General features: G+C 43.2%; 1 protein-coding gene across 1 annotated transcript; it reads right to left on the bottom strand.

Annotated features, from left to right (window-relative positions):
- Positions 1–12,527: 12,527 nt before the first annotated feature.
- Positions 12,528–39,027, bottom strand: Stmnd1 (stathmin domain containing 1). The gene is made up of 5 exons (XM_051170771.1): positions 38,646–39,027; positions 27,031–27,211; positions 22,891–23,042; positions 13,467–13,598; positions 12,528–12,834 (listed from the first exon to the last, which is right to left on the bottom strand). The coding sequence occupies exons 1-5, from the start codon at positions 38,730–38,732 to the stop codon at positions 12,550–12,552; spliced, it is 837 nt and encodes a 278-aa protein (XP_051026728.1). The 5' UTR covers positions 38,733–39,027; the 3' UTR covers positions 12,528–12,549.
- Between the last annotated feature and the right edge of the window lie 33,062 nt (positions 39,028–72,089).

Below are 72,089 nucleotides of genomic sequence, written 5' to 3'. Positions count from 1 at the left end.
ATAGATCCTATTGACCTTGCCCTATATATGTTCCTGCTAATCCGCAATAAAGTGAATCTTGATCAGAAGTTTCCTGACTTAATTCATTATTTCTCGAGTCTCTGTACCCTACTTTCAATCCCCACTCCCTCTTTCAGGTGAACCCTGATTCAATTTTTCCCCCCGGGCTGGGACCAGACATTGGGTTTCAGTTTCCAATACCCACATGCATCCCTGACTCCAATTCCAGAGTGTCTGATGCCTTCTTCAATCTCTGTGGTACCCAGGCACTTGTGTGATGCAAATACATACATAAAGACAAAACATTCATACACATAAAATGAAACAAATAAAATTTAAAAATTGCAACAATTACAAGAAAAGACAGCAGCATATCAACATATGGACACAAATGATTGTTTGCTTGGAGAATAGGCTGAAAACCAAATCCAATAATCAAACTTCAGGAGGTCAGAAACAACCCTTAAAAATAGTACAGTATAAGTTTTAAAATGGTGACCTGTAACTAAAAAGGGATACTGATTTCCATAATATGTTGGTGAGAGAAAAGATCTGGGCAGATGTCAATACAATTCTTGAATGCTAATAAGAAAAAAAGTGATGAAATCTTCAAGCTTAAAGAAAAAAATTACCTCTCAAAGAAAAAGACACAGACTGTCATGGAAATTCACATATCTGACAATAGAAGCTGAGAGAAAAGAACCACAGGCCACAGTGTTATACTCAGCCAAGGTATCTCAGCTCACGTGCAAAGAAAGTGAGAGCATAGGCATAAGGTTATTGTGTATTTCAAATTCTGATTTCTGCACCTTACCCCCATATCTGCTTGCTGTCCTTGTTCTGAGATTCTCCAGTCTCAGTGTTGTGAAACACTGCTGCCCAATTGTCCCCTGAAATGCCAATAAGGTGGCTTGTAGCCAATTGCTGAGACAGGGCAAAGAGTAGGGCTGGATTCCCTGACAGCCAGGGAAGAGGAGTTAGAGAAGGAAATGGGGGATTCAGTGCCAATTATTTGTGTGATAGCCAGGTTAAGAGAGAAACACAATTTTATAAAAGTAACCTTAACATTTTGGCACCCAACATGGGGCTGAACTTACACAGAAAGTGAAAGCACAGAGCAGTTTCTCAGTTCTGTTCACTAAGAGAGCAACTGCAGTTTCTAAGGCAGGAGCTCACAGCTTCCAGATTAGAGAGACTCCCTGCAGAGCAGCAAGGCCTCTAGCCTGCCGCAGAAAAAGAAAAACTGATATAAACCCCAGAGAGGCAAGAAAGTAACACTTGCTCTGTAACACAAGCAAGCTTCTCAAAGCCAGACTTTCCTAGCCAAGGCAGGAAGCCAAATCCCTTTGAGAAGGGGCGCTTGCAGGCCTGACTCATGCAGATTAAAGAACAAACACTTGTGGACCCAATAACTTCCCAGAGTGTGGGAAGGATCAGGATCTCCTGAGGGAGGCAGGAAAAAAACAAAACCCTCTCTCTAGAAGCAGGAGCTGGAGACAGACTGAAAAGCTGAATTCAAGCCTCTGACCTGGTAAGGTCTAGCAGAGAAGCTGGGTCTAAGGAAGTGAAGTCCTTAGGAAGAGGTTTTGTGATTAGAGAAGATTATTTTCTCTGTTGGAAATGGTGGGAGACACAGTGACACAGTGCTTCTGGGCTCTCTTAGCATACAATTTTTTTTTTTTTTTTTCAGTGATGATGGCAGTTTTGTATATCCTCTTTGGGAGAGATCAGAATAAGACAGAAAGAAGACACTTTTGAGAAGTTAGATGCTAAATTAAAGCCTATAGAACAGAGGTTGGAGGATTCTTTGAATCAAAATAGGGAGCCTTCAGAAAAACCCAATCTGTAACTTATAATAACACCAAAAGAGGTAGTTCCAGATGAGGAAAATCCACAAAGGCTCGACAAAATTGCAAAATGGCAGCCCACTGAGGTGCTGGCTAGGAAGGCTCCAGGTATAGGTCAATATGGTCAGATTGGACAGTGTGTGTATTGTCAAGGTTCAATTACTAGAGGAAAGTCTATATGCTAAAGTAGAAATGCAGATCCTGTTTGGTGTTGCCTTGGGACAAGGTCATCCAATGGCTTGTGTGCTTCATTTTTCAGAGATTAGAGAGCTAAAACATATGCACCGTGCACCTCTGTTCATATTGAGAACTCCAGTGAGCTTTTGCCTTAAATTCTGGAGACCATGATTCTAAAGTTACACATTTATTAGAGATGGTGACTGTCTTGTAGATGCCTTTGCAAATTGGGGCTGATGGTGCTTCAGCATGTGTATCCATTGGAGTACAACAATTTCTTAGACAGTATGACATGAAACCTGCTATGGATATAACTTATAATCCTATGGGTCATCCTATAGGTCAAAGAATTATGAAAAGATATAACAATACTTTTTGAAAGGTGGTCATGAAACAGAATATAATATTTCCCCAAAATAGATTAAATAATGATTTATTGATTTTAAAATTTTTAAATGAGACAAGTAGCACACCTAATAAGATACTCTGGATTGGGGCTAGAGAGATGGCTTAGAGGTTAAGAGCACTGGCTGTTCTTCCAAAAGTCCTGAGTTCAATTCCCAGCAACTACATGGTGGCTTATAACCATCTATAATGAGATCTGGTGCCCTCTTCTGGCTTTCAGGCACACATAGAGGTAGATTACTGTATAAATAATAAATATATAAATCTTTTTTAAAAAGAAAAAATACACTGGGTTTTAGAAACGACTGCTGAATTAGATCAGCATGTAAAGGTCATAGCTCCAAAATGGAAGACAAGAAATGTGTTGCGTTTGGTAGGAAAATATGCTCTTGTCTCTACAGGAAACAAAAAGCTATGTATTCTATCCAAACAGCTGAAAATAAGATTTGACATGGGGAGATATCCTGACGATCTTAGCAGCAGACAGAAGAAAAGAACTCAAGAAGACCAGACAGGACAGGTAACATAATTTGCTGATCCTTCCACATGGGAACAGCTCTGAGACTGACTGAGACTTGAAAATGTCTCCAGTCAGGACTTTAGCTATGCAGGCTAATAAATCCTTAGGACTTTAAATGACATAGATAAAAATTTATTTTACAGTTTGGTTTTGTAGTCCAAATTAACTTATATAGGAAAAACAAATGCCTTACCTGCTCGAACAGAGAGCAGAGAATCATCTTTAACTGAACTGTGCTCAGTGCACAGACTCTACATATATTAATACAAAAAATGTATAATACCTTTAAAAGTTTAATATTTTGCAGAGCAAGAGGGCTAGACACCAAAAAAAAAAAAAAAAAAAAAAAAAAAAAGACAAGACAAGTAGCCCAGGTGACCCAACCTCGTAGACGCTTTCAATAACTCTTTCCTTGACAATCTGTATCTGGAACAATTTCAAAACAGCTAGCCAGATAGTCCAACATCACAGATTGTTCCAATCAAGGTTTCAACTACACTTTGAACTTTCTCAGCATGCAGATACTGGACAGCAAAAGTTTTAGCTATTTTTATTTTAATCTAGGAAACATTTTTAAATTAACTATTAGTATCTAACATGACCAAAGTTTAATTGTCTGGCTATTAATATGCAGTTCAGAGATCTACAGACTATGTCACTTAAAGATTTTATTAACAAGGCTTTTTTTGACAATGAGACTGGTCTGCTCCTAGCAGCACTCCTGTTCTACTTTAAAAAGCATCAAGGGGTTCATGTGTGGCAAGCGAGCCACTGGATAAAAAAAATGTTATTGTGTCAATTACAGACAGAATACTGTCCCAAACTGGACAAATTGGATGCAGGATAGTCGACTGCTGAGCTTTGTAAGGACAAGTTCTCTGTAATTTCTGCTTCACAGAAAAGTCTGTTAAATATTCTGAGCCAGAGGGCTAAAGATGTTCCAACATTATAAAGAAAATTGGGAGTACTGTCCAGGCAAGCAAATAGCTCTGTCATTTCTATACTTTTAGAAGCTGCTTGCCTGCACTTTCTACACATTTAAGTAATATTTATTCATTCTTAAGTCTCTGATGGGGGTTGAAGACTAGACAGTTATAGTTCCATAGTTAAAATTAAATTGTTTAGGATGATTGGAATTGATAGTAGAATACTTTATCTAAGGGTGCCAAATATACAGAAGTAAATCTTACCTAATAATTTTCATAAATATTATTAAATATAGTTTGTTATTGTAAGAAAAAGAGCCTTTTATTAGACTAAGAGAGGAGATGTAGGCATAAGGTTATTGTGTTAATCAAATGATGATTTCTGTACCCTCCCACATCTGCTTGCAATCCTTGTTCTAAGACTCTACTGTCTCAGTGTTGTGTAAGCACTGCTGCCCAATTGTCCCCTTGTATACCAATAAAACAGCTTACAGTCAATTGCTGAGCAGGGGAGAGAATAGGGCTGGACTTTCTGACAGCCAGGGTAGGAGGAGTTAGAGAAGGAAGTAGAGGATTCAGCCAGGGATTGAGCCATGGAAGGGGTCCAAGAGACATTAGGAGAAGGAGCTGGATCAGGAAAGCTACAAAGTGCAAATATCTCTGGGATATATGCTGTGAGGAAACCAGATTAGCTCTGGGAATTAAGAATAGAGTAATAACTACTCAGCCATTGTGTTGTAAAGCTTAGTATTAAACAAATATAAGACAGTCTTAATTGTTTGTGTGATAGCCAGGTTAAGAGAGAAACTAAGAAATAACACAATTTTATAAAATTAACCTTAACATGAGAATTCATGGATGATACTAAAAGAGAGATTTGCTAAAGGATATATTGTACCCAAACCACAAATGCTCACAGACATTTAACAAGACAGAGCGGAGCATGGTGGTATGTACCTTCAATCCTAGAACTTGAGTGGCAAAGAGAAGGGGATGTCAGTGACTCTTAGGCCAGCCTGTTAAAAAAAAAAAAAAAAAAAAAAAAAAAAAAAAAAAAAGAAAAGAAAAAAAGAAATAAAGAAAGAAAAAGAAAAAAAGGAAAAAGATAAAGCATGAGAATGATGAGAAGAGCAAAGGTTAACAGCAAAATAACTAAGCATTAAGATTATAATCTATTTGAAATTATAAAGGCAGACTGTTGGAGAATCTACAATATCGTTGCTAACTGGCCTCAAGAAATTAAATAGAATATTCTATAGGTACTTTAACAGTATGAATTAGAATAAGATGGTGGTGTTATAGGTTCATATATGTTGCTGCGCTAAAACACCATAACAAAAAGCAACGTAGAGAAGAAAGGAATTTGTTTCAGCTCAGAGTTCTGGGTCCATCATTGATAGGAAAACAAAGCAGCAGAAACTTAAAACAGCTGACCACATCACATCCACAGTCAAGACCAGAGAGAAATACAAATGCATGCATCTATATTCACTTGTGTTTGGCTCAATTCATCCCCTCTTATACCGCCCAGGATCCTTTGCCTAGAGAATGGTGCCACACACAGTGGTCTGGATAATTCAGTATCAACTAATTTAATTAAGACAAGCCCATAGCCCAATTTCATATAAACAATCCATCCTTGAGACTCTTCCTAAATAATTCTAGGTTTCCTCAAGCTGACAAAGCTAACCATCACATGTAGTAACTGAAATAATTGCAAAATTTTCAACTAAAACATAGAAGGAAAGGAATAGGCAATCAGCAGTCACTTGTGGAAGAACTCATGCAAGCTTGTTGCTGGAAGGTTCTCAGAGGGTACATCCAGGATTCTAATATTCTTCAGTAAAAGCCTAAGTTTTCTTCCTCTTCCAGCTGTCTACATCCCAGGAGTGCACAGCTTATACAGGCCTTGAAATGTTCTTAGATAGTATAAACCAGCAGGCTGTGATTAAGGTGAGCAAGATGCAGTTGCCAATATAGCATTTTAACCAAAATGGTCCAAAGACATTACCTTTTCTACTCTCTGTGCAGTATGTTGTGATGGAGATGGGCAGCTTCCCAGTGATGATGTAAGCTTCTGCGGTTTTTCATTAGGCAGGATTGCTTTAGCTATGCTGATTTTTGTTGTTGTTGTTTTTGATGTGTGTGTGTGTGTGTGTGTGTGTGTGTGTGTGTGTATTTCTATATGAAGCTGAAATCCATCCTTTTAAGATCTGTAAGAATTGTGTTGGAATTTTGATGGGGATTGCATTAAATCTGTAGATTGCTTTTGGTAGGGTGGCCATATTTACTCTGTTAATCCTACTGATCCATGAGCATGGAAGGTTTTTTTCATCTTCTGATATCTTCTTTGATTTATTTCTCTAATGTATTAAAGTTTTTGTCATATAAATCTTTAAATTGCTTGGTTTGAGTTACTCCAAGATATTTTATATTATTTACGGCAATTGTGAAAGGTGATGTTTCCCTGATTTCTTTCTCCAACCATTTGTCATTTGTATATAGTAGGGTTAATGATTTTTGTGAGTTAATTTTGTGTCCCCCTACTTTGCTGAAAATATTTATCAGTTGGAGTTTCCTAGTGAGACTTTTACAGTCACTTGTGCATGCTATTATATCATTTGAAAATAAAGATACCTGACTTCTTCCTTTTTAATTTGTGTCCCCTTAATTTCCTTACGGTGTGCTGTTAAGTTACTAGTGTGCAATCTCTCCAATTTTTAAAAATTTAGATGTATGTGATATGAACTTGCCTCTTAGAACCACATTCATAAGTTGGGATTTGTTGTGTATTCATTTTCATTCAATTGTAGAAAGTCTTTAAATTCTTTCTTAGTTTCTGTCTTCACCCATTTTTCATTAAATAGTAAGTTGTCAGTTTCCATGACTTTGTAAGCTTTCTGTTGTTGATATCTAGCTTAAATCTTTGGTGGTCAGGTAGTATGCAAAGCATTATTTCAGTTTTCTTGTATCTGTTGAGGCTTGCATTGTGCCCAAGTATTGGTCAATTTTGGAGAAAGTTCCATGAGATGCTGAGAAGAAAGAATGTTGTTTTGTGTTTGTGTGAATACTCTGTAAATATTTGTTAGGTACATATGGTTTGTAATGTCAGTCAGCTCCAGCATTTCTCTGCTTAGTTTTGTCCGGATGACCTGTGTATTGGTGAGAGTAGAGTATTGAAGTCACTCACTATCAGTGTATAAAGGTCAGTATGTGAGTTAAGTTGTGTTAGTGGTTTTTTTTTTCTTTTTTTCTTTTTTTAATGAGTTTGGGTGCCCTTGTGTTTGATGCATAGATTTTAATAATTATAATATCCTCTTGGTGGATTTTTTTCTGTGATGGTTATGTCTTTCCCTATGTCTTCTGATTAGTTTTACTTTGAAGTCTATTTTGTCAGATATTAAAATGTCTACTCTAACTTGCTTCTTGGGTCCATTTGCTTGAAATAATTTTTTCCATTATTTTACCTTGAAGGAACATCTATCCTTGATGTTACAGTGTATTTCTTGGATGCAGCAGAGTGATGAACCTTGTTTTCACATCCATTCCTCTAGTCTCATTTTTTTTTTTTTTATTGGGCAACTTGAGACCATTGATGTTGGGAGATATCAATGATCAGTGCTTGTTGAATTATGTTGTTGTTGTTATTATTATTATTATTATTATTATTATTATTATTATTATTATTATTATTATTGTCTGTGTGTGTTTTCCTTCTTTTGATTTTCTGGTCTGAGGTTATTTATCCTTGGGTGTGATTCTTTTTTTATAGCACCTTCTGTAGGCCTGGATTTGCAAATAATTTCTGCATGTACTGTGATCTGGGATGGCATCTGCCGTTTCTTAGATTCTATAAACTACCTGTCCAGGCCCTTCTGGCTTTTAGAGTGTCCATTGAGAAGTCAGGGTAATTCTAATAGGTCTACCTTTATATGCTACTTGATATGTTTCCCCTGTAGGTTACAATATTTTGTATATTCAGCGTTTTATTATTGCGCTGAAGGGAATTTCTTCTCTGGCCCAGTCTATTTTGTGTTCTGTATGCTTCTTGTATCTGGATAGACCTTTCTTTAGGTTAGGGAAATTGTCTTCTATGATTTTGTTGAAAATATTTTCTGTGGCTTTGTCTTGGGTTTCTTCTCCTTTTTCTATTATACTATCCTTAGATTTGCTCTTTTCCTAGTGTCCAGAATTTCCTGGGTGCTTTGTGCCAGGATTTTTTTTTTTACATTTAACCTTTTCTTTGACCAAGGTATTCATTTCTTATATTGTGTCTTCAGTGCCTGAGAATCTCTCTTCTATCTCTTGTATTCTGATGGTGAGACTTGCCTTTGGGACGTTCCCATTCAAGTTTCTAAATTTTTTTTTTCAGATGTCCCTTAGTTTGGATACCTTTTCATTGATTCTATTTCCACTTTCAGTTCTTGAATTGTCTTATTCATTTCCGTCTACTGTTAGTTTATGTTTTCAGAGATTTCTTTAAGGAGGTTATCCATTTCCTCTTTAGGGACTTCTATCGTATTCATAAAGGTTAGTTTAAGGTCTTTTTTGTGCTTCATTTGTGTTACACTACTCAGGGCTGGTGTGGTAAAGCTGCTGGGCTTGAGTGGAGACATACTGTCCTGGCTGTTGTTGATTATGATTTTTACACTGGTGTCTAGGCATCTGCATTTGTGAAGATTGTAATTCAAGGTACTGATTCCTGGTCTTGTCTTTATTGACTGGATGTTTTGTTCTTTAGTTTCCGTTGCCCTGTCTGGTTTGTAGGAGAGTGTAGTGGCTGTATGTTGCATGGCAGGAAATTCTGGGATTAGTGTGGCCACTGGTGGTTCCAGGTATAATGTGTTTTTAGGTGAGGAGCTGACAGGTAAAAATGGGGATGGGCTAGGAGTTAGGCACTGAGGGGGTTCACAGGAGGGAGGAAAGCAGAATGTTCCACCAGGATCTGTTTAGTCCCCTGGGAATGAGGGCAGAGATTGAGGAGAGGCCAGATGCGGCAGATGGTCTGCCGGGCCTGGGACTGGGCCATTAGATTTGGAGGAGCTGAGGGAGAGGTGAGGATCTTAAGTTAGCCTGCCTGCTTCCCTGGCTGGGGTGGCCTGTGGGTTCCCGGTGATGGCTGCTGGGGTTGGGGTAAAGCAGTGGGTAGTGGGAGGGAAGTTTGGAGGGAAGATCTGTGTGATGAACTGGAGATGGAAACAGGAAGAGGGGATCCCAGTAGGCAATGCTTTACAAAGTAGGCATGAGACTGGGGGATTGATTGGATTTGGAGGAGCTGAGGGAGATGTGAAGATCTGCAGGTCAGCCTACCTGCCTCTTTGGATGATGAAGTAGGTGCAGGTTCCTAGGGAATGCCTCTCAACAATCATTGGTTTAAACACAAGCTTTAATGAGCAGATGGGAATAAGGAAAAGAAAGGGAAAAAAATCCATTTTTTTTTCTGTCTAATGATGGTCAACCTGAGAGTCTTAAGAATGGTGCATCTGTACCCTAAATAGTGTAGTTAGCTAAAACGTTTACAGATAGTTTCATTAAAAACACTTTGTTGCAGGATGCTCCAGTCACTTCTCTTCCCATCCCACTGATGTGAGTGGCACCATTGAGAAAATATTCAGTTATCCTTCAAGACTCTTCACTGAGACACAGAGTCCACAGGCCTCTCCATGTCCCCACTAAGAAGTACTCTGACCATAAAGGTTTTAGTTCTGCTACTCTTTCACACGTTACGTTTCGCGTTAAGTTGAGAGCTTTTCAAGCCGAGGCACCAATGATACCGCTCGCATGTACAGTACATTGTCATCCCTCTGTATCTATGGAGAGTGCTGGGGCCAGAGCCACCCCATGGGTCTTGAAAGCTAAAGATGCTTTCTCCCTTGGGTAAGGAAGTGTATGCGTGGTAAACACCCTCTGCATGCTTTAAGTCATCTTTAGGTGACTTACTGCAAGTAATTCCATGTTGATACCATATAAATGGCCATATACATATACATACTGTATAGTTCAGGGAATGACAGCAAGAAAAATGGCTGTACATGCTCAGTGCAGATGCTATTTGTTTTTTGAGTATTTTACTCTTACAGTTAGCTAAATCCTTCGATGAAAAATATCCATAGGTACAGCGGACTCACTGTCCTATTTTACTTCAGCAAACATGTCATTCAAGCCACTTTAAGAATTGTAAATCAGAACACAAGATTTCAGGAAAAACTATTATTTCAAAGTATGGAATTTGTAAATTTAATTTTCAGGTATTACATGCTTGACTGAATATATTTTGTGATTTAAACATTATTCATGGACATGAGGGTGATACCCTGCTTGTTCTATCTCCTCGTGTAATTGCTTTAGCTACTCTACCATTTTGTGAGATCAGTACTTGTCACTATGGGAACACCCTCTCAGAATTCCAGGATGGATACTAAAACACTGTGTTGCTCATATGTGGCTTTATTTAAATAATGCTCTATAATAAATATTGGGGACATTCTAGTTTGCATTGTATTTTAAAATCACTATTTCATTTGATACATCTCTCCAATGGAGATTATCTGCAATGAGCAGACTAGCTGGAGACACAGTCTATATGTCTTTTCCAAGGTCACACTCTGAGTAGATGCTGACTTAAATGCCATTGATTCCACAAGGACTTCATTGCCTGCTCCCTCACTGGCCTGAGGATATCTAAATTCTTGAATAAAAAGAAGCCCAAAGTGTTCTTTGGCAAAATCCCAGAAGGAAGGCAAACAGTAGATGCTACATAGTCCCCAGGTCAAATCAGGATGTTCCTAACTACTGGATCCCAGGGGGAAAGGCCATTCTTGATTCTGGAAAATGTGTTGGCTCTAAAAAGTCTGTACACCTTGATCACTTTGTACAAATAAGCCTACAAGATACAAAAGAACCATTGTCACAGGAACTGAAAACAATCTACTGCCAAAGATAGACATGTGTCAGGCATTCCTACACAGAGTGATAAACAAGAAAGTGAGAGACAAAGAGAGAAGATCAAGAACTGAGCAGGGCAACTGGGTGTGGCAGTGCACACCTGTAATCCCATCACTCAGTAGGCAGAGGCAGGTGGATCACTGTGAGTTCAAGGCCAGCCTGGCATACAAAGTGAGTCTAGGACAACCAAGGCTACATAGAGAAACCCTGTCTCAAAGAAAGAAAGAAAGAAAGAAAGAAAGAAAAGAAAGAAAAAAGAAAATAAAAGAGAAATAAACAGGGCGAGGGAAGTAAGTGACCTCTGAGATGACCCAGGAGAAACAAGAAAGTATTTACTAATAGCCATAAAGGGAAAAGGAAGCATAGAGGACCCACGCTCTGATTCTAAGAAACTAGGGCAAGTACAATTTGGGTGAACTGTAAATTCTAAGTTCCTTACCAGCAATTTAGAGTCTGTTTGTTTGTTTGACAGACTTTCATGTAGTCAAAGTTGGTCTTGGATTGATTACATAGCTAAAGCTGACCATGAACGTCTGATCTGCCCAAGTGCTCAGATTGTGTATTGCCGTACCCAGTTTACATAGTGCTGCGGATAGGACCCTGGATTTGTGCATACAAGTCAAGCTCTCTACAAACTAAGCTACAATCCCAGCCCAAGAGTAGAAACAAACCATTGATCTTTCACTCATCAGTGGGCCTCACTATCCAACTGAGCCACAGACACAGGCAATATGTATCTACATTCCGACAATTAAGGTATAGGGGCCAGGAGCAAAGGTCTTAAACCGACCTCAGCTGTGTAGAGGTTAAGAAAATGGTTGAATGATGATGGATAAGGTAGGGAGAGGAGAAAAGTGTAAAAACAAATGGACGGGATCTTCAGAATGTAAATTTGGAAGACCCACTTCTTAACTGGATACAGGTGGCAAAAAGAGGTGAGAACCAGGAAGATAAGTGTAGCAAGCTCCTGAGCTCAGAGAGCCTGTGGGGAAGAGTGGAAGCACAGGCTTGACCTCTGCCCCCTTAGCTCCTCCTACTTCCCCCCAATCAGAGTTTTTTTCTCCTTCAAAATGAAGAACACATGGTATGTCACTCAATTCTATGTTGCTTTGTTTTTGCTTGTTCTCTGTGATAAGGTTGACCCAGGGCCGGTCACATGATGGATGAGTGCTCTCTTATAGAGCAGGGTCCCAACTCTTCATACTTGACATTACTTTGGCCACTACATAAAGATTACTTAAATTATATAGGCTAAACTACAATTAAACCAACTTCAAGGTACTGCTTTATTCTTTAACAGCAGAGAATTAAAACATAAGAAACACACAACATTAAAAAAACATAATATACATCTTTGCAACTTGTAGTGAAGGACTCCTCAGGGAGAACAGCCATGGTCAGAAATGAAAAGGGAGATTTTCTTTTGGCACAAACACGTCCATATTATTAGCTGGCAGGGGCTTCCAAATAGAACTCTAACTAGTGCTGGAAGCCGTTCTGAAGGGGCACACCAACCTTCTGATCTTCCATCCCTCCTTAGTAAGTACAGCCTTTCCTTCACTCGACTAGAATTCACTCCCTGATGCTCATACAATCATCCATAAACCCAGGGCAGAAGTCTCTACAAGTAGAGACGCAGTCATTTTTAAAGACCATGAGGCACATTGAGGCTGTCGCTACCAGAGAGCATGGGCCATCTTTGTGAAGTTTATTCTTTTTTAATGATGCATCAGAATACGTTGTCTTCTTGGTTGTAGTACACGTCGGACTCCACAAGCTCCAAACCTGCACAGGTGTAGTTCTGTTTCATCCGGGCCACATCACTTTCGCTCTTCTTCCTCTTGAGTGTCTCTCCTTCCTGCAGAGATGACCTCTCCAAAGCAGGGATACTCAAAGCTGGAAGGCCTTTTGCGAATGGAACCTCTACCCTGCCCGGTTGAGCATCCTCTGAGGGATTAGCTGTGGGCAGAAGTCGGTCACTCCGTAGCCTTTTCCTGATTTCTTCTTTTTTCGTCTGAAAAAGTAATATTGAAGAATGAATGAGAACCCCGGTGACTTTATTTTCTCCCTGTTCTCCTTCATATTGGTTTCCATGCTCACTTTTGGTTTTCCTGTTTGACTACTCAAGTCTTAAGAGAGACATTTGTTGAAGAAACTCACATTGGAAGAGACAAACCTAGAGTTTACCTCATAGTCTAGTCCTTGCTCCCAAGGCCTCCAAGTAGGGAGGCAGAAGTGAAGGACACTGGACGAAGGCTGTGTCTCCGAGGAATGGTGGCCCTCAGGTTGTGGGCTCAGGTGCTTAAAACTGCAGGAGCTGACCTGACAGTCTTCGGAACCCACTCTTAGCTCAGTGCCCACCTCTGCTCTGGTTGTCCTCCTCCCTCTAACCACAGTGGTAATTCCCCCCAAAATGACTTAATTTAGAATATTTGAATAGTATTTATTTGGGCTGTGTAGATGAAACAACAAATTTTAACTGAGTTCATGGTGCTGCTTTATTCCTGCACAACACAAAAATAACTTTTTTGGGGGGGCGCGGAAGCAAAGTGCGAGAACGCACAGGTCATCAAGATGCAGAGGCTCAGGGCATGCATTTTTGTCTTAGGCTGTGGGTAGGCCAGACTCGGCAGGCGTGGCTTGTACCTTTCGTCGCTCCTCCGCTGCCTGCATCTTTTCTTCTATGTCTTGGATTGTGAAGTCCTTCACCTCCTTTGTCACCTTAAGTTTTTTCAGTCTGGCTGGTGGCTTTCTCAGTGGCTTTTCAGTAGTGTCCACCTGGAGGAAGATATTTTGTCTTTAATGGAGAAGTGTTTACTACCTTGGCCTAAGAGATGAACAAGAGAAACAGTTTAAAATGCGAATTTCAGAATGGAAACTTCCTACTGGCAGATGAATGCCATAAAAATTTGGAATCTGTTAAGAACAAAAATATTGTTGTTACTATTACTATTATTATTACTATTATTATTATTATTATTATTATTGTGTGTGTGTGTGTGTGTGTGTGTGTGTGTGTGTGTGTGTGTGTGTGTGTGTGTGTGTGTATAGGGCATGAACATGTCACTGCCTGTGGTGGAGGTCAGAGGACAACTTTGTAGAGTTGCTTGTCCCCTTGCACCAGCTTAGGCATCTGTACCTTCGCCTACTGAGACTTCGTGGTGGCCCCACCACAGAGGTGACAGTGCTAAGATGCATTTGATGCCTTAAAAACACCAGGCCATTAGCACAAAGGCTGAGAATGTGCTCCCGGAAGCCAGATGGAAGAGGACTCATGGACTGAACAAAAATATGGAGGTGGGGGTGTGAAAGTCTAGCTCAATGTAAGAAATTCAGAATTTTGACTTTGGTTGGTTGATTTATAATCATCAATGACAGCAATTGATTTCATAATACTCTGTTGTTACCAATTACTTTCATGTGCTAGCGATCAGCTTTTTTACTTTTTGATAATGAAGAGAGAGAGAGAGAGAGAGAGAGAGAGAGAGAGAGAGAGAGAGAGAGATCATTAGCTGTAACTGAGCAACAACTCTATGCTAGGCTTTGCTATGGGTGCTTGACAAATATTTCCATGAGAACAGTAAAAATTCCCATTTTACATGAGCAACCACCTTTTCAGGAGTTCAGAAAAGTGATAGAACTTTCTAGTTACAAAAAGTAAAATGATAATAAAAAGCTACAAGGTTTTTTTTTTAAACTTGCATCTTTCAAAAAAAAATACAGCTTAATGGCAGGCACTTATAACCGGAAATTAAAACAATACACAGACATCCTTTTGCTACTAAGCCATCTCTCAAGCTCCTCAGCATGAACCTTTTTTGTTGTGTCTTTCTGGATATTCTCTGTAATTCATGTTCACACACACACATGTATATAAGTGCACATATATATGTATATATGCATGTCATCTGCAATACTAAATAAGATCTAAAGATGTTGGTATCATCCACACCATCCACATTTGCTTTCTTCATTTAATATGGACATCTTTCTAGGTCAATGTATATAAATTTATTATGACCGGGGGAGTTTTTAATGAATTCCAAGTCTTCACTATAAAATGAACCAATGTATCATTCTGGGTGATCTCTTTGAAGATTTCTCTTTAAAGACAATGGATCTATTAATATTTGTTATAATTTCCTAAAGACTGATTCTTCAGAATAAGGAAAATGAATCAGGTAGACAAAGAAAGGCCACCTAACACAGTAGAGAAAGGCCAGTGATGGGACTCAGACTGCCTTCAGATCCTGCAAGTGACTGTCCACGGGTGGTTAGTACACTCTTGGGAGCTTGATGTCCTTATTGGCGACACAGACTTAACAGTCCTTCTGCGCAGGATCCACATTTTTATTCTTGTTTGTTGCCGAGGGAAGAGAAAGCCTGTAATGTCTGCTCAGTAAAGGCAGCTACTTTTTCAGTGAGACCAACGCCTGCTTTCAGGGGCAGCACATACCATCACAATCACCGGCCCACTTATCACAATGATGTGTGCAGGCAAGAGGAATGCCAGAAGCAGATGACAAACCGGGACAGGAAGTGCTGGAGCAGAAGGCTGTACTACTAACAGCCATTGTGTGTCTGAGACGAGCATATCTTCTTTTGGGGTACAGTTCCTTTAACTACACAGTCACGACAGGACAGAGGATCGCTACGTTTCTATCACTGAGACTTAGGATCCCCAGAAAGTCTTTAAAGTTTTTTTTTTTTCATTTTATTAAGGGTATTTTGCTTGCATGAACGTCTGTGTACCGTATAGTGCCCAAAGAGACTAGAAGATGGCATTGTGTCTCCTGGAATTAGAGTGACATGGATCTATGAATCATTGGTACTGAGAATTGAACCCAGGACCTCTAGAAGAGCAGCCAGTGCTCTCAACCAGTGAGCCATCCTTCAAGCCTCATCTCCGAAAGTCTTTTAAAAGGAAAACTCTCATTGAACTGCAGCCATTTACAACCTTGGATGATTTTAGGTAGTATGAAGCTTTTCGCTAGATGGGGAGTGAGATATTCATTAACGCGAGGTCTCCCAGCACTCATTTGATATTATTTTAATGGCATCTGGTTCTTAAGCTTCCACCTGGCAAAAGCCACTTTTGTCCCCGGAAAGAGGGACACACTTGCTATGAAGGTCAACTAGAAATACTTTGAAATTAACACATAAACCTTTTTTTCTAGGGATCTTCACTCACAGAAGAAGAAGAAGAAAAAATGAGAAGGCAACTCAAAAGCCAATGAAGGAATGACACGACAGACATCTCAAAGCAGTCTGAATCTTGACAGAAATTGTGAGCCAGTCAGGAGCTCTGAGAGCAGTTTGGATTTTCTGACTGGGGAAGATGCTTCCCGTGACTATCCCCAAATAGTGCCCGTGGAGTCACTTCTGCCTCCCTTTGAGATGTGGACTCTTATCTCGGAGGCCCATGTTCGTTCATGAGTTGAATACATTAGACTCAAACTATCACCATAACGACGTGGCTTGGGGGAAGCTCACTCTGTAGCCTGAATGATGATGCCGAGTTCATCTCCAGTACTGCATAAATCAGGTTAGTGGAGCATGGATGTGATCCCAGCCCTCTGAAGGTGGAAGTGGTGAACCATCATTGGCTATATTGTTAGTTCAAGGCCAGCCTGGGTGACATGAAACCTTGCCTCAAAACAGACAAAGAAAACAAAGTAAAAAGACCCCTATAAACAGATTTGTATTCTTTACAAATGACGTACAGGTGGCAGAGCCTATGAAGTGGTGGTACTCATAGGTGACAACGAAGTACACCCTAAGCCTCAAATACCCTGAGGTCTAGAAAAGCCATCAGCTAAATTGTTTTTTTTTTTTTTTGGAAATAATATCAGAAGACTGGCAATCCTGAGCACAACATTGGGCACTAAGATTTGGATTGCATTTTTGGCCTGGCTAATGTGCACAGGCCCGTCTTATATCAGCTGCACATTCCTTAAAGCTTTCCTAATTAGCTCTTGACCTAAAAATGAACCCACCCTGGTTATGCTGCCTAAAGGGGTCTTGTGCACAGAAGAGGCCACAGCTTCCTGTAGCATATGTGGTCATTCTTATTCTCTGCCCTCTAGACCTCAGTGAGGATGCTCATTTTGACCACTGACATATTATTTGAGTCCTAACTCAGCCAACTTCCTCCTTACTACCCCACGGGGCTCGGAAAATGATATTAGGGACGCTACTGTGATGTGAATTCCTTAACTATATCAAGGGTGACCCAGTGCAGAAACAGAGATGACAATAAACTTTGGCCAGACAGAAGGAATTAGTAACGAATTCACCCAGTTTGTAAAAAAGAAGCCAGGGCATGCTAAGAGTTGCAGGAGAGCGAGTTTGGGATCAAAGCCACCTGAAGGCACCTTGTGAATGCATGGAAGGCAGGCATGTGTCAACACAAAGGTTGTTCTCCCCCCACCACACACATTAACATAGTCACATAAAACCTAGGCACACCTATAGTGAGACCACTCTAAGTCTCATTATAATGCTTTTAAATACAGGGGGCGGGGGGATTCCTTTTCTGAGCTGGAATTCAGCTTCTTAATAGTTTCTTCTCTATATGTGCATGCAGATGTGTGTGTGTGTGTGTGTGTGTGTATGTGTGTGTGTGTGTGTGTGTGTGTGTATGCAGGTATGCATGCCAGGCTATGTGTGCACACCTGGAAGCCAGAGGATGATGTTGACTCTCTTCCTCTATTGCTTTCAATCTTATTTCCTGAGACAGGGTGTGTTTCTTAGGGTTGTTGTTGCTGTGATGAAAGACCATAGCCAAAGGTTACTTGGGGAGGAAAGGGTTTGTTTTGATTACAGTTCCCATAGCACTGTTCATCACTGAAGGAAGTCAGGCCAGGAACTCAGGCAGGGCAGGACCCTGGAGGTTCTGATGCTGGGGGGGGGGGGGGGGGGGAGGGTCAAGGAGAAGGGCTACTTACTGGCTTTGCTCCTTATGTCTTGTTCAGCTTCCTTTCTTATAGACCCCAGGACCACCACTGCAGGTGTCCCCATGCACAATGAATTGGGCTCTTTTCAATTGATCACTGAGAAAATGTCCTATGGGATTGCCTACAGCCTGATATTATGGAGGCATTTTTTTTTTTTTTAAAGTTGAAGTTCCCTCTCCTCAGATGACCTCAGCTTGTGACAAGTTGACATAACACCAGCTGGTACACAGGATTCCTTTCTCAGGGAACCTGGAGCTTTTCAAGACCAGGTGATCAGCCAGCTCCAAGGGATCTGCCTGTTTCTGTCTCCCAAGAACTTCGTTGCAGTCTTCATGCCTACACAGCAAATACTTTACCTGACGAGGTGTCTCCTCAGCTTCTTCTTAATATTTATGTCACACCACTTTAACTCTTAAGTAAGCACAGCATCTATTATTACTGTCACCACGAAACATGGCTTTTGCTCCCGTGGGAATGAGGGTTAGTTTTATTCTGAGCTAAATATGAATGACCATGGCCCAGGTACATGGATTCAGTGTACCCTAGACTGGCATTCACTCACGGAAATGCTCTCATGGTAGCAGAAGAAAGGCAGTCATGAATCAAAGCATTTACCAAGTGCGTTGCTCAGCAAAGCAGGGGACTCTGTACTGTCAGTTTAGACACTATCTGATACCACTCTGGACCTCTGAGTTGGTGGAGGTTAGGTGTGTCAAGCTTAGTGATGCATTCTGAGGGTTTTATCTAAAAGTGAAGGGGATGCCTGGCCAGAGACAGAGGGGGAGTAGTCAATGGTTATGAAAAGTACTAGAGTCAGCCTCTCAGTCTACAGCACCCCAGCTCTCCACAATCACCATTCTATCAGTAAGCCAAACTGCGGAGTCCTTAACACGAGTGGGTGTTGCCTTTTCAGGGGACTTCAGTTCAAAGTACAAACATACCGTTTTCTCTGGATAACTGTTTATCCAGAGAGGACTGCATAAGTGATAAAATGGGGGGGGGGGCATAAAAGGGCGTGTTGGGGAGGTATTCCATAGCCAAGTGAGACCAGACTGGTTTCCTAAGATGCTCCCATGCTAGAAGAATGAAGGTGCCTCACTTCCAGCATCTTTATTCTGTTATACTTCAAGGGAAAATGTGGTGAAGGACGAGATGAGGGCCAGGGAGAGGACAGGCCTCTGTCCAGAGTTCTCCTGTGTTTGTGAATGCCAGTGCCCCACACTGACCTTCTTGTTTTTAAAGTACTGTCACTCTTATTCTAGGCGGCCATAACATTTACTCATGTTTTCCCCAATTAGGCCTGCTGGCACACACCTGTAATCCTAGTGCTTGGTCAGCTGACCCAGGAGGATGATATGCTTGAGAGCAGTCAGGGTGTAGAGCAAGATTCTGCCTCAGATAAGGGAAACAAAGAGAGCTGGAACTCCCGGGAGCAGGGAAGAACCGCTATTGAGTGTTTAAGTGGATCCACCGAGCCGTGATGGCGGCTAGCATTTGTGTCCACTTAAAAATCATTTCTCTCTATTTCCCTCCATCCCTTGGTTCCATTTTTAGTCAATTTTGAAGCTTTCTAAAAATACTAACTGCTTCAAAGTATGAACAGTGTAACTTCTCAGATTTTATATGACCCTCGTCCATCCTTCAGTTTTAACTGTGACCTTTTAAATTAGTCTCTAACTTCTCTCCAAATAATTAAAGTATATGATCTGTTACATACTCAAGCTCATGTGACACCAGCACCCACATCTCTTCCTTGCCGTGAGGCTTTGGGCACAATCTCAGCCTCTTTTCTTGAAACTGTATTTTTCCAGAATACGTAAGAATTCTCTCTTACAATAGCATTGTAGACTACAATGACAAATGCTTCAGCCAGCTCCACCTCAAGATGACCTCAGCTTCACATGCAAGTTCATGGTTAGAGTGGTGGGTTCTCAGGCTGGGCTGCCACACAGAGTCATCTAGAAGACTCTGAAGGCACGAAAGCCAAGCCCTATGCTTAGGTGCTAGTCCAAGGTCGGATCTGGGTTCAGGGAGTTTTAAAATCTTCCCATGTGACTTTATAAAACAACCAGGCCTGGGTATTGCTTCTCTGGCTTATTGCAAGCCTGACTTACACTAGGATATGTGGGTCTAATACCATAGAGGGGAAAATTGTGGTACTCTTCACGTATTGCCTGTGACATTGAGTCCTTTTAAGGATGTCTCACTCTTGCTCTCTATTCTATTCTATTCTATTCTATTCTATTCTATTCTATTCTATTCATATCCTCTATTATAGCAGAATTTACCTTTAGTTCACTTAATGATATAAAACCGAAGCCCATCATTGTCGTGAACAGAGAGATTTCTCCTGCAATATCTTATACTAATCATCCTGTGCACTCCCTTGTTAGATACAAGTCAGAGCTCATTCACCTTTGGTGACTGGTTTATGAAGGTAAGTTGTAATTTTATTCCCACTGGTGTTAGCATCAAGCAGTTACTGTGTTTCCCTTAAGGAGGCATTGCTTAGCAACAGAGTGTTTCCATATGTCTTCCTCCACTTGAATTGCTCTCCCATCTTTTGACATCGTTTCTTTTCTCTGATCCCCAGAGACTCACTTATAGCTGGGAAAAAATACCCTCTCCCCTTCTTTATTAGAGCTGTTTTTTCTAGCATTTTCAAATACAATTGGATGTTTATCATCATCCAAACTGTACCGAACCGTGGTAATATTGTGGAGATGTCAAATGGCATTTTCCTTTTCCATTGCTGTGATAAAATAACCTGCTGAAAGAAACTTCAGGAAGAAACATTTGTTTTGGCTCACAGTTGCAAGTACAGACCACCATGCCAGAACATCTCTGAAGGGACTCTGGACAGCTTGAGTGTGGTGAGCATGGCTCTGGCAGGCCCTGCCCTTCTCCCCGATTCCCTCTGCCTTGCTAAAACCATCAGATTGCATTTCTAAAGCTAGCCACTAAGCTCTATTCCCTTACTTGGCCACTTCCTCCTCCTGAGGCTGACCACCAAGGTCCAGCTATCAAAGCATTCAAGTCCAGCAATCAAAAGCCCCCTTTGGTTCACCTACTCAACATGCCCAATCAGAACACACCACTGCATGTTAGCCCATTCTAACAAAATCTCACTTTTTTCTCTTCTCAAAGATTACACTTTAACTTTTCTTCCTCGATTAATAAAGGCTTTCTCTGAGAAAACAGGTGTTGGGTTGTGGTTTGTACTCAATCCTGTGTCCAGGGTGGCATGGAATCTCCTTCAGTCTCCGCTACAGGAATGTGAGGCAGCTGGTCACATTGCATCCACAGCCAAAAAAGCAAAGAGTGCCAACTGCTTATGTTCAGCTCACGCCCCCTGCCCCCTCTTTCTTACAGTTTAGGATCCCGGTGTAGGGAATGGTGCTGCCCACAGTTTTTCCTGCTGCCATCAGCCTGATCAAATGCTCCCTCTGAGGCATCGTCAAAGCTTAGTTTCTCAGGTGGGTCCAGAGCGCATCAAGTTGACAGTTAAGATCAACACTAATGATGTTCTAGAGCTCCTTCTTACCCTCTCCTTTCCCCACTTTCTCTTATCGCTGGCGGTCTTTTCCCTTCTACACATATCTTGTTCAGGCCCTACTTTGTTTTGTAATAAAGAGAATGTCATTTTGGCTTTAATTTTTGAGTTTTCCCTATGTAGACTCGGGCATTAGCGTAAGCAGTTAGAGACTTGACCTACAGATGGTGCTGATTTACATAATTACTGCCAACTGTTTTCTATACAATTTTGGACTACACTTCTGGTTTCTACTTCCACCTTTCTGTTTCTTTTCTTTTCTGTTCATTTTCCCTCTGCCTTCTTTCCACCATTTTGTTGTGTGTGTGTGTGTTTTTTTTTTTCTTTTCTTCTTGCCCAGCAATTCTCATCCCCTTTGGGGGCGGGGTCACATATCAGATATCCTGCATATCAGATATTTACAATACGATGCATAACAGTAGCAAGATTACAGGTATGAAGTAGCTATGACATAACCTTATGGCAGGGGTCATCACAACATGAGGAACTGTATTAAAGAGTCACAGCTCTAGAAGAGTGCTTTAGCCCTTCTTTTGCCTGAGTCAAGTGATAGCTGGGAGCCTTGGCTTAAAAACAAAAGGACCAACAAACCAAATATTTACTTCTCTTCAGAGTTTTATAGGGAATTTACTAAAAATTTTAGGGCTGCAGACATGACTCAGCCAGTGTGAAGACCTGAGATTTTTTTTTTTTTTTTTTTGATCTTCAAAATCCCTATAAAAAGTTGAACACAGAGGGACACTCCTGTAATCCCCAGTATGAAATGGGTGTAGAAAACAGGTGCATCCCTGAAAACTAGTGGGCCTGCCTAGGTGGTAAAATTCCAGGCCAATAAGAGATCCTATCTCAAATAGAAGGTGGAAAATATCCAACGACAAGCAGCTGAGGTTCTTCTCTGATCTCCACATGTATGTCATGTACACATACATGCGTGCACACATGCACGCGCGTGTGTGCGCACGCGCGCGCACACACACACACACACACACGCATGGGCGCACACATGCACACGTTCACTTAAATAAGAAGTTAGAGCTGGAAACTTTCATCAAGTCAGTTAAAATCAGAGGAAAATATTTTTCACATCAACACCAAACAATGACAAACAAAACAACATGAATCACAAAGAAAAGTTAATAGCACAGTAATTTCTGGAACTTTCCTGTTTCCTTATGGTTACACCTGCTTTCATGTCGGCATAGCTGCTGGAGCTTTGGCATTTTTGTACTTTTGGATAAACTGCAATTTAGTTTTATGGTCTACAAGGCAACGCTTAATAAACATTGCTGACAGGATGAAAGCTCGTTACTTACTGGGACTTATTATGTCCAAATTTAGTAAAGCCTGAAGAATGTTTTATTGGCTTCATTAATCATTAATGATCAGGGTGATTCTGAATCCACTGAGAATCACAGTATGCAGAGGAATAAAAAAAATCTGGCTTAGATAAATACTATCATTCATACTGTAGGCCCTATATGCCAGAAATAACGAGTTGTGATCAATCATATTTTATTGCTAACTTTAAGTATAAGCAAACATTAATTACAAAATCACTTGCCATGACATCATATGACTCTCCATTTCTAAATACTTTGCTTCGGCTCTGTATGATTCCTTGGACAATTAGCTCTTCCAGGATGTCTGATGACTTCGGTCGCTCTCGACTCTCCAGGAGTTGGGGTTTATTGATTAGTTCATTGGACACTGGATCTTCCAAAAGGAAAAGAATAAAGACAGAAAGTTAAGAGTAGAGAGTTTATCACTCAACGAAATGGGGGCTGGAGTGGGTAAGAGAGCTTATTGCAAGATCATGAAGACCCAAGTTCAAATCCTTAGTGCCCAGTGTAAAATGTCCCACATAGTCATCATGCCTACAACCCCAGCATTTTTTAGGGGAGCAGGCATGGAGACAAAAGGATCACTGGGCCCTGCTAACCATCAGTCTAGTTCCAGGCCCAGAAAGACACACTGTCTCCAGGGAACGAGGTGGGGAGTGATAGATCAGGACACTAGTACATCCTTTTCTAGCCTTTGTGCTCCCAGACATGTGCACCCATGCACACTCTAGCATACACAGCACACACATGCACCATCCTCACACACTTACATGCACGATCGCCAAGTAAATAATTTTAAAATGCTAAATGGATGCCTTAAGCCAGTGAATCAAATCTTGTCTCAACACTTTTCTCTAAATATCCTGGTTTTTTTTACATACTTTTATGATTGACTTATTCAGTGTGTGTGTGTGTGTGTGTGTGTGTGTGTGTGTGTGTGTGTGTGTGTGTGTGCGCGCGCGCGCGCGCCAGCATGTGTGTTTTGAGGGAGCTGGTTCTCTCCTTCCACCATGGGGGTTCCAAGGATTGAACTTAGGTTTGCAGTGCCTATCTCCAACCCCAGTCTCTGGTTTCCATTATAAAGCTCTGTAATTCTTTGAAGTTCAAGTTTTTGCTGTCTTAACAGAGGGCATGCATTGGCATTATCTATTCTTTAGGTAAGGAGACTCGTGTGAACAGAATCAAGTCTTGTCTCGGTGCTGCTATGTTTAGTCTTTTTGTTGTAACAACTTTCATATACTCGGGCCAGATGTCACTGATTTGCTCCACTAATTACAAAGCTCAACAACAGCAAAGGCTGGAGACATTCTTAAGGTGACTCTTGTGAGCTGCAGTTTGGTTTCTATGATTTGTACACAGAAAGTAAACAGCATGAAGTTGCCAAGGGCTGCCTGGCTCTGCAACCCTGGTATACAGTTTCACCATCTGCTAAGTCTACAGAGAGAAAGCATGCTTTTTTGGAAAGAGTCCTTGAACTGGACCAGGGTTAGAACTAGATCTTATTAATGATTTTAAAGATGAGGCTTGGAGCTAGTTACAGGAGAGGATTTACGAACTGCACTCTTCAGGGGGCCTCCTTATTGCAAATCATCCATTTGAAGAAACGGCCACCTCCACACCTTCAGATCATAAAACAAAGGGTGAAGGCTTGCGTTCCAAAGAAGGCTCTGCTTCTCAAGTCAGAAATGACACTGTGCAGAGCCCTCTGAAGTGAACGTATTTCAAACAGTCCACTGTGTTCAAGGGATGGAGGCCTCACACATGTTCCTAACCTCCGTGATTACAAAGACAACTTTTGTGGCTTTTTGTGGTTTGAAAACATATGCAGAGATGGCTACATATGCTGACCAGCTGTTTCTCATTTCAGGCCGTTAATCCACCTGTCACGAGAGAGGGCTCTGACTGACCATCACATGGCATCAGTAAAGGGCCACCAGCTCAGTACTTTCCAGAGCTGGCTCTTCAGACTTGTAGGTGTGAGAAACCCAGGCCATTCTCACTGCAAAGTGCTCTTCACCGAGTCTTACAGGAAGCGCTCAAACATGCAAGCAGACCTAGAACTTGGTAAAGGTAAATGCGTCCATGGAATCAGAGCGATTTTATTGTTGTCACTGGTGTTAAAAGATGGATTTGCCTAGAGTGGGGCACATGCCTATAACCATAGAACTCAGGAGGTGGAGGCAGGAGAATTGGAGCTTCACATTATCCCTTGATATTTGAGACCCCATATCAAACCCAAACCCAAAACAAATGAAAAAAGGTGGACCTACCGGGAAGGGTTAACATGGTAATAACTACTATTTATTGTTTATTCACCTGCATTGCGCTAAGAGCTTTATAATCTGTCTAGCATCCAGTTCAAGTACCAGTCTGTGAGAGAGGTGCTATTATCCCTATTTTACCAATAAGTACTCTGATATGATAGAGGTTAATTGTTCAAGGGAATGAGACTAGTTAGAGTGGCAACTAGGACTGAATCCAACTTCAACACCAAGTTGTTAATCACACTATTCTCCTTCCTAAATATGAGTAGTTGAACCACAGTATTCAGACTCTCTCCCAGATGTGTTTCTAAAAGGGTGTCGCTAACAAAAAGGAATGAATGTAACCATTCTAACACAATGTCTTGTGAGTCTACTAAAGTATTTGTCTTAACAAGTACAGTAACTAATATAGACAGATTCTTAGAAAATGCCAGTCATTTCAACTCGTTCTTCTGTTTTCTTGGAACATTGGAGCTTATTGAGGATAGGGTTTTAAAAAAAACCCTGTGTTTCTATTTTATTATGAAGTATGTTATCTCATTGATGTGACTAGCTGACAAAAAGCAACTTAAGGGAGGAAGGAAGGTTTTATTTTGGCTTACAGTTTGGAGACTACAGTCTTCGAGGAGATGAAGGTATGCCATTGGGAGCAGCTTGGCCTGTGGCACTGACCAAACAGCATAGACTATGCTTGGGTGTTTTCCTCCTTTTTTCATTTTTTATTCAGTCTAGGACCCCAGCTCATGGGATGGTGCCACTCATATCCACTGTGGGTCTTCCTTTCTCAGTTTATCCACTCTGAAATCATCCTCACCGATGTGTCTGTTTGAGGCTTTTCTTAATCCAATCCAGTTGAAAATTGAGATTAACCATCATATAAAGGGGATTCTTGGTTACCATAGTAAATTTAGGGAGCATTAAAACACCCAAAATGGAGGAACAGTGTAGGAAATTAATGGCCTGCACATATCAAGGTCTTAAAAGATAGAAAATGGGTTGGAAAGATGTTTTGGCAGGGGAAGGACTTGTTGTGCAAGCCTAAGAACTAGAGTTTGTATCCCAAGAATCTGGGTAAATGTAATATTCCACCTGGAGTGCCAGCATGCAGGAAGCAGAGACAGGGACCCCCAGAGACAGATGGCTAGTTAAAACAGTAGTCTCTGGCTCTCCTAACACACTCTGTCTCTCTATATAAGGCAGGTATCAACTGAAGAAGATACCTGCTGTGAATCTCTATACACATACATGCACCTATACACATGTACCCCGTATACACACAAGCATTATTGTATCAGGTAGATATCCTAGAACTGGAGTTACAAGTTGTCAGCTACCTTATTTGCCACTGGGAACCAAGCCCAGGTCCTCAGTACCAGCCATAAGCGATCATAACCACTAAGCCATCACTCTGGCCCCTATTTAAATCCTAACTTGTAGTGAGAGGAGAGACAACAGGGACGAGGAATAAAAGTTTTTCTCCTAACTAAAACAATATTCTCTCCCTCTGGATCTGTGCTGTTCATTTTGTTCCAAAGGCTGACCAACTATAAATAAGATGTCATCACTCAACAGCAAGGAAGAACTCAAAGGATGGGAAACCACAGCACTGCATCAGAAGGACCACAAATAGTTTTTAAACAGGACACTAGATCATAATTACTTCTTCTACGTTTTTACTGTGTATTTGCTGCTGTTGTGGATGGGGAGAGGTAAGGGAGCAGTTTAATGAAGGGTTTTATTTATTCTTACAAATGTAAACCTCTCCCTGAAGAAGAGGACAACATAGTGGGGTTTACATTCCCTTAACCCCTGTGATTTCTACTCCTAAAATGTGTTTCCAATTCTCAACAAAGTCTCTTATTTTTTTTTAAAGATGGTTTTAATTATTTTATCCACAAGATTAATGGCTAGCATTACTTACTCACAAGATAAAGACCTAAGACTAAATTCTCATGTCTTGGAGATAAGAATCTGGCCATTTAAAATACACTATGACCCAATAAGAAGTGATCAATGAGCCATCAAATACATGCATTATATATTTAGAGGTCTACCAGATGTCTGGGGGATATCAACAAGAACAGAGACAGAGGTTACCTGAATTTGCTCTCCCATTTGTTTTACTGAGAGATGGAGAACTTTCTGGAATAGTCCCAGGCAAGCTTCCCATCTGAGCTTGTTGGTCCACACTTTTGGCATTGTCTACAGTGTCCCTGTGCCATGCAGCATCAGTTTGGGGCCTGCAATTCTCTTTGGAAGAAGTCACTCTGACATTAGCCTGTGAAAAGAGAAGAGTTTGTTGAGCATTGAGATTTCTTAGGAAAAGGAGGAACAGTATAGCAGGGACCACTTTGTGAGCATTTACCAATTAGTGTCTGCAGTAGTCTGACTAGTAATCCCAGTTTATGGATGTTGTGAAGTGAGCGAGCAGATGGGATTGAGTAAAGCTCTCGAGATGGCAAGGCTGTAGGAATTGCTCATGGGAACCCCAGATGCAGCCACAATTGTTCTTGTAACCCTGAGTCCCCGCAGTAGCCCTGTTGAGAGGCGGCAATATCGTGAGAATGATAATCTCTTCAATGGGATCATAGCTGAATGGGCTTAGGGTGTGGTACCTAGTAAGAGGAAATAGGTCATTGAGAGGTGTATCTTGTCTCCAGACCCTCGTGTTCTGCTCTCCCTACTTCCCATTTGCAATAAGATGAACAGCTTTGCTCCATTAAGCTCTCTGTCGTTATGCTTTGCCTCGCAGCAATAGGGCCAGTTGCCCATGGATAGAAGCCTCTGGAATGTCTAGCAAAAAAATAGATCCGTCCCACTTAAGATGTCCCTCTCACACATTTTGTCATAGCAACAGAAAACTTACTAACATAGAAAATTATTGATACTAAGAAGGAGGCTCATTGCTGTGGCTAACTCCTGGTTATGTTGTTCAGAAATTGTGGAACAGGACTGTGGAAGAAACTTGGGAGATACAGGGTAAAGGAACCCTACAATGCTGTAAGCAGAGCTCAGCGAGAAATTGTGAAGAGAGCATAGAAGTCCAGAGTACCAATAAAAATGCTCATAGTAAAAAATGTTCTCATGAGGTTTCCCATGGAATGGGGATTCTATTGGGGATTGGACAAGGAGCCATGACTTTAAATTCTAGCAAAGGGCTCTGCGTTCTTCCCAGGCCCTAAGAGTTTCTGTAAGGCTAAATTTCAAGTTGACAAACTAATCTGCTAGAGAACATTTGAGGGAATAAAACATTCACATTGTGGCATGGATATTGCTGGTTTCCTTTAACCCAATTTAGCAAAACTCAGAGCAGAGGGAATAGAAAGAAACTTGCCATATGGACAGAAAAGGACCATGTTTGTGCTTGGTAGGGAAATTAGCACCATTAAAAGGAAGCCAAGTATTTGGCTCTGAGATAACAGGAAAAGTAACAGGAATCATCCTGTGGCATCCATCAATGGCTCATTATAACTCACTGGAGAGACTTGGCTTTGAGACGAGCACTCTGGAGAACCTGGCTATACAGGGCTACCTGGAAAGCATTTTTTTTTCTATGTTTGGTCATCTGTGTACACAGAGATATCCGAGGTTATTTTCAAGGAGACCTGGTTACTTCCTCCTAAGTACAGTCCTTTGGCATCTTTCACATGATGCTAGTTTTTCCCAGGCATCTAGAATGCAAGAGTTATGGAGTGGTGGAGACGTCCACGAAGATTACTAAGGAAAGCCTAGGGAGCCACACAGTTGCATGGCAGGGTTAACATGCTTGCAGGTATGCCCCTCTGAAAGGGCACGGTGAGAAGCTACAAGGGTGAAACCTAAGCTGCAACAGAGACCCTGGGATGTCATGGAAAGCAGGGACAAGGAACATCCACTGAGGAAATTTCTGCCTGTGATCACTGCCAGCTGCAGAAGGCAGTACAGGCTTTGGCCAACAAGGCTGCAGGGTGGGGTTCGCCAAGACCTTGAGGTCCACATCTTGCCACCACATGCATCTGATGCCCAACATGGAGAAGAGAGTTTCCCGTTTGCCCTGCTGAGTTCCAGTCTGGTTTGGTCCCTTCCTTCCCACTCCTCTCATTTGGGAAGGAAATGTTCAATCTGTGTGACTGCATTTTTGAAGTATATAATTTTTATAATTTTCTCCTATGCTTTTAAAAAAATCGTTAGTAGCGATCAAGTTTGGAGCCTTGTATGTTGGTTGTAAGCAGATGTGCTATCGCTGAAGTATATCCCCCAGCTTTTGTAATTTTTATGTGGACTCACAGCTAAGGAATTGATGCAAGTCTTAGTCTAACCCATATGGAGGGATTGTGAGGTACAAACCACCATTCTGAGCCTTACTGTGAACACCAGGGTGAACAAGTCACAGTCATTAATCAGGTGTGAAACTAGAGATACCACTACATAAAAACATATTTAAAATAAATACTGGCTTTGTAGTTTAACATGTAATTAACCCCATTAAAATAATCAATTAATATAGAAGAAGATTGTGATTGTCATCTGTATCAATTGGGATAGGATATGGTAGTCTGTTTTTCAGTCAAACTGTAACCTAAGCATTATGGAGAAGGGATTTTTGAATACATAATTGCATCTACAATCAATTGACTTAAAGTAGAAAAGATTCTTTAGACCATTGGGGTGGGTCTCCTCTTATCAGTTGGAAGGCTTCTGGAGTTAACCTCAGGTCTACCTGAGGGAGAAAAAATTGAGCCTATGCATTGCAGTTTCACATCTAGTCTGTCCTTTCTTTTCTCATCCTGTAGGGGTTGGGCATTGCTGACCATACATTTATCTTTCCACCCACCAACCCACCCATCTCCTCATTCATCCACTCATCCTACTGTGTCTGTTCCTCTGGTAGAAACCTGATGGATGCAGAGACTCAGTAGAAAAGGGTAAGTACCATCCCCCAGACAGAAGCATTATAAACATGTTGATATTATCACCTCCTAAGTGTATTTGCTCATGTAAGAGTTAAAAAAGTAAATTAGAATTTTCCAAAACACCAATGAAAAGAAGTTCGGAGTCATGCGGCCATTGGGAGCTACAAAATAAAATTTAAGAGTTCCTGCAGAAAGTTAATCAGGGAGTAGCTGTAAGACACAGAAACTCCACTCCTCAGTTTACGCCCTAGCAAAATGAAAATAGTATTCAGCTCAAAACTTGCACGTAGTGCCTATCGTTACTATTCATAATGTTCATAAGGTGGAAACAACTCAACTCAAATGTCTATCTGCTGATGGATAAGAAAAGGAAATGTAGTGTAATCATAGAAAATATTATTTAACAATAAAAGAAGATTAAATGCTGACACACGTCACAACATAGACATATAAAAACTTTCTTAAATAAGAGGATCCAGTCACAAAGGCTACTCATTCTTAGGCCAGGTGAATTCAGAGGTAGTAAGTGGGTTCAGAGACCATGCAGGGTAAGGGGATGGGATGAGTGAGGGGAAGAGGATCGGCTACTCATAAGTAGTTATTTCTTCGGGGAGGGATGTACTGAAAATAGATGACACAAATGGCTGTCACCTGCATATTTTAGGGGTGAACAGTATAGTGCATGAATTATACTACAATTAAACTAGCAATTAAAACTGAAACGGAGCAGGTTCTTTGTGAAGTTATATATTTGTATAACACATTTTTCCCACTGTATTATATTGCAGGCATTTAATTGATTTGACCTCATTCTAGTTAATGGAGAAGAGTAGTTGTTTACAGACAGTGATATTAGTTCATTATATGGTTTGCCATGTAACCGTACCATAATTTACTTAGCTCATTCCTGGGACTTCTAAATCAGGATAAAATTATACTTGTTCATATACATATTTGTTAATTGGTTTAATTATTTTGTTATAGTTCCCAGATGGATGCATTCTTGCTGAAAGGCTATGCACTTCCAATACTCAATGTATTTCCAGAAGGTTCTCCATAGTCACTGCACCAATTCATAAGTCCCTGCTCCTTGCTTATATAGTCTGCAAGCCTCTGATACAAGACACTGGTCCCTGTGAAACATTTCATGGTCTCATAGCAAAGGAATAAAAATGTAGTAGGGTTTCCTTCCACCTGTCCATGGTCATAGGCATCATCACCAACACTGAGAAAGCAGACTCCAGAGAAGAGCTGTCTTAGTTAGGGTCGCTATTGCTGTGATAAAACACCATGACAAAAGCAACTTGGATGGGAAAGGGTTTATTTGGCTTAGACTTCCATATCACGGTTCATCATAAAAGGAAGTCAGGACAGGAAGGAACCAGGAGGTGGGAGCTGATGCAGAGGCCATACCATAGATGAGTGCTACTTACTGGCTTGCTCCTCATGGCTTGCTCAGTCTGTTTCCTTGTAGAACCTAGGGCCACCAGCCCAGGGATGGCCTGACCTCCAATGGACTTGGCTCTCACTCATCAATTGCTGATTAAGAAAATAGTCTACAGGCTTGCCTACAGCTCAGTCTTGTGGAGGCATCTTCTCAACTGGGGTTCCCTCTTCTCTGATGATGATAGCTTATGTGAAGTTGACATAAAACTAACTGGTACGGGAGCATTTACAGATAACATACCTACACCACCTACAACATATAATATTCACATGTACACTTATTTGTTATGTCTAGTAAAAGAAAGTGAGCTTACTCTAGTTTCTTTTCTATTGTGACAAAAACACCCTGACCAAAAGCAACTTTGGGGAGGAAAAGATTTATTTTGTTTATACTCCCAAGCCCATCACTGAGGGTAGTCAGGGCAGGATCTCAAGACAGGATCTTGAAGCAGAAACCATGAAGTAATGATACTTATGGCTAACCTTCTGACTTGCCTGGAGGTCCGGAGCATGTTTAGCTAGTTTTCCTATACAGCACAGGACCCCTTGCCATTGGGGTGGTGCCTCCCACAGTGAGATGTGCCCTCTCTTACATCTGCATCAATTATCAATCAATACAGCCCCTCCACAGGCATGCCCACAAGCCAGTCTGGTCTGGGCAATTCCTCAATTTAGGCTTCTTCCCTCAGATGACTCTAGAATGTGTCCAGCTTTAGACATTCTGTGATGCTGTCTTCTCAGGGACTCATAGTTCCTGTTGAGCTTATAGCTGTGTATGAATCCTATTGTGGATTCTTTTCCTAGCTTTAAGATATTTTAAAGCAGTGATAGTAAGAGGAGCATTTCCCCAGGTTCTTTGCATTTTGTACTCATTTTTTTTTTTTAAAGCAGTAATGCATCATGTGACATGTAAGGACTGATTTTGTCACTTAACATTTCTAAATGGAGATACCGAAACAATGTAAGAGGCTTAACAACAACCACAGCAGCCACAAATATGATGACAAAAAACCACTTAGGAACTTGAGGGTTTATAGACTGGAAGAGTTGGTTTCCTTCCCCCACATTCTTCAACTTACAACTTAGAATAGATTTAAACACTGCAACTTCAAATGATCTTACACTCCTCACTGCAGCTACTTGGTTTGGGAGCCCCAGTGAGAATCTCCACCCATCAGCATTTACAGACGGGTACTTTTGAGTCCTAGTGGTGAATAAAACTTAATGTGTAACAGACAGAACACAATCTTATATACCAGCCTTCACTTTGTAGAAAGAGATGAAAAGCTTTTCTATTTGGAAAACATCTTTCAAATGTCATGTCAATTTGTAACCCATTTTAGAAATATTGGTCCCATTTCATGATCTAGATTGAGGTAATCGTAAATCAAAGACACTAGCAATACTGACAGATAATTGAATCTGTGCCCATTGAGGATGTAGCCAACAGTGCTCAGGTCTACCTATGTATGCAAGGTTTATATTTCACACACACAATTTCCATATTGTATTAACCTATGTGTATTACATAAGAAAGGGTACTGGGCAGAATGATGGAAGGAGCTTCAAGATGAAGCTGTCAAAGTGTAGATTCAATGTGTTTCAGTATTTTATATGTTTCAATGCCTTGAAGATAACACTTTTTTAAAAATCAAGTTTAGCATTAAAAACTTGTAAGTCCAAAGCTGACAGCTGTGAGAGCCACCAGCATTCTAAAAAAAGACACCAGTTAAAAAAAGACATCAGCTTCACTATAGACAGGTGTCTGTTGTTTGCTTTTTATGGAGTGTGTGTGTGTGTGTGTGTGTGTGTGTGTGTGTGTGTATGTGTGTGTTTAAGTAGTGTAAGCACTGTATGTACTTCTGTAGCTTCTTTTGGGAAACATATTTTCCAAACAGCTTGGCAGGAATTACTTGATGATACTCCCTGAGCTGAAATCTTCAATCACTTCATGAGCAGAAGGGTGTATAAATACATTTGCCTGTGGACCTATGGGAAGCCTTTGTTCCCCAGAACTAGAAATTTTGCTAATTTACTTTTAGTAATTTAATTACAAACAGCAACCCCTCAAAATCCACTCAGGAATGACTATTTAACAAGATTCAAGAGGGCTGAGAAACAGCTCAGCAGGTACAGCTTTTGGTGTGCAAACATGGAGGGTATGAGTTTGAAGCTATAGCACCCACATAAAAATCTGAGTGTGGTGGTATGTGTCTGTGTTCCCAGTGCTAGAAGACAGACAGGGAGATGCCAGCGGCTTGTTGGTTAACCCGTGTAGCCAATGAGAGTGCCAGAGTCAGTGAGAGATGCTCTCTTAAAAAAACAAGGCACAGGCCAGTGAGATGGCTCAGTGGGGAAAGCACTTGCTGCTAAGTCCAGTGACCCAAGTTCAGTTCCTGGGAACCACATGAGAGAAGGAAAAATTGTCTTCTTCCAGTAGTTCAGTGACCTTCACTGGTGTGCATACATGAGATATAAAATGTAACACAAATGTAGCGAGCAATAGAGGAAGATACACAACATCAACCTGCAGCTTCCACAAAAGCATGGATGCATGCATCTCCCCTCACACACATGTGCATGTACACAGACATGCTTGCACACACACACACACACACACACACACACACACCATTGTAATAAGTAAGCTAGTCCTTTTTGCAGTAAAGAAAGCATGACTTGTATCAGATATTAGAGAAAAAAAAAACCTATGAAGAGTCCTTCTTGATCTCTCTCTTAATCCAATCCTAGGCCAGGAACGTTGAGTTACTCATACAGAAAAAGAATATTTCTCCTATTGAGAAAAAAATGCCCATGTTTTTCCTATTATGATGCATTATTTTTCTGCAAGGTATTCACACCTCTTTAGACTATGGTAAAAGTGAACAGGGAGTCTATAGACAACTCCCAAGAATTTTAATTTAGAATATGCATTTAAAATGCTAAGAAATGTAAATGCTTCATACAAGTAAACATGTTCATCTCGTTTTTTTTTTTTTTTTTTTTTTTTTTTTTAAAGTCATCTCTGAACTCCTAAACTCTAGCTCCTCTGCGTTAGGGAGAGTAATGGAGGCATTAGTATTCTGATGGCCACTGAGTGTTTAATTAGTAATAATCATATGCTTCCCAGTTCAGATTTCCAAAGTCAAGTGCACGAGAAGAGAAAATGTATGCAGGAGTCAAGTAAGTCTATTTTCCAGTAATTTGAATGTTGAGCTTCCTCTTTTCCATCACCATTAGTGTCCTTTTGCTGCTGGAAGACGGGGACACAGTAAGGAATCCGGGAGTGGGGGAGGGGAGAGCATGGACTCACAAAGCATTCATTAGTGGCGGGCTTGTCCGATTCCCGTGTGCTATAGATAAAATGACAAAGCCTGTTTCTGCCTATAGGGACAGCACGATGGGAGGCAGAATGGATACAATAAATGAACAACATAAGCTCTTTCTTCAGGAGAAGGTGGATCAACCTTGCCGGCATGGTGGCCGGGAGCAGGACCTATCTAGGAGAAGCAATGGAGAGGTGACTAGGAGTTGTCTAAAAGATGAGGCTGTGTGACCTGTACAGGGAGAAAGGAAGTCCCGACAGGGGAAAACCAACAGGTGCAATGATTCCTTGGGAATGGAGAAAGGAAAGTGCTTGCTGAACAACAGGGAGGCTTGCTTAGAACAAGGAAGTGGGGAAGGAGGAAGCTGGGGAGGATGTCAGGGTCAGCTCAAGGAGGAACATGGATGGCTAAGCCAAAGATGCTAAGATCTTATGTCAGGATAATAACAATATTGTCATAATTTATTTTCTGCTCTTGTTCTGTGTGAAATGGGGATGTGAGTGCTTTTTGTGAATTAAATTCACTCAGTCCTCACAATAATTTGACAAAGATAAATATTACCATTTCTGTTTGTTTTTGGTTTTGTTTTGTTTTTTGGGGTTTTTTTTTTTTTTTTTTTTTTTAAATAGAAAAAAAAAGGCAATGTACAGGTTAAAGGATTGGCCTGTAGGAAAGTCTAGGGGGACATTATTTTGATTATCAATTGACATAGAAGGACCCAGCCCACTGTGGGCAGCACCATTCCCTGGGTAGATGGTCCTGGGCTGTAGAAAAAGGCTACGTAAGCACAAGCCTATGAATGGGCCAGCGAGCAGCACCTCTCCATGGTTTCTGGTTCACATTCCTCCTTAAGTGTCTGTGACCTGAAGTTGAGTCAAATAAATCCCCATCCAAAGTTACTTTTGGTCCTGTGTCATTTGTCACAGCAACAGAAAGGAAACTGGAAAGATATCCATGACCCCTTCCAGGCTCCATGGTGGCTTGACCAATATACTAGTCCTTCTGACTAGGGTATTTGATACTTGGAAGGACTTGACTTGTGGCCCTGACACCTGGTCTATGTAATAAAACCGTATTTGGTGATAATTATATGGTTGAGCAAATAAAAGTGGATATAAAAGAAGTATGAACAGTGAAAATTTTCTTATGTATAATCATGCCCGAGAAATAAATTTAAAAGATAAGGAATCTTAGCACAGTAATTCTAAATTACATAAATATACTTTTTGGGAAAAGAGAGCAAATGCATGCCTGTGTGTTAATCCAAAGCAACAATAACTAAGATGGCCAGAGAGCTTCCATGGAGCTCAGGAGCCAGTGGAGGAGAAGGGCCTTCAAAGCAGATGTGTGCTGGTAGTAAGCCTGGGATGCTTTAGCAGGAGTGGGTCTCTGCACTGAGGGATGAAATGGAAGCTGATCTGTCCTGCTACACAGTGAGATCTAGGAATGGCATTCCATAGGGCCGGAGAAGAGCATGGGAAAGGCAGTGCAGTGCGGGCAGGGCCTAGAAACAAGCACTATAGGTCATTTGGCCTGGAGGACCAAGAGTCTCTGAGAGAGGAGGGGCAGTACGGAGAGCAAGACATTAGCAAGGAACGATAGAGGGCTGATACGTGAGGAGGAGATGTTTCTTGAGAAGACCGGTGGCAGTGTGCTGGTAGAGCAGTTAGGTAGTGACAGGAAAGGCAAACGATGCCCAGTCCAATATCATCCTTGGCTACATAAAATTTTGTCTCAAAAAAAAAAAAAAGTATTGGTGTCGTAAACTCAGTCACTGTTTAAGAACAGAAAGCAGAATACGGCATTTATATCGGTGGCTTCTGGACATAGGCTTCTCCCTGAACATCAGAAACTGTCTGGAGTCTCAACTCTACATCACACCCCAGTTGGCTCTCTCTCTCTCTCTCTCTCTCTCTCTCTCTCTCTCTCTCTCTCTCTCTCTCTCTCTTGCTGTCTATTATCTATCTATCTATCTATCTATCTATCTAGAGATCGGGTCTCTTGTGTCCCAGGCTTGCCTTGAACTCACTGTATAGCTAGGATGACCTTGAATTCATGATCTTCCTACACCCACTCCTGAGTGCTGGCATTACAGGCACGCACTCTTACACCTGAGTTGTGCACTGTTAGCATGGAAGTCAGGTCTTTGTGCATGCTAGGCCAACACTCTACCCACTGAAGCACACACTCAGCCCTTTAGGTTTGCTTTTTATGTCCACTCCAGGAGCTCTGGCATGCCACACTTGAGCCAGGTGCTATCACTGCCCCCTGAGCATGCTCACACTGTGCCTGCTGAGAAGACAGTGAATGCTTTTCACACAGCAGCCTTAAGAGTGCCTTGTGGAAAAGGTGGCCCTGAGTGGCCATATGCTGTTCTTGCCAGCCTGGAAAACGGGGTTACAGGCTCCCTTGCACTTTTTAAAAGTACGGTTTTGATAATGATGTATAGGGTGGACCTCTCCTTGGGTGACCCCCAATGAGTTGGGGTCTTGATACCATTGAGATTGTTCCTTCCGTTGGTGAAATTAAAACTTTCCTGATGGAAGGAATTCTAAAGAGACTTTTGTGCTCCTCCCTCTGGGTATCAGACAATTGAGGCAATGGTCCCCAAGAAGTTGAAATTTCTCCCTGAGTCTCAGGCTAAGAGAGTAAACAGCTAAGAGAACAGGCTAAGAGAGTTGGTGCAAGTCAGAGGCAGGCTTTGTCTCTTTCATACAGATGGAAAGAGGCACTTTTGATGGAGAGTCTGGAGCTGAGACCATGATGGGGTCAGTGATGGGCAAGACCATTGTGTGTGTGTGTGTGTGTGTGTGTGCGTGTGTGTGTGTGTGTATGTTTGTTTGCACATACGCATATACAAATGTGTACATAATAGAAAACAATTTTCACGAGTCAGGTCTTTCCTTCCACCATATTGGGATTATGGCGTTGAACTCAGGTCTTCAGGCTTGGCATAAACAGTTTTACTCACTAAACCACTGTTTGCTCTGTTTAGACCTACCCCTCATGTGAGGACCCCAAAGATAGACTTGGGAAGTCACTGGGCTTCTTATTTTGTTCCTCTTCCCAATGCGGCTACATTGAAATTTTCTCCTGCTTTTCACTACTGTCTTTTAATTGGCAGATGGAGTATAGGTTGGCCAAGCCTAGCTTGTTAAGGCTGGTGGGCCTAACTGCTCTTAGGGAGTTGGGGAAGGATGATAAATGGTCCAGCCGCTGTGCCCCACTGCACTGTGGGAACTCCCCCCTCATACCTCCAGGTAAATGATACAAGCCTGAGACTCAGTGGAAAGACTGGAAGGAGAATCTTAAAAACCAGGTTCCCTTTAGCTCTGTCCCCCAAAAAGCTGCACAGCCCAGAGAATGTAGCTAGAAGGTTGACAGAGCTCTCTGTGCTGCAAATAAATACAAAGAACAGGGATGCTGGGACCAACATTAGCTGGCAGCTCCCAGGAACTCCCATCTTCCCCTGACAAATCAGGATGATGGCAGAAAACACAGCCCCTCCTGTTAACCTGCATACACTGGGGGTGGGACCTCGTTCTCGCATCTGCAGACATAGATCCACAGAGACATGTACACTTCCTTGATTTAGAGACACTAGCCAACAGTGGCAGAATAAACTGCTGTCTCTTTATTTACATCCTCAGTCACACACCTGAGATGGTTCCAGACCACTTCAGAGCTTCCAAAGTGTGGAAGTGTGGGAAATCCTGTCTCTCCTTGTCTCTCTCTTTTTGCCTCTCCCTGTCTCTCTCTTTCCCTCCCCCTCTCCCTACTCTCTCTCTCTCTCTCTCCTCTCTCTCTCTCTCCTTCCCTCCCTCCCTCCCTCTCCCTCTTCGCTGTCTCTCTGTCTCTGTTTCACTGTCTTTCTGTCTCTCTCTTTCTCTTTTTCTCCTCCCTCCCTCCCTCCCTCCCTCCCTCCCTCCCTCCCTCTCTCTAACAGTGTCTTGCTGTGCAGCCCCAGTGTTCACTTTGTAGTCCAAGCAGCCCTCAAATTGCCTGCTGGGGTTACAGGCAGGAGCGCCACAAAGCCTGTGATTATTACCTTAGATCCCTCTTCCCAGCCTTTCCTGGGCGAAGGCAAGCGGCTCAGGCTCTGGTCCTCTGCTTGCTGGGAAGGTCCGCAGCCCATCGCTCCTCCTCTCCAGGCTAGGCTGTGCCCCTGAAGCTCCTGTCTAGTCCTGGAGTCCTCCTTTCCCAGTCCCTGCCCAGCGTTCCCTCCTCCCACACCTCCAGGCTGGGTAGAAGGTGCTCCGCTATCTGGGCAGTTGCTGGAAACTGTTGCTACAATAAACCGCCTTACGCAGACCTGGGACTTGAGCAGGGATGGGACTTTTGCAAGGGAAAACTAGAAGCTCTGAGAAGCTATCCAAATCCCTACTAGGACTGGAATTGGTGTCTGCAGGAGAGAGGAGAGGGAAGGGCTGAGTCTGAGAATCCTGCTGGATGCTCCTTTCTTTTTCCGTTGCCCCGGACCTCGGACACGCCCCCACAGCCCTTAACTGGCCCAGACATCACATCCACAGCAGCGCGCAGCAGGCAACGCAGATAGCAAGCAGAAGGCGGTGTCACAGTGCGTGCAACTTCAGAAAAGATAGTCACACAAACAATAACTCCACCCCATGATGACGTGATGAAAAGCACACAGGACCACAAATAAGCCTGGGGAGGTCTTGACATTGTTTTTACCTTGCAGAGTTCACTTTAGGAGTGGTTGCCCTGGGTGGCTAGGGAGTATGTACACTGCAGAGAATGAAACAAACGGTGTCAAGAAAGGCAGAGCGGGGAACTGCGGAGTGCTCGCAGGAGCAGCACAAGGTTCCTTCCTGAGCGTCTGAACTCTTCCATCCTGTTTTCAACGTTGTTTCCCTTTTTGAGGACTGAGAAGGTGGAGGCGAAGAGATACTTGAAATGTCTTAGCCTTTCTTTTTCAAGGCTGTAAGTTTACGCTCAGAGAAGCCAAGTGACATCCCCAAGATCTCCAGGGAGCTAGTTATTGAGGGAGCTGTGACCAGGACCCAGGGGACCTTTCCAGTCCCTCCATGTCTCCAGACTGGAAAATGCAACCCAGGCTTCTTGGAAATGCAAAGCTCCGAGAATCTTCCCAGCGAATCCGGAGGTCTTCACTGTTAAAAGCAGCTAGAGTATATTGCTGCTTTATAACATACTTTTATTTGTTAAGATTGCAGTCCAGGCTGGCCTCAGCTCTCTCTATAGCTCAGAATAACCTTGATTTCTTGATCTTTGTGTCTCTTCCTCACAAGTATGGGGTTTACAGGGTCTGTAATTATTTTTAAATATTTATTTATTTATTTTACTTATTTGCCTGTCAGAGACAGGGTCTTACTATGTAGCCTGGTCTTCAGTATAGAGCCCAGACCTATCCCTGACTCACAGAAAACCCCCTGCTTTGGCCTCTCTGGTACTGGAGTTACATGTGTGAATCACCATTCTGGGGTTTATTTTACAGCACTTAAATCCATTTCACTCTGTTGCCTTCTTGTTGCTCAAATGCTGCTGCTTTTCAAATGAGAAAGATGAATGAAATCCAAGTCCAAGTCTCATAATTAAGAAACAACAAACAGTGAAGATTTGTGAATGAGGAGTTGAAACAAGGCTAATGGGAGTTAGAGAACCATCTCTGGAAGCATGGGCTCATGGGTGAACTTTGGAAAAGTCTCACCTAAGATAATCCAATGCAATAGGCTTACAAATGGTTCTTGGGCAAGTTCGGTGGTGTTGATAAAACTGGAAATCTGTTGACAGAATCTTTTAGGGAATGGATGCAGTGGTACCCAAGTGTGTTATGCAGGCATTTTCTGCAGCATCCTAAGACTATGGTTCCAGATTATGAAATACCCTTTTTCTAGGAGTGTGTTGGGCCCATCACTAGCACTGTTGGGTCCCAGTTGCTAAACACAGCCAGCATCAAAATTAAATCTGGTAACTGTACAATGAATTATGTTTAAAAAAAAAAAAAAAAGGAACAACTGTAAAGAAGATGAGAGACACTCTGAGTAGCAGTGGTGTAGACCATATCTCATTACTTCAAAGAATAGGAAGGAAAAGGAAGAAAGGAAAGGGAGGAATGAGTGAAGAGGAAAATGATGGGGCTAATTAACACCATGTCTATGAAAGGAAGAGAAGCCCTGGCCTCACTCTAGGGAGTTATTTTCCATCTGGGACAATCTCTACTCCAAAACTACAAGTAGGATCCATGATGGTTCTCTTCCTTCTGTCCCTCCTTCCTTGTTGAGGAAAGGGGTCTTTGTTATGGAAAAAACAGAATATTCTGCTTCTCTCTTTCCTCTTCTCCCAATCTCTCTCTTTCTCTCTTTCCTCCTCCTCCTCCTCCTCCTCCTTCTTCTTCTTCTTCTTCTTCTTCTTCTCTCTCTCTCTCTCTCTCTCTCCTTTCCCTTACTATGTGGACAATGCTTTTCTCAGTCAGTCTCACAACAATCCTGCTCAGCCTCCAAGGAATGCTAGGATTGTAGATATGCACCATCGCACTCCACTTACTAGAAAGTTCACCTGCCCAGGAAGGGTACTTAACCTGCAGCAAGGTATTCCAGCCACACAGGACACTACCAGACAAACCAGAGTGCAACATGTCCAACTCCACATTGAAAACTTTCCAATTTAAGTTCCAACTCTAGGCATTTGCAAAAAGCAGGTGCCATCTTTTTTTAGCATTCTTTTAATGCATAGAGATATCCTGCCCTGACTTCCATCCCCCAACACTCTGGACTGCCTCATCTGCCTCATGGTTGTCATAATAGCTAACACCCTGAGCGCTTGCTAAGGACGAGGTCAATCAACACAGTTGATGACTGTTGTTTCTATGCCATCAATCTACTACTGGTTCGGTAAGGGTTAGAAAACCAGGACCCAACTCCAATATTGGCCTTCAGCCTGCTTTTATGTGACCCATGAGTTAAGACCCATGTTTTTAAATGGTTGAAAGAGACCAAGAGACAACCATTATTTAGTAATTTAAAAATGATACAAAATTCAAAATCTAGTGTCTATAATAAATTTTACCCGGATATAGCCCATCGTGCTTGTTTACATATCAGCTACAGGTGCATTGTGGTTACCATGAGCAGAACTAAGTAGCTGTGGTAGAGAGCATATGGCCTGCAAAGCTGGAGAGAGTTGTTATTTAGATTTTATAGAAAATATTCAGGGTTCTTGATTTAAGTTGTTTGTTTATGTTTTGGTTTCCTGAAACAGGGTCTTGCTGTGTAACTCACTACTCTCCTGCCTCAGCCTCCTCTGTGCTGTGATGATAGACATATACCAGTGCTTGGCTTGATCTTGGTGTGCGTGCATGTGTGTGTGTGTGTGTGTGTGTGTGTGCGTCTGTGTGTGTATGTGTGTGTTGGAGGTATAGGGAGGTGTGTGGGACTCAAGAAAGAACAGCAGAGCTCCCAGCCTGTAAGACTTTGAATGTGGCTCCATTCAACTAAGCAGTCCCCTCCCCACCCCCTCAGCTGGAGTGCCCTGCTCCAGAGGGGGGCTGTGCAATATTGAATAAAGCCTTGCTGGGTTGATTTGCTGGTTTGCCTCAGATCTAGGGTGAGAGAGCCTTGCAGTTTCTGAAACATGAGAAAAGAAAGCAGCAGACTGTCTGACAGGGGTAGCAGTTCAAGAGGCTCCTTAACTTCAAAGATTTCATTTTAAAGTTGCAGGTTTCAGGTCTTCACATTCCTCTTACAGTCATTTATATTTCTACTCAATCACCGTGTTTCTGGGATATAGTCCTTGGGGCATCCATTCATTCATTGTGCTACTCAGAGCTGAACTCTCTGTCTCCTTAACCCACTCCATCAGGTTCCACTCCCAAATCAGCCCACAAAATTATTATCACTAAAGAAAACTTGCATCAGAGCACCTCACACAAAATGACAACACAAAGCCCAGGCCTGCCCTCACAACTATACCAGCCAAGGATTTAAATAGAGTTGCGACACAATGCATAATGCAGGCATGTTTGCAATGTCCCTTTAAGGGACTTAGTGTGACAAGCACAGAGCAACCAGAAACAAACAAGCCCATAAACAGGGGAACAATTGTTTGCTGAGCCTCGGCATTAGGCCAGCAATCTTGATGTTTGCTCATTCAATACCAACTGGGTAAACACACAGAGAAAGGCCCAATCTTGAGACACCAGTCAGAAAACCGCAGCTCAGTAGGAAATGTTGCTGAAGTAGTCCCGTGGAATTATAAGACTTCCATTGATATCCGCCCTTGTGACTCTGGGGTGAACCCTGCATAGACATGGAAGTAAGAAGAGAGCTTGATGGGGGGTATGAATGAGGAGGCGCAGTCTTTGCTAAAAGGCATCTAGGAAGTTGAGCATGCCTTTCAGAAACTGGTAACAACTCCTTCAGGTTCCGCTTTGCAGTTTCACACACCGATACCCTCACAATGAAAGAAAAGTAATATTTAAGTGATATTTTTTTTCCCCTTCCAATTTTGGCAGAACGTGGGCCACAAATCGCTGAGACTTTTTAAATTAGCAGTGTTTTTTTTTTTTCATGCTGGCTTTCAACATATTATTTGATGCTCTAGGAGAGTTCGGCGGCTTAAGGAACTGGGGTGGGTGGGGGGGAACGAAAGGAGAAAGTTCTCTAGGAGACTTGATTCTTTTTAAAATTCCTGTGCTGGAATGTGCCTGAAAGAATGGTTGGCCAGCTGGTAAGATTTGGTCCCAGCTGTACTCTGGATTGTAGATGAGCCTCTCAGGACTCCTCTCACCTTTAGTACTAGCCCCTCCCTCTTTAGATGAGGGGGCTGGGTCCTGAGAGGCTAGGGAGTCTCCAGGACCTGGAGCTCTGGTTCTCAAAGCTAGACCTATTACACCTGGAGCTCACTGATTGGCTAAAGCTGGTTGGCCAGTGAGCTCCAGGGACTACTCCCAAGCACTGGGGTTATGGTTGCATGCTGCCACGCCCAGTTCTTACAGAGGTTCTGGGGAACCGAACTCAAATCATCTCTGCTGCTTGCCGTGAGTGCAGATTCTCAGCATCATGAAGAGATACATAAAATCTGTGTTTGTAATTCCTTTGTGCTTGCGATATACCCAGGGCGTCATCAACCCTTCAGATGTATTCACAGCACCAGAACGGACATTTCTAACACATACTCTGTTACAAGTGGATACCTGGCATGTCTCAGAGAGAAAAAAAACCTCAGCCTTCAGAAAGAGAGATCTACTTGAGCCTTTGATCTTGGGAAATTAATTCACTTTCCCCTTTCAGGTTTTCTTTAAGATAGGTGATAACAAGCTGGTAAAGCAATCACTATGCAAGTGCACGATGGCTTAAGTTCGGGTCCCCCGAACCTCTGTAAAAGCTGGGCATGGTGGCATGCATCCATAACCTCAGTGCTTGGGCGTGGTCCTAGGAGCTCACTGGCCAACCAGCCATAGCCAATCGGTGAGCTCCAGGTCTGGTGAGTCATCTTGTCTATAGAAAAAACAAACAAAAACAATGTAGAGAGCCATTGAGAAAGGCATCCAACATTGACACCTGTGCACTTTCAATCTCCCTCATGCAGATGCACAGTAGTGTGCATGTGAAAACACACACACACACACACACACACACACACACACACACACACCACACCTTACACACAGATACAAATGAAAAATAGAGCAAGAGTAGCAGCTTGCTAGTGGTGTTGGTTCACTGACTTAAAGTGGGAGGGATGTCTGTACAGTTCCTACCCTCACTGCAATTATGCAAAGGACACTGAGATGGCTTAGACCTTAAGGGGCTTGGTTTCTACGCTGGGAAAACCAGTAAAATAGTAAATTCTGGCTGAATGCCCATAAGTGCTCAAGTTCAGTAAAACAAACTGGGTTTGTAGTTAAGAGTTCATTGTTTCTTCTAAATCCATGAGCTTAATTCCATCTCACTTTAAAATGTAGTCCTCGGTAATTTCATAGACATTATATTTAGATCATATCCAACCTCTACTCCCCCCAACTCCTCCTAGACATCCCCCACCTCATTTTATGTGGACACAACCCAGCCATCCTCTGGCCCGATGTGTCAGCTAAAAGATTTAAGAAGCTCAAACCATGGAGCCAGCATTGTATCCTCTCATCTCACCAGATTCCAGCCTTGCCTATCTCCCTTCTGGGGAGCTCCCTCAGTAGAGGTGGCTTCATATGGCTTCACCACCCTCTTCTGCTTCTCCCACACCCCTCCTCATCTTCTCTTTCATCGGCTCCACAGTTACCGCAGCCACAGTGAGCCGCCTGGTCTCTGGTCAAAAGCCATCTGAGCCTCACATGGCGTCTTTGACTGATTTCTCTTTCACTGAGGACTGGGAAACTCTGAGGCTAATGTGGTTTGCTGTGGAGGAGAAAGGAGGGTAGTGAGAGACAGTGAGACACACATCTGGAGGACACACACACACACACACACACAGAGAGAGAGAGAGAGAGAGAGAGAGAGAGAGAGAGAGAGAGAGAGAAGGCTTAAAATACTAAGGCCGCACTGAGGCAGCTTTCTCAAACAGGCAAGGTATTTATACGCATTTACAGGTGGGCCCTGAACCAGCTTCCACTGGAAAAGAAGACTTTAGTTCTTTAGCCTCCTGCGGCTGACTGGGCTGTATCCATGCACCAGGTGGCAACACCATCACTGATCACAGAAATGGCTCTCCTCGGTTTTATTCCTCACGTATTTATTGAGCATCTACTTAATAGTCTTCTGTGCCACATTCTGGTCCGCAGCCACTTAGGACCAACTTTTCAGCTGTGCAACCTCCTCCTCCCCTCCTCCTTCTTCTCCTCTCCTCTCCCTCCTCCTCCCCTCCTCCTCTTTTTCCCCTCCTCCTCCTCCCCTCCTCCTCCTCCTCCCCTCCTCCTCCTCCCCTCCTCCTCCTCCCCTCCTCCTCCCCTCCTCCTCCCCTCCTTCTCCTCCCCTCCTCCTCCCCTCCTTCTCCTCCCCTCCTTCTCCTCCTCTTGCTCCTCCTCCTTTGCAGTGGACGTCATTGTTATTATATTATTGTGTGTGATGTTAAGGATTGAATGTAACACATGCTAAACAAGTGTCTCTTCACCCACCACCAGCTGAGCTACAGCTCTGCTCACCAGGCAGGATTCACATAGTGACAACTACTATCAGAGGAATGGGGACTTGCAGACACCAGGGGACCAAGAATGAGAAAACGTCAATCAGAAGACAAACACAAAACTCAGTGCTGGACTGGAAGGAGATATGCTAACTTAAAACTCCAGGTTCGTTTTGCTCACGCAGCAGCAGGTGGTTAGGCCTGACATGCAGGTAGTTACCCATCACCACAGTGCTAGCTAAGTAAGCAAAGGTCCAACACGGGTCGTGTGACAGGCCTGAGCCGTGATAGTTCCTGATGGCTTTAATTCTACCTCATCTGTGTGAATCTCAGAATCCGGTTTCCTTAGCACTTAACAGAGTAGGATGCTGAATACAAGCAGGTGGTGCTGCTGGGGTTGGGACTGTGTTCAGATGCTGACACTTCCCAGAATGCATTGCGGTGGGGACCATTCCTCTCTTTATCAGGTTTTGTAGGCAGCAGCCCCACTGGTGTTCTACAGCACATAACTTCTGAAGACTTGAAAGGAGTAACTGAAGACATATCTGGAGTGGGAAGGCCTAAAATTTTCCTGCTGAGTTTCTTCTTGTCCCCTCTAGAGTTAATCCTGGTGGACTTGCAATTAGACTGAACATTTGCCAGATAAGTGCTGAAAGGGCAGGAGTGACAGTTATTTGCTGCGATATTAGCAAAGATCTTCTCCTAGCAGGGAGGATCTTAATTGCAAAGGGCTCAGAACAATGCAGGAAGACTGTGCTGTCAATTACTCTGAGCATATAGAGGGATAGAGAGCATGTCCAGCCACAACAGGGAAGCATTCAGACTGCTGGTCCCATAGGCTTTTAGCTTTGGTTGAATAAACTTCAGCAACAATTTTAAGATATTTTTATTTCTCACTCCATCAAGAGGAAAAAAAATGTAAAAAACGCTTCTTGTAACATGAGAGAGAGAAAAGAAAGAAATAAAAGAGGCCCATGATTCTTTCTTTCCCCTCAATCTGTTTTATAAAGCAGAGAGAGTAAAAGCTGGTGGGGCAACACAAGGCTGATTCAGGAGAATTGCCATGATCTTTGAGGTCAGCCTGGGCTACATAGCCTGGGGAGACGCTCTACAAAATCCAACCCACCAAACAGCAAACACAGTTCTGGGAGTGGTAGTCCACGTTTGTAATCTCAGCACTTGGGAGGTGGAGATTGAAGAGTCTCTCAAGCCCAAGGCCAGCCTGGGCTACATAATGAGTTGGAGATCAGTCTGGGCTAAGTGAGACCCTGCCTCAAAAAAATTAATACATAAATCCTTACATACCACTTACACAAAGCAAATCAACCAACAAAATAAGGAAAGGCAATGAAACAAAACAGGGTAAGACTGACATTACCTCACTTGTACAGTTACCATACATCATGGCACCCCAATAACTTCATACAGTGCCTTCTCTTCTGGTGCATTGTGGTCCAGAGAGTCCAACCTCCTATCCTTGTGCAGTCACAGAGAGGTATTTTCTGTCTTTGAAGACAAGTGACAACATATGCAACCTGGCTGTTAAGTCCTTAGATCATGGACACCAGACAGCATGGGACAGGGATCCCTGTGAAATGAACACAAATTGGGTGAGCCATATACCCAAATGTCCTCCTAGAGAAAGTCTCTAAGGCATAAAGAGCACAGGGGCAGTGATCCTGGGCAGAGCCTAGGAATGGGCAAAGGACTCAGCTGAGGAGAGAGGCCAGGAGGAAAAGGCTGGCTAGGATTCCTAAGAGCATGGCGACTCAGGTTAGCCAGAGGGAGGATGGGGAGGAGTTGCAGAGACTGGAGTTGTGAACAGGAGACTCATATACATTAGCACAGGAGACAGTTACCCAAAATAGAGAGGGAATTACTAAAAAGAAGCAGAGAGAAGGGACCCTAGAGTTGTTCATGTCTCTTCACACCAGTGAGACTGGAAGACAGGCTTTGTAGTGTAGTGTACTGTGTGTGTGTGTGTGTGTGTGTGTGTGTGTGTGAGTGTGTGTGTGTGTGTGTAAGGTGAGTTAGCCTTTAACTCCGTACTGTGTGATTTTAGCTAGCATACTGTAAAAGAAAGTTCCAGCATGCCTGCTAAATGCTCTGAGTTCCTTACCTAGTGTCAAGTAAGAGAGAAAGAAGCAAGAACTGAAACTGAGCCCACACAATGAAACTGCACACCAAAACTCTGTCTAGAAATTCTGAACATAAAACAACCCTGTGACTCCCAGAGTGAAAGCTGATTGTATCTGACACCTACCCAACATCTTGCCAAGGTTTACAGCGAAGCATGGAACCAGAATTAGAGAAGACCACTCAGACCTTACCCACAGAGGACATGGATGTTTGAATGGCAGGCAAAACCACTAACATGCTGTTCTGGTTTCCTTTCTGTTGCTATGACAAACATCACGACCAAAGCAACTTAGAAAGGATTGATTTGGCTTGTACTTCCATGTTGTCACAGTTCTGTCATTGAGAGAGGTCAGGGCAAGGACTTAAGCAAGGTCTTAAAGCAGAAGCCAAGGGGAACACTGATTGCTGGCTTGCGTGAAGACACACGCCTCACTTGTGCAGGAAATGTTGCTTCCCCTGGAGGCTGGGCCTGCCTGCATCAATTAGTCATCAATTATAAGTAATCAATCTCCCGCACCCCAGGCATGTGTATAAGCCAATCAGATCTGGCTATTCTCTCAACTGAAACTTCTTTCTCAGGTGATGCTAGGCTGTGTAGGGCACTTGTGTTATTATTAGTGCACCACATACACTCATAGAATTAAAGAGAATGAACATGTTAAATTAGGAGCATGAGAGGCATTAAAACGATACAAATGAACTTTTCTTTCTATTTGGTTTTTGAGACAGGGCTTCTCTGCATAGCATTGGCTGTCCTGGAACTCACTGTGTAGACCAGGCTGGCTTTGAATTCATAGAGACCCACCTGCCTCTGCCTCCAAGGGCTGGGATTAGAAGTGTGTGCCACCACTACCCAGTCCAAATGACCTTTTCAACCTGAAACTTCCATTATGAGATTTAAAAAAATATTGAATGGGATTCATAACCTATTAGACATTACTGAAGAAAAGACGAGACACAGAAGACATAGGAATGAAAAGTATCCCAAACAAAACCTATGAGGGAAAAGATTAAAACCCCAGAGGGCCAATACCATGAACTGAAGGACATTTCACACACCCCAAAGATATGTAACTAAAAAATATAGTGTATGGCATGAAACTATAGCAGAAGGTCAGGAGGGGAGAAACGGAAGCATGCCTGAAGTAAAGAAAAAACCCTGATAACATATTTGGATAAGTTTCCAAAGATTTAAAAACCAACCCTTCAAACAAACAAAAACAAACAGCGTCCCCCAAAACATTCTTCTAAGTAACTGACAGGTTAGTTGTGTGTGGTAGCTAGCTCATGCCCACAGTCTTAGCACTTGGAGGCTGAGGCAGGAGGATTGATGTGAGTTTGAGCCAGCCTGGGGCACATAATGAGTTCTAAGCCAGACTGGGCTACTTAATGAGACTTGCCATAGAGGCATGAAACCGCTTGAACAGTGACACTATTTAAGGCGTGCAGCAAAGACTGCCCGTGACTTCACGTCTCAGGATTGCCAGTGGTTCTGTGGTCCTGTACATAACTTTTTACTGTCTGAAAGTCTAAGCATGGACATCCAAGCTCCTGTCCTTTTTAGAGACTGGAAGGCTTCTCAGGCCATGCCAATTGTTTATTGGGACAGTGCCAGAGAAGGGACAAACATGTCTTCAGGTCTCCTTTGAGGAAAAGACGCTGGCTGCCGGTGACCTAGAAAATGCCCTCACTTCCATTTCTGGCTTTACTCTGAGAGAAGTGAAGGCCATAACACTCTCCCAGCCTCCTAGCGAAGCAGAGGACTTCTGCAAAAACAGCATCTTCTGAGAGGCCCGGTATTAAGTCATTAAGAGCCACTGGGGGGCGATAACAGCACAGCAATGCTAGGTTAGCGATACTCTCGCTTTATGGTGTCCAAGCGCCAACGAATAAACTTAGGTGGCCGGCCTGGTGCTACTTTGTACTCTACTATTAAGTACTAATCCACTAATTACGTCTCCTCTCAGAGTAGCACTAATAACCAGTGCCAGCAGCCGGTACAGGCCGGCAGGCAGACTGCTGATCTGGGAAGGGTTACTTACTCCCATTCCCTGTTTCCCTTTCACAGAAGGATCCTCTGGAGAAAGTGGGGAGTGGCTGGGCAGCAGGTGGAAGTGCCGAGGACCAGGGGAGAGGCAATTTTTTTTTTTAAATCAATAAACATGAGAGCAGCCATGAAGCGATCCTCCTAGCATCATCTCAAAGAAACAGGACTGGAGGTGGAGGTTCAAAGTCCTGTTTCCTAAGAGCTCTGACAGACTGTGCTTCGGCTCCTCCCTCAGTCAGCCGCCTTTAATATAGGCTTACTAAGTTCCTATGTAGCCTAGGCGCTGTGTCCTGCGGAGATGGTGGTAGGTAACCATACAAGTGTGGTCCCTGCCCCAAGGTCCCCGAACCTGGTGGGGATGAAGACAGTGGGTTAATTATCAAATCTCTTACTCACAAATTCCACAGAGGATACGAAGGGGAGTATATGCCTCTGTGAGATGCTGTCACATGGGAAGGAATGGTGAGAAACCTGTATCAGAAGGACAGGTGAGGGGACAGTTCAGGGAACAGTGTTCTAGGGTGACCCATGGAGGCCTGAACTGTCCAGAGAGACGTGATGTCATTTAGCGGCAGGACACTCTTCAGAGAATGTTAAGAGTGTGAGCGCGTTTTCATTCAATTAAATGCCGAGCCTTGACTGTTTCCGTAAGGCCAGTCCGGCTTCTGTTTGGGAAGATGACTGAAAGGGAACTGGAGTCAATGCAGGGGGCATGATGGGGAGATGGTCACACCATCAGGAGGCACGTGACCGATGGATGCTTCACAGCAAGGATAGCGTGGAGGAAACAGATTCCAGATGCACACTGAACTAAGCGGGTGAGACAGGAGACAGGTGTCAAGGGTGACCCGTTAGCATCTAACATGGGGCATGATGGAAGGAGGTGACGTGCACTAAACTGGGGAAGGCAGGAAATGGACAGAAGATGATCCAGGGCTCAGTTTTAAGTGTGATCAGTTTTGGGGTGCCAGGAGACATTCAAGTGGAGTAGCGTATATGGAGCTGAAGGAGATAACGTGAAGAGGAGACTCAGTTTTAGGAATCGCCAGCGGAAAGTCCCAGAAATAGATGAAATTACCCCTAGGGACAGTACAGCACAAGAGGTGGGTGTGCCACGAACCCCGGAGGACACCAACACTTGTAGGTCAGACTTGAACATGCAAGCATGACTGAAAACCTTCCGGAGAGAACAAGGACTCATGGAAACGGAGGGAAGATCTTTTCCTGCAGGTGGAGGCAACTGTGTGCAGGGAACTCACACAGTAGCACAGTAGCCTGTCGAGCCTCAGTGACCCGCGAGCATTATCAGTTGACGCCATATTGGATTCCCATACCCGTGACTGAATGCCTGTGATACACAACCAAAAGGACAAAGGGTTGATTCGGGCTCACTGTTTTAAAGGATTTTGTCTGTGGTCACTTGACTCCATGGGTTTGGGCAGAAGCATGGGGCTCTGGAACATCTTCATTGCACTGCTGACAGGAAGTACAAGGAGGCAGACAGGAAGAGGTCAAGAATAAGATGCCTCAAAGGGCCGGTGTGTGGTGACCTGCTTCCTGTCGCTAGGCCCAACCTCCTCAGGTTTTCAGAAATTCCGCAAATAGTGCCAGCAGCTGTGCTTTCACACACGAACCCATGGAGGGGTGTATTTCATATTGAATCGTAACAGATGGATTATGGATTTAGATGTGAGAGGTAAAAATTTAAGACTTGAAAGGACGTTTTTAGGATTTTAGAGTACTAAATACATTTTTAAGGACACAAGTAGAGACAACTGTAAAGGATAAGAATAATATATGCAACTTTTAGTGTTTAAGGTTAAGAACTGTTTCTCAGGGCCAGAGTTAGATGCCCAGAACCCAGGTCAGGCGGCTTAAAACTGCCTGTAACGCTGGCTCGAGGGGATCCAGCACACTCTTCTGGCTTCTGTGCCACCCACATGCACACACACACACACACACTCACTCACACTCACACACAGACACACACACACACTCACTCACACTCACATACAGACACACAGACACACGCTCACTCACACACAGCCACAAGAGTAAAACGAGCCCGATTTCATATCCACCAGGGACTCGACAGTATTACATAAGAGATGTAGAGAAACTCTTGCTCACAGGCCCAGAGTTTTGGGATGGCCACAGTGTCCATATTTATAATGGTGAGAACCTGGAAACCACTCTGACAGCTGCCTCGAGATAGTTGATAAAGAAATTGTGCCGTATTTACTGAAACCGAAGCTATACAACACAACCTGTAACGGAAAGGAATGAACTAGACCGCTATCTGAAACCCATCATGTGGAACAACAATTTTAATGGGCAGAAGATTGCGTGCTGTGTCACAGAAAGTTTGAGAACACTGTTTCGAAATACGAGTGTGACTCTCCAGCGAAACAGCTAAAATAAATCGAAAGTGTTTGTCCATGGTCAGCAGACTTGGGCTCAGGGAGCAGGGAGGGGAAAGTAGGCTTCTGAAGAGCATGCTGTGGTTATTTACCCAGTGCAGCAGCATGCAAACTATATATGCATCTTCCTAGTGTGGAAGGAATCTGAAGTGGGCTGGAGAGATGACTCAGTAGGTAAAGCATGGGCCTTGCAAGCATGAGGAACTAACTGCCATCCCTAGAGTCCTTGTGTGAAAAGGGCTGGCCTTGAGGCATGTACTTGTAATCCCTCAGGGAGGTGAAGATGGGCCAAGCCCTAGAGCTAGCTCACTGGCCAACCAGCCTGGTCTAAGGCCAGTGAGAGACCTGACTCTCCCCCACGCCCCCAACCCCTCAAAAGAGGCAGGTGGCACCTGAGGAACAACACTTGAGATCGTCATCTGGCCTATACACACATGTACATATGCGCGCGCACACACACACACACACACACACACACACACACACACACACACACATACACACACACACACGATGCTGAGGGATAGCAGTTAGTGGTTTTTGTTCTGATGGAAAAACGTCAAAAAGTTAGTGAGCTGGAAAAGTAACAAGTCCTAGGAGGGTTATTTATTTTCAGCTGTTTTTGTTTTTGTTTTAGGTGTAAAGTTCTAAAATACATTTGGTTTCAATTTTCTCATCTGACTAATTACTTAGGCCAGAATGTTGAAAATTAGGACACAGTTGCTTCTCGCCCCATGGTGGGACTACGTCTCAATAAATCCATCATAAGTTGAGAAATCTGTTGATGGAACTTGTATTTAATGTCCCTGCACACTGAAAAACCTGGCATGCTAGCACAGGACCCTGTTCGCTGGCCTAAGTTCCTGTTGTGACCTTGTGGCTGAGGGGAACCAAGTTTCATTGCTGCTGCCACGCACTTCAGACCAGTTTCTTAAAGCACAAATCTCTAGCTCAAAGAGGGGGAAATAAAAATTCAAACTTTGCAGTGCAGTTTTTGCTGAGGAAATATCACATTATGTATGTGTAGAGTGTGCATGTGCAGGTTCGTGTATGTGCTGGTGTATGTGTATACACGGGTCCATGTGTGTGTGCAGGTGCATGTGTGTGTCTGTGGAGGCCATAAGTCAACCTTGAGTGTTTTCCCTTGGGAATCATCCACTTGAAACAGTCTTTCATGGGGGCCTGGGGCTCTTCAATTAGTCTGAACTGGCTGGCCAGTGAGCTTCAGGGATCCTCCAATCCATTTCTGCCCCACCATGGTTGGGATTGCACACCTGGCTGCCACCATGACTGGGCCTTTACGTGGGTTCTGGAGACTGAACCCAAGTCCCCATGCTTGCACAGCAAGCACTATGCAGAGGAGGCCAACTTTCCTGCCCCATGTACCATTTTAAAACAGAAAAATCACTAGGTTAAAACATCACAATTTAGGATTCACACATTTCTTAGTCCCCCTACTTCCCTGATGTGGAGATACATAGATGACTTGGGGAGCCAGCCCAGAGCAAGAGCGAGAGTCAAGATGTGCCCAAAACTTGAAATCCTGAAAGTCTCGTCGAGAGACCAGCAGGAGTAACGGTTGTTCCCTTCCTGTTCTGGGACTGAATACCCCAGTGCAGGGAACCTTGCCACCCCCACCTCTGCCACCCTTGAAGTAGTCATGTAGCCTGGTGGCCAGGCTTTAGGTTAAAACTTCCTATTTCCTTATTTGGACAAATCTACCTAGCACCTGGAATTCTTCTCCATGCAAATGAAGCAGTCCCAGCACCTTGACCAGCAGCCAATGATGTGCACTCACCCCCTAAAACCCCTACCCACTTCCCCCCAAGGTTTATAATATATCCCTTGTGGCCCCCAAAAAAGGAGAGCTGTTTTACTGAAAACCATCTCAGAGACAGCTGTTTCTCTCACACTCATCACTGACCAAGATCCTGCTTAAACTCACCTGCCTGGCTAAGCTTCATTCACAATTTGCAGTGCGGTTTTTACTCAAGAAGTTATTACATAATGTATGTGTAGAATGCACGTGCACAGGTTTGTGTATGTGCCGGTGCATGTGTGTGCACAAGTGCATGTGTGTTTGCCAGTGCATGTGTATGCACAGGCGCATGTGTATGTGCCTGTGTATAACTGTGCCTGGTTACCCCATGGCAGACCCACATAGAGTAAGCACATAGAGGCAACTCAAAGCCGCAGAATATGAACACGAGTTATGGAGACTAAAATGTATAAGGTAACAATAAATCATAACCACATTCATTACAAAATGAAGTACAGATGTCAAGGACCCAAATGCAAAGTTCTGTTTGATTTTTGCAATGCATTTTAAAAGGGGATGCTCTGAATACAGGACATAGCTCCTCAAATCCCTGGCCATGAGACTCCTTGATTCTCATTTCAGACAGGGACACTGTGTGAAAGAATTGAGAGCTAATGACTGTGGCTTCAGTGGAGGTGAGAGCCACCCAGAAGCCAAGCAGAGAATAGGGACCATATTTTGGGACTTGGAAGCATGCAAATTTTCTACCTTCCCACACGGCATCTAACTCTTAAAGACTGTTCATTTTGTGTTAGAATGTTCCATTTCACTGTGCTCTGAGCAGTGCATGCAGTAAGAATGCGTTTATTTGATCCAACAGACATTGCAAATTGCTTCAGAATCCTGACTATAAATAGGACTTTATTAACACCCGTGCCACTGTCCACCTGCTGCTTGCCTGGTCGACTGCTCCGCTCAGTTAGGCCACTCTCTTGGTGAAAATCGGAGCTGTGCATCTGCATTCAAGATTGCATTAATTCTGTCCTTGCTTGGGAAAATACATCCATATCTACTTATCCTTTCAGTTTGACAGATGAGTAAAAAGGAGTCACAGAAGTGTTGCTTGCTTCAGACCCTAAACTCGCAAGTGGAGCCTTCTTGTTTCCTATCCCATCGGAGTAGATGGCGCTACTATTTTTGGTTCAGTGTTCTTTTCCATTTCTGGTTATCATGATCAGAGAGAGGGGTGGGGAGGGGAAGGGAAGAAAAATAATTCCACTTTGTTTCTAAAATACTCTCTGATGTGTCAGGCAACTGTCGGTTGGGCAATTTGCAGGTTATTATCCCAGGATCTCCCACATGCTAGGATCTTTGGGTGATGGTGGTAGGTGAGTGTGTGGGCAGAGAGAGGACCCAGGGAGATGGAAGTTAAAGTGGGGAGAATTGAAGAGGACACAGAAGGGAACAGACACAAACCTGAGCAAAGCAGGGAGGTAAAGAGCTAGCCGCATGGACATTCTCAGTGAAAAGTTGGGCTAAGTTTAGACAGTAGTTGGGAAACTGTCCCAGCAAAAGGCCTAAGCTTTAAATTAGATAGAGGCCAAAGCATCATTATTTAAGGTACTGGTGAGTCCAAGAAAGCCTCACAATAGAACGGGAAGCTTTGGGGGTGGGGTGGGAGTTTCTGATTTTTTTCAGTGGTCGGAGATGGCTCTTTCCCCCAGAAGCTCCTTTTTGGAGACTTCCTGCACTCCACCCACGTGGCCTGCCTGAACTGTGCGACACTTGAGAGCAGGGATGTACCCCTGCATTTGTTCCTTTATCATCTCCCGGGGCACGGCTTCCTTACTTTTCTCATTGCTTGATGTAATGACTGATAATGCAGCTTAACAGAGGCGAGATCTGCAAAACAAGTCCCCCCTGGCTGAGGGACCGAGTTCTCTCTGTGACTGCATGAGGGCACTTACTCCTGTCTCTGCTAGTCAGGAGATAGAGAAAGGGACCTGTGCTCAGCTCACCTTTTCTTTTTTTCTTTTTATTCAGTCCCAGACCTCAGCCCATGGGATGGTACCACCCACATTCAGGTAGGCTCCTCCCCTTCAGCTAGACCTCTTAGGGACAGCCTCATGGACACATCGAAAGGAGCGCCTCACCAAAGGCCTAGTTTCTCCTCCCAGTGAAGCTGACAATGGAAATCAACTGTCATCAGCATCTTTCTGGAAGTAGCTATCATGTTACTATCTAATAATTGAATAAAGAGTATTTAGGAGAGAAAAAAACCCCTTATGTCTTGCCTTTGAGAAATCTATTTCATTATGTTCAAATCTCATTATACTAATTTAAACAAGCAAAAGATCTCTCAGCTTGTGCTGGTAGCTTGCCCATTGAAGTCACATTCATTCTGACCCATTGGATTAACATTTCATAAATAGCCTGAGATACTGGGATAGTTCCTTGCCAGGGAATATTACTTTAATGAAACAGGATGAACTTGGGATGTGGAAAAACACTGTTCTGCTTTCCAACCTTTCCAGAATGTTCCTTTGCCTTCATTCTTGTGACCTTACTTCTGCCTCTCTTGTGCCATTATACTTTTTCATTTTACTATCATTGGACTTTCTCTAGCCACATCTTTCACACAAAGTTCTAGTAAGTCAAGGTAGTTTCTATATCACCCATGCTGTGGGGAAGCTGTGATCATGGGTGCTTCCTGCCCCCACTAGCGGGGAGAGCTAGGTGCTGGCTCATCCTTTGCTTGGCAAGACCGTGTAATTACAAAGCTGTACTGTTGTATGCTGTGTGTGTGAGGGAGGCGGGGAAAGGGGTGTTACCTGCTACCTTGGAGCCTAAGTGAGTGGATTCCATGCATGCATTCTTGATTAAATCTACCATTTCTAGTCACTGAGCATATCACTATGGACAAGTTAATTGCGTCAGGCAAGGCTTCTATGCCAGCATATCTTGTACCAGGCAATTTGAACAAGTACTATGTATTTCCCTGTAGTTCCAGAGGCTTAAAGCCCAAACCAAAGGTGTTCATTCATTTTGTTCCTCTTCTTGACTTGGTAGATACAGAGAAAGGCAGACAGATAGGTAGATAGATTGATAGCTAGACAGATATAGATAGATAGATAGACAGATAGATAGATAGATAATATTATATATTTTCTGTCTCTTCTTATAAAGACATTAATACTTTTAATAAAGGCCTCCACCTTGCAATCTAATTACTTTTCTATCATACCAGCTTCAAATAACACACAACAGTGGCGCCTAGGGATTCTAACACATGGATTGGTGGGAACACAACCCTTTAGTCTCTGACATGCCTTCTCTTTGACTCAGTTTCCTTAACAGTGAGTGGAGTGAGGGTAATAACACTTTCTCAGGAGATTACTTCAAGAGGATTCGAATTTATGTCCTTAAAGCTCTTGAAATAGTCTCTGGTTCATAACAAAGGCTATGTTGTATCCTGCTGCTGTTGAACACTTCCAAGTTTGCCAAAGAGTAAGAGCTGGGTCAAAGAGGATCTACGTCAGTTTGCGCTGGCAAAATGCTAGGGAAACAACATGCGGGAAATATGCAATATTCTGCCACCAGACAAGTCCAGGTTATGTCAAAGCAGAGAATTAATTGTCTAGGTTTTGAAGCCTTTATTTTTCCTGCTTTTTAAATTTGATTGACAAAATTGGGTCCTTTCTTCCCATTTCTGTGTATTCTGGACCCTCATCCCAAGGATCATTGTCTGCAGCCAGCTAATGCTCAGCTGCGACAAGTATTGCCTTCAATTTTTATTCATTTGTTTTATTTTTGTTTTTTAGATTTTGTTTTATTTTACATGTATGAATGTTTTTCATGCATAAATGTGTGCCTCATTTGTGCCTGGTGCCCTCAGAAATAGAGGACATTGGATGATCCCCGGAAACTGGAGTTACAGATGGCTGTGAGCCTGCATCTGGGTTCTAGGAGTTGATTCTGGTTCCTCTGCAAGAGCAACAAGTGCTTTTAACTGTTGAGCTGTCTTTATAGCCTTGCTTTCAGCTTTTAGAATGTCAACTCTGAAGCACTAAAAAAAATCATCAGATGGGCTGAGCTATATTGTTTAAGATCATTTTCGGGGCAAACCTTCTTGTCAGATCCTCAGTGGTGACAGCAGCCTGCAGTGCTCTCTCTTCTCTCTCCAAGGCCCATGACATTCATCTTCTATTACATACTTTTTAGTCCCCAATTTATGCCCTTATTTATGTTTCAGAAAAGATAATAAGAACTTAGCACGCAGAGGACTGTGTTTTGCATATTTGTGGTCATGTTTAGGGTAAAGTGACTGATGTTGGGCTCTGAGACGTAGGTATTAGGGTCACTAAGGCAGTGGGAGGAAGAAAACTCAGTATTCTGGGTCAGTCTCCAGGAAGGAGGGGAAACATGCTTGTGTGTTTCTGTTGCCTGTTTTCAAGGCATAAAACGAACTAAACATATATTGTGTTAGCTGTTTAATGTCTGGGCCAACTCTGATGTGGGGAGTTAATAGCGATCCCACCAAGTAACATACAGTTTTGACTTTTGATGTGTAAGAGAGACACATGGGTGTGTTCTCTGATCAATCCCAATCCTAGTAACTATTACCAATCTATAGCAACCAGAAGCTTGCTTTTTCCTTCCTGGTGCTCCATGGTAAATAATGCTTTAGTGGGAGATGAAGAGACAGCAAGTCAGTAAAAAGTTCACATTGCAATTACACGGACTGAGTCCAATCCACAGGAGTCATGTTTAAAAATAAAATCCGATGTAGTGGTGTGTTCTACACTCAAGAGCTGGGGTGGGGGGAAAGACAGGTGCATCCCTGGGGCTGCTGGCCACCGAGTCTAGCTATTTGGTGAATTCCAGTCCAGCAAGAGATTCTGTCTCAAACAAAACAACCAAATCAACCAACCAACCAACCAACCAACAACAACAACAACAAAAACAGAGTTGGATAATATTCAAGGAATGACATCCTAAGTTGGTCTTGACCTCCTCATGAATGTACACACATATCCATGTGCAATCATCCACATATGTGCACCCACATGTAATCTCTCTCTCTCTCCCCCCCCCTCTCTCATGTGTATGAGAGACAGAGAAAGACAGAGAGACAGAGAGACCGACACACACACACACACACACACACACACACACACACACAGAGAGAGAGAGAGAGAGAGAGAGAGAGAGAGAGAGAGAGAGAGAGAGAGAGACAGACAGACAGACAGACAGACAGACAGACAGACAGACAGAGAGCTTTATTGGTTTAATTCCTTTTGCTCAATGAACAGTAAGCTAAACCTTCAGACCGGTTTGTAGTCTTGTGTCCCTAAAACCATAGCCTTAATGCAACATGCATCCAGTGCAACTACAACTGCCTATGAATGCAAGTGATGCCGGTCACACTGCATTTTCTAATTTCTGACTGGCCTAGCAGCATGCACCCTTACTTACCCACACCCACCAGCGATGCGCCCCGCTGATTAGGTGCATCACAGTGATTCCAACAACACTTATTTTGTTTTGAGTTTAGCTGACAGTGTGTACCTGTCTCTGCAGTGAGGGATTCAGGTGCAAGTCTACACTATCCTTCCCATGTGTTCATTATGACGTAAGCCTGTATGCACCTTTTCATAATACATTTGCCTCATTGGCCCTCACTGCAACTTGCCTTTCCATACAAATGTCACGAGGTCAGAACAAACAATCTCTGTAGTTAATGACCCTGGATCTTGACCTTGTCCTGTGGCTGGAATGTAAGCAGGAAGGTTTAAACTTCAGGGGACTGAAGATGCAGGCCCATTGCTTGTGTCCGAGGTCAAGTCATTCATCCCCTTTAGGCTTCAGTTAATTCATCTGTATAAATGCAATGGTTTCTCAGAGGTACTGTGAGGTCCTAAAGAGGGGGATGGTGGTCACTAACCCTCAGCACAGTGCTGGGGGTTCCCGGTGCTTAGAAACATCAGCTATATGTAATTATTCACTTTTCCTCTTATCTCTGGCAAGGCTTGATTCTGTATCTGAGGGCTTTGCTTTCACAGACAGATAGTGGCCAGCATCAGCACAGTCCTCAAACAGATGGACTCAGGGACTGACCTCACTAGTGATGTTCATGTTGTTAATGGCATCCTTCCTCAAGCAAGGATTGTAACTTTTTCCTCTGACTTGTGGTCCCTTCTTCAGAATGTTCTGATTGCTAACTTACTAGTATATTCCTGCCCTTGAGGTGGGTTAACAACCCTTTGTAACTCACATGGCTCCGGCAGTCTCAAACAGTCCTAGAGTTTATTCTCCTTGATTCTAGGTGTCCCGGGGCCTTTTGGTTAATAATATCCTGCCTGCACAACATGGATTGTAGCCATATTGCTGTTGGTTCATAAGCCCACTGAAATTTATCAAAGAAGGCAGGCTCAGGAACCTAGTATCTTAATCTACAAAGATTTAGTGGATGGATGATAACTGCATTAGTTACTTTGGTTTCTGCTATGATAAAATACCTGACAAAAGCAGCAGATTGGATGAAGGATGACTTTGGTCCATGGGTTGAGGAGATATAGTCCACAGTGATGAGGATGGCATAGCAGCAGCAATACCAGGCAGCATCTGCAGTGAAGGGGCAAAGAGAGATGGATGCTCGTGCCCTGCTCAGGCCATCTTTTTCCAGCTTCTATTCAGTTTGGAACCACAATCCCATAGAGTGGTGCTGTTCACACTCAGGGTGGCTTTCTCTTCCTCAGTTACAGCTCTCTAGACAATGACCCCACAACCACAACCATGTCCAGAAATGTCTCCCAGGCGATCCTTACCCTGGTCAAGTAGACAAGACTATCACTTTACTCAATATGTATTAGGGCTTTCCAATATCCACCCATCCAAGAGGCTTATGGGTTGAAGGCTTACTTCTCAGCTGGCAGCACTAAGGGGACTAACTTATAGCATCTTGCAGGTGCTGTAATTTCACCAGGGGGTTAATGAGTCTAGAAATTAGAAGCAGAGTGCACTATTTGGATGTGGGGCCCAGTTGGAGGAAGTGGGTCATGCATTTGGCGACATGCATTTGAAGGACATTCCACATTCATCAGACCCTTCTTCTCTCTATTTTCAAACTGCCACCTTGGTTTTCTTTCTTTGTGACAATATTACTCTAGGACTCTTTTCAGTAAAGGCCATTGCATTGGTGATATATTATTTTGGCGTTGCATCTCTACAGGCTTGGGTTCCACGGACACGATGATCCTAATACAGAACAGAAGAGCTTTTCTCTAGGGAATAGAATAGTATTTCTGATAGGGGAAAGCTGCAACTCGCTCCATGCGCATTTAGGGCTCCATGTGCCATTAGACTGATTGAAAGATGCTTACTGACCTTTCTTGAGTCATTGATATTGTTTCCTAAAGGGATATTAAGCTGCTGCTACATAATCTGAGTCAGAAAGCTTACGCCTGGAGCCTGGCAGGCTCGTTGGCATGCCTTTGAACATCCCACATCTGTTAGTCCTGGACAATGGAATATTGGAGCCACCTCACAAAGACAGGACCACTGAGGACTCAGGTCCTACAGGAATGAGGCTTAAGCCACTGTACGAATATTGTGCTGCAAACAATGAGGGAATGTTGCAAGAAGCAAGCATACCATGAATGCCAGCTTGGGCCTTGTGAACACCTGTCGAAACAGAGACTGTAGCAACTACATTCTATGTGATAATTACCTTTTTTTTTTTTTTTTTCCAGTTTCCTCATGAGGCCTTTTAGGAGAATTACTAACGCCAACTAATTTTGTATGTCTTATACCGACAGAATTATTAATGCAGTTTTTGTGTGACTGCACGACTGGAAATCAGGACTTTTCCCCTGAGAAGGTCAGGCATGAGGCCTGGATGGCAGAAGAGGTGGAGCCTGGTGGGCGGTGTAGGTGACTCCTGCAGACCCATTGCCCTACTGAACCTCACTCTACCTGCTCTATCATGCTAAAGATGACACAGACGGATTCCCAGGGGCTCCTTGGCACTTTTTTTTTTTTTTTTTTTTTGGCTCGGTTTGGCTAATGAGAGGCATCAGGAGGAGACAAGGATGGAAGAGAATGGGGTTGGATTACATCTCAGTCTATACCATGCTGGCTTGTTACAGATTGACCACATCTGTCACAACAGGCAGTGCCTTCTCCACGTAGCTCTCCTGAGTCAGCTTATTCTTGGGCTCCAGTAACTCACCTTTTCTTTTACACTTCAGGTTAAGGGGTAACAACAGCGTTTAGCCCTCGCCAGCCCGCCCAAGAGTCTGTCTGTCTATCTATCTATCTATCTATCTATCTATCTATCTATCTATATATCTATCTATTTATCATTCAACTCTTCTCTGTATCCCAGTATGAAAATGCCCCTCCCCTCTTAAGATTTACTTATTGTTTTATGTGTATGAATGTTTGCCTGTATACACAACACATGTGCCTGCAGTGGTCAGAAAAAAAAGTGTTGGATCTCCCCGGAACTGTAGCTCCAGATGCTGCAAGCCACTATGTGGGTGCTAAGAACTGAAACCAAGTCTTTGGAAGAGCAGCAAGTACTCTTGGTAATTAAGGTAACTCTTCAGCTGTATTCCCTCCCCCAACTTTGATTGACATAGTTAGCCCTCAGGTCTATTCCCTCAACTTTCTTTCCATCCTTCCCAATCGATCAGCTATGGCAGCAGCCGCGAGTTTAAATACTCTAAACACAACTGAAGTGGAGACTGGGGACTGACTTTCACAGGATCTCTGGTGTCCCATATTTGGCCATGTCCCTTTGTGGGGGAGGCCCAATGGCACTCGGAGGAAGGATAGCGGACTACCAAGAAGAGACTTGATACCTTAGCACCATATTCAGGGGGAGGAGGTCCCCCTCGGTCACAGTCATAGGGAAGGGGATTGGGGTGAAAGTGAGAGGGAGGGAGGAATGGGAGGATGTAGGGGATGGGATAGAAAATGAGATGTAATATGAACTATTTTATTTTTCAATAAAAATGTGTTAAAAATAATAAAAAAATAATAAATAAATAAATGTATATGTAAAAATTAAAAAAAAAAAAAAAAAAAAAAAAAAAAAACGAGAGAGATGACCATGCACTGCCAGTTAAAACACTCATTTATAGAGGGTGCTGGCTGATTATGGAAACATACCCCACCCCCTTCCAAATGTGGCAAAATGCTGATGAAACAAGTTTGGGCATTCTTCTTCTTCTTCTTCTTCTTCTTCTTCTTTTTTCTTTTCTTTTCTTTTCTTTTCCAAAAACCCCCAAACACCTCTTAGTGCCTGGTGATGATTAACACGTCATTGGTCCAAGGGAAAGAATGTGGCAACGAGATGTCTCAGGTTCCCTTCCTTGGGCCATGAGATAGTAAGAGATGAAAAGATGATACGGTTGTCCCATAAATCTGGTAAACTTTCAATTGCTCAAGGACCCAGCTGGAACAGGAAGAGGGTGGCAGACCCTCTGAGGGGTCTTTTAAGCACACTTTGAGGTGGAGAATGACTCTGTAAAGGACATCTGGACAACACAGGGCATTTGTATTCTAGATCAGGAGCCTCCTGGGGTAAGAGAGGAAGGCTGAGGGATGCCTTATGCAGAGAGACATAGCCTGTGAAGTTTGAATTCTTTCCACTCCTTCCCTCCTTCATAGCTACAAGGAGAGGCATGGGAGCAGGAGGGCTACACCTGCTTTGTCACTAGGAAATCCTGCTAATTTATTTATGTGCGTGATGGTGTGTGCTGTGTGTATATGGAGGCTGGAGGACAGTCCTGAGTGTTAGCCTCCAGGATCATCATGACCCTTCTTTGAGGGTCTCTCGTGTACAAGGCTAGCTGACCAGAGAGCCTCAGAGATTGCCCACTCTCCACATCCCCAGGGCCAGTATTACAAGTGGGTGCCGCTATCAGCCTCTTATCACACATGCTATCTTCCTAGTCTACTGTCTTATTAACTTATTTTTCTTTTTGGTCCGAAATCACATTGTTATCTTTTGAGAGTCTTTCCCTATTTCTTTCTCTGTTCGATGCCATTTGTTACTCCCTGCCAGTATAGTTTTCCTGGAGTTGACATTCTTTTATTAATGACTGAGTTCAAATTATGATTTATCGGTGAACAAAGGCTAACAAATTTTCAAGTCTCACTGTGTTTTTCTAAGCACACAGCGCAGCAGTAAGTTGTGCATATCAATATTTTATGTCACTTGCATTCTTCCTGTTGTCCTCGTGTTTAATGTCTCGCCTCTTTCAGACATCAGCTTCTCTTCAACAGAGCACAGACTAGAGTAGAAATCATTTCTGTAAACATTATTATGCAAATATAAATACTTCCTTGCAGCCCACTTGGAGAAGTACCTGAATGCCAGATGAATATGAATTATCAACACATGTAGAGACAAGTATCTTTTCCACCAGTGCAATCCCTGTGTGTTTCCAAGTTTTTCTAATAAATTCTTTTTGTTCCTCATTTCTAAATTTATTTTCTTATAAGAAGCCATCTGGAACAGGAAGGAAAAGTGATGCCCTCTTTAAGACACTTTGCCATGAGTCTCTGCCATGATATTTAATCGAAGTACCAACTCTAAAATTCATTTTTTTGGGGGAGCTTCTAGCTTGGGTGTCAAAAAATGTTATTGTATTTACCACTGGGGTGTACACATCTGCAGTAATAAGCCAGCAGCCTGAGGAAAGGAGGGAGAGAGAGAGATGCAGGGAGCTTTCCCATTACTCATGATCATGCTAGCTATTTATAAGCACTTCCAAGCCTCCTTAACGTCTTCCTGTGCCCTGTCTCCTCTAGACAAGCAGATTTTGGGTGATGGGGTATCTAAGCCCAGGCGGCATGACAGCAGAGCAGATCAGCACCCCTCACTCTTGAAACCGTCCTTAAGATTGACATTAGCGAATGTGTGCAATGGGTTAAGAAAGCGCTGACTCATAATTAATATAAGTGACACACACGACGGCTTGTTATTGTTGTCATGGTCACCATGGACAATATTACCAGTTGACTTTGTGTCCTAAAATGGCTTGTACCAGTTTTAGGAAATGAGGAGTAAGAGCTTGGCCCCCTCCCCAGGGGGTGAAAATTTGCCTCCCTATTGTGGAGATGTTTGATGAGCCACTGTAATTACCTGTAAATCCTGCATATGAAGGACAAATCCAGCCCATGCCCACGTCATTTCCAACCAGCTTATCTACATGATAATTACCATCTCCATGACATGCATATACACAGCCATCAAATTAGGACGCACAGAGACAGAAGAGTCTTGTTTGAAGTTTCTCTCCTCCCCTCCCCTCCCCTCCCCTCCCCTCTCCTTCCCTCTCCTCTCCTCCCCTTCCCACTCTCCGCTCCCATCCTCTTTCCTCTCCTCTCCTCTCTTCTTCCTTTTCTTTTTGAGCCAGGGTCTCACTACACAGCTCTAGCTGGCCTAGAATTTGCTCTGTAGGCCAGGCTGGACACATGTGTATGGTAATTCTCCTGCCTTTGCCTTCTGAGTGCTAAGCTCACAGGCATGCATCACCACACCTGGCCCTTTAAGACTCTCTGCTCCTAATTGCTACTGCATTATAATGCTAATTATTTTATTACCACAATTTCTTATAGAGAACACAAGATTCTTTTCATTTCTCTCTACTTTTGAGGAATCATTCTTCACTGGAAATATATTCATTTTACTTATGTCTTATTTTCATCATCAAATTAGAAAAAAAGAAGCGCATGGGACTAAATGGTCTATTCCTAAGGAAGCTGTGGAAAGTTTGAACAGACCACATTGTGAGAATTGCACTTCCTGTTCATGCATCAGGAACATGAGCTTTGCCTGAGAGAAGGCAGAGTCTCATTAATATTTAACAGACAAGACTCTCAGCTTCAATTTGCATATCCAAGAGATTAAGAATACCAGATAGTCTATACTGGGAAAAGAAGAGCTAACGTTTTGATTTACTACATAAAAAGGCTTTCAATGGATTTCTGTGCTCTGAGGTAATTTGAGGATGATCTTCATGGTGATGAGCTCAACTTGTCTTGTAAGTATAAAATTTTTTTTTACCATACTAGTTACTTTTCCTGTGGTTGTGACCAAAAACATACCCAAGAAGAAGCCATTTAAGAGAGGACAGGTTTATTTTAGCTCACAGTTTGAAGGGACACAGTCTGCTATGGAGAAGAAGGCACAGCTGCCAACGGATTCATGTGGTAGCACTGTGTGGTTTGGAATCTTTACTGCCTCACATCTTGGTAGAACAAGAGACAGAGTGGACAGGAAGCTGGGAGAGCCTATAAAATCTGAAGACCAGCTTCCAGTGACTCACTTCCTCCAAAGAAGCTCTAGCTGCAGAAGATTCCACAACCTTCCAAAACACTACCACCTATTGGGAACCAGCTATTCAAACACATTAGCCTGTGGGGAACTTTACACACCCAAATACCAACACAACGGTTAGTTAAAGAAGTAGAACATAACAGATGGCTGAAATAAATTTTTAATAAGTATGTTGCCCTGTCTGTTTTGTAGTTGAAGGTGAGACATGTGGCTTGGTATAAGCAATGAGGGGTCAGTAGAAGTCATCACACAGATTGTAAGTGCTTCTTTGCACTGGACTGGAATGCAAACCCCATCAGCGGATGGGGCCGATTCTTGCAACCACAGGTCAATAAGCACAAGGTTCAAAGCCACAACAATATTAAAACACTGAGAAGGCAGGGTTGTGCTTTTCTGGTGTCACTGTGAATCTGTTCTACAAGTTGTATCAGCACCTCTGGAACACATAGTGTATGAGACTAAAAAATGCTATTTGGTTATGCCGTGCTGATCTGGTTTCCTGTCTTTTATCTATGGGCAAAATATATAGCTGTCTCTAAAGAATTACTTTAAGAAGTAGAAATGGTCGTTTCCGGTAAAAACAAGACGCAGATACTCCTCAACTCATGAATGGGATTTTGTCCTGTTAATCTTAGTGTTAACGGAAGATGTGTTTGCCACACCCAGCCTGCCAAACATCATAGCCCTCCTCACAGAACACTGTGGAGCGTCAGAGAGAAAGGTCCTGAGGCTGATGTGCTGAGGCTGCAGCTTTCTGTGCCTGCCAACATCTCAAATGACTATGACACCATGCATATTTAGTTTGGGAAAAGATTACAACTCAGAGCCTAGTTATTACCAAATCACCTCCATCTCTCTGTCTTCACTTTTTCAATACCAGGGCACATGCAGACTCAGGAAATGCTCTACCACTGAATTGTATCCCTGGCCTTCTGAATCATATTTAACAAGAAGTTCTTGGACAGGTGTGGTGAACTCAGTGGCTGAACTGCATCTGAGGAGCCAGATTCTGCCTTTTCTTACCTGTCAGGTCCATCCTTGGCTGAGTCCTTACTGTCATAAAAGCTGTGCATTTGTAGGTATCACAGCTAGATACTACTACCAGACGAGGGACTGTTTCTTTCTACCTAAGAAAATATTGACTGTGGGTGGTGACACATAACCTCTGACCCTAGCATGCAGAAGTCTGAGACAGGGGAGTCACCACAAGTTTGAGGCCACCTTGCTGCACTGGAATGACTTCGCTGGATTTGCAATGTCTGTGAGGATATTTCTAGAAAGGTTAAACTGAGGAAGAATGATCATTCTTGAATGTGGGTGGCATCACCCCATAGGTCCAAGTCCTGAACAGAGTAAAAAGGAGGAAGCCGGATGAGAACCTCTGTGTGCCTCCTGACTTAGGATGCCATGTGACCATCTGTCTCACCTTCCTTCCACTGAGCCTGTTCCACCGTGATGGACTGTAGACTCAAACTACGAGTCAGAACATACTGTTTTTTTTTTTTTTCTTATGTTGTTTCTGTTGAGTATTTTGTCATAGCAAGGAGAAAGGTAACTAATCCAAACAAGACAGGAAGACTAAGGTGTCGGCTCACTGCAGAAGATGAGTGTTGGACATGGCTCCTATAGTCTGTGGGATCTGGATTTTATGGAGAGGGAATGAACGTAACTATAGAATAAAAAAAGCCTCTCCAATCCCTGAGACTCACATGGTAGAAAGAGAGAATCGATTCCCACAAGTTGTTCTGTAACACACACACACACACACACACACACACACACACACACACTATCCCAAACAAATGAATTAACAGCTCCAATAATAATTTAGAAATGCTGCTTAGTCAGAGCTGGGGGTGGAGTGGACTCCGGCATGCAGCATTGCTGTAGTGTTGGATCATTTGCCCAGAACTTTTCTCAGCCAAACACTCCTGGCAGCGGCCTCCTCAGTCCTGACTAATACCACTAATTCAGCTGACGAGTAGCAACTGCGGGGAGAATACTCATCAACCTCACTGTCTGTGATGCTATCTGAACTCGCATCACACTCTGTGGGAGGTTTGAAAGAATGAGTAGTTCTTATGGAAACTGAGGCAGTTGTAGTTATTCCACAGTTATCTTTGAATGGAGGCTTAGCTGGGTTTTGGTTTGAGTGAAAGCTACTTGGTTTCTTTGAGTGTCGTGGAAGCAGATGAAGACACCATGACCGCAGGTGTGTGTTGCCACATCATCTGACAGGAGGCGTACCCTCATCATGGTGAAGGGAGAAGCTCCGAGACCCGCTGACTTCAGCATGAACTTTGGTATAGCTGAGTTAGTTTAAGCTGGGTTTCTGGTTTGTCTAAACTCATTTTTTTTTGTCTCCTGAAAGTGAATTATGCTTTTATAAATAGAGGCCAAGGTTATTGCTTTCTTCTGCTCCCCACCCCACCCCGTGCCTTGTGAAGCTGCCCAGGGGACAGAAATCCACTGTTCTGCTTATAGACTAATGTAAGGCCTTCTCATGTTACCTTGCATTATTTGTGGCTTTGGAAAGATTGCTAGGCCTTTATATGAAAACAATAGCATCCGTATTTTAAAAAAATCACATACCATGTGACAACATATTGGAAGGGATAGAATGAGCTTTGAGTGACATCTTTGTGTTCAGAGGACCACCTCAGATATCAAGTCTCGGGTGCTAGCCACCTTGTTGTTGAAAGAGTCTCACATTGGCTGGAGTTTGCTAATTTAGCTGGGCTAACTTCCCAGTAAGTTCTAGGGGGTCTACCCAGCCTCCCCAGTGCTGGGATTACACACATGAAACACCCCTCCTGGGTTTTTAAATGTATTCTGAGGCTCAAATTCTGCTCCCTGTGCTCTCAAAGCAAACGTTTTACCAGCAGAGCCATCTCCTTAGCCCTCAAATGATACCTTAAAGGTACACTAAGAAAAACTCCAGAATACTTGAGTCATCCGCAGCCTTAGACTGAGAGAATTGTTATTAATAATTCATTGTGTACCATGTTAACTAAACAGCGAGAGTCAGCTGTCCACAGTCCTTTGTGGCGGGGGGTGGGGGGCAGGGCAGATATAAACGAACCAACCCGTGAAAACTGATCCGGAAGGCTTTCACCATGGCAACATGGTTTTCGGTAGAAAACTCATATCTATGAGTTCAACACTTCAAAGCTTGTCCTTATTGCATGAAGGGCACTGCTGTGTTAGTCTACAACCACATGGGTCTCCTAAAAGAACGGATTTTTTATAGCCTTCTCTTTAGCATTCAGATGAAGCACCAGTTAATGTCCTTTCACTAGGGACCTGGGGGATTTTAGCTTGATTTGACCTCCTTCCGTGTCGGTGGGATGTGTCGAAGCGACAAACATCAGACACGTTATAGCTATACTAGCAACCTATGCATTCAGATCTTCAGTTTCACTGTGCAGAGTGAGTGCCCCAGGTATAGCCCACGTTGCATGCAGAAGAAGAGGTCGTATTCCAAGCTATCAGAGTGTTTTCCTTCTGGCTTAATTTACTTTCTGTTGCTGTAATCAAACACCATGACCAAAAGCAGCTTGTGGAGGAAAGTGGTGATTTCACCTCATAGGCTATAGTCTATTGTGATGAGAAGTCAGGGCAGGAACTCCAGACAGGGACATGGAGGCAGGAACTGAAACAGAGGCCATGGAGGAACAGTGCTTACTGGCTTGCTCCTCCATGCCTTGCTCAGCCTGTTCTGTTATACAATCCAGAACCACCTGCCCACAGGCGGCACCACCTACCCTGGGCCCTTCCATACCAACCATTAATCAAAGAAATAGTGAACAGACTTGCCTACAGCACAATCCTAGGGAGGCATTTTCTCAATTGAGGTCCCCCTTTCCAGGTGACCAAAGCTTGTGTCAAGCTGACAAAAAACTATCCAACAAACCTTCTTATTCTCCAATTGCTCAGTGAGTATAAAATATTGTCTCCATTTTAATGTAATTAGGTAGCCTCATACAAGCTACAAATAGAAGTGTTATTAGAGTCTCGTGAGATAATTGCAACTCAAAATGACGTGAATAACTCAGTAGTAAATATGAAATGAAAGGGTTCATGTATGACAAAAAAATGATGCATATTGAATCCAGCGTGAACATAGTTTCCAAACCTATATTTTTGTGTCATGTTTTTTTTTTTTTTTTTTTCTCAAAGAAAAGCTTCCTTAGGCTCTTCTTTAAAGGCTGTTTTAAACATCATGTGTCTGAATTAGAGGCTTGCTCACACCGCAACACGACTGCAGTGCTTTCTTTGTTGCTGGAGGAAGCCTCTGTGGCATGCTAATTTCTTTCAGTAACTAACATTTACTTTGAGTGGGGACTGGAAGAACTGGGATAATGACTCCGGAGAGAAGCAAGTGACAGCACAAAATGGAGTGGTCCAGCAGTTGCCCGGGTTACAAGAAGGCCAGGTCACTACAAATGGAATTACCGGCGGGTGGAGGGGGTGGGGGGGTGGAGGGGGAATCATTTCTAAGCGGACCTGAGGAATCTTCGGATTTTTAAGCCAGGTTCATTCTTCAGCTTCCAGGGAAAGCTGTACAGAAAACAGAGAGCCAGCAAGGAGGCTGCATTTTCCCGGCCTGTCTTTAATAATCTGCCCACGATGGAAACAGAGCACGGATCTGAAGCCACTGTTTAAAATGTTACAACACGGGAACCCTGGCTGGGTTTAGGCCACTGCCCTTTTGTTTGTTCATTTCCTTAATGAGACATTGTTACTGTTACTGAGTGATTTCCCGACCAGCCTACCTATGAGGCAGGCAGCGAGTGAGGTATCTTAGGTAGTGCAAAGTGGCTTTGGAGCCCTGGGTCTGAGCTCACACCTTTGGGGGCTGTTTACCAGCTATTTGCTATCTCTGAGGTTTAGTAACGTGCCTCCGTCTGAAAAACAAAAACCAGGACTTTCACCTTTGAAGGGATTTGGAGTGTTTAAGGAGGGTTGTTCATGGAAAGCATCTCTGCAGAGGGAATGGTTGTTGCTGTTAAGGCGGCATTAGCAACCTTTCCTCTTGTGATAAAATCCCTGACAGAGGCAAATTAATGGGGGAGGGGGGAGGTTCCATCTGTGGAAAAGTCCTGGTGGCTGCTGATCATATTGTAGCCACAGTCAGAAGGCAGAGAGTGGAGAATACTGGGGCTTTAGCAAGCTTTATGCAGCCCAGGACACAAGCCCAGGGAATGGCGCCGCCCACCCCAACAGAAGGGTGCCAAAGTCTTCTAGATCTCAGAGGCAGGACTTCTGTAGCCCAGGACCAGAGAAGGAGCATTTCCCACAATTCTATGTTCAGACCTGATGATTTTTAGGAGAATGAACCACTTCCATTCAGAGAAGCATGCAGTGGCACAGGGAAGCGTGTGGTGGCACAGGGAAGCGTGCGGTGGCACAGTAAAACGATGGCCCTAACTCTCAGTTGGATGGAGAAGAAGATCCTCAGTTCATGCCTGTCATGGGGATCCATGGCTCTTTCTGGTGTCTCCTCCATCCCATCCTTAATTTCTAGGTCTTCTGAGACAGCACAGAGATTTGCCGGGCCACTGGTCTGTCAAGAAGAGGCAACTGGGTGATGGAAGGCAGGTCTGGGCCCTAAGATCCATTTCCAAGTTCCATCAGTGTTTGTAGGAGGCAGTGTTTGTAGGAGGCAAACAGGGATGGCT

Source organism: Acomys russatus, chromosome 3, assembly GCF_903995435.1.
Source record: "Acomys russatus chromosome 3, mAcoRus1.1, whole genome shotgun sequence".
NCBI lineage: Eukaryota > Metazoa > Chordata > Mammalia > Rodentia > Muridae > Acomys > Acomys russatus.
Note: the sequence above shows the minus strand (reverse complement) of the source record. Positions and strands in the feature narration are given on the sequence as shown.

Bases quoted from the DNA above. Each gene is read 5' to 3' on its own strand.
- Stmnd1 (XM_051170771.1), bottom strand. From the start codon at position 38,732: ATGGGCTGCGGACCTTCCCAGCAAGCAGAGGACCAGAGCCTGAGCCGC. The intron at 27,212-38,645 runs GTAATAATCACA...CTCTTTTCACAG, and splicing joins GCTGGGAAGAGGGATCTAAG to GCTAATGTCAGAGTGACTTC. The intron at 13,599-22,890 runs GCAAGTGATTTT...ATCTTCCTCCAG, and splicing joins GAGAGTCATATGATGTCATG to GTGGACACTACTGAAAAGCC.